General features: G+C 46.8%; 4 protein-coding genes across 8 annotated transcripts in view; 2 read left to right on the top strand and 2 right to left on the bottom strand.

Moving 5' to 3' along the window:
• The window catches only part of ATXN7L3 (ataxin 7 like 3), a 19320-nt gene extending 5305 nt beyond the window's left edge, over positions 1–14015 (top strand). For 2 of the 5 annotated variants that reach the window (XM_040437215.1, XM_040437214.1), the window contains exons 4-12: positions 342–513; positions 1364–1482; positions 1773–1795; positions 5453–5498; positions 6000–6031; positions 6777–6848; positions 9423–9538; positions 12084–12217; positions 13301–14015. In XM_040437215.1, coding sequence (XP_040293149.1) covers positions 342–513; positions 1364–1482; positions 1773–1795; positions 5453–5498; positions 6000–6031; positions 6777–6848; positions 9423–9538; positions 12084–12217; positions 13301–13443 — 857 coding nt within the window. In that variant the 3' untranslated portion in view covers positions 13444–14015. The remainder of the gene's footprint in view (positions 1–341; positions 514–1363; positions 1483–1772; positions 1796–5452; positions 5499–5999; positions 6032–6776; positions 6849–9422; positions 9539–12083; positions 12218–13300) is intronic. The other 3 variants (XM_040437218.1, XM_040437217.1, XM_040437216.1) reach the window with 3 other exon arrangements.
• A 5594-nt stretch (positions 14016–19609) lies between these two features.
• TMUB2 (transmembrane and ubiquitin like domain containing 2) lies at positions 19610–49640 on the bottom strand. Its single transcript, XM_040436147.1, has 3 exons — positions 49609–49640; positions 21662–22308; positions 19610–21061 (listed from the first exon to the last, which is right to left on the bottom strand). Exons 2-3 carry the CDS (start codon positions 22303–22305, stop codon positions 20698–20700), a joined length of 1008 nt encoding a protein of 335 aa, XP_040292081.1. The 5' UTR covers positions 22306–22308; positions 49609–49640; the 3' UTR covers positions 19610–20697.
• A 107-nt stretch (positions 49641–49747) lies between these two features.
• SPRTN (SprT-like N-terminal domain) lies at positions 49748–58817 on the top strand. Its single transcript, XM_040436367.1, has 5 exons — positions 49748–50097; positions 50393–50492; positions 51202–51330; positions 55234–55504; positions 57139–58817. Exons 1-5 carry the CDS (start codon positions 49769–49771, stop codon positions 57792–57794), a joined length of 1485 nt encoding a protein of 494 aa, XP_040292301.1. The 5' UTR covers positions 49748–49768; the 3' UTR covers positions 57795–58817.
• Positions 58818–62141: 3324 nt separating this feature from the next.
• Positions 62142–68692, bottom strand: ASB16 (ankyrin repeat and SOCS box containing 16). Its single transcript, XM_040436319.1, has 5 exons — positions 68309–68692; positions 67398–67665; positions 64990–65482; positions 64136–64249; positions 62142–62590 (listed from the first exon to the last, which is right to left on the bottom strand). The coding sequence occupies exons 1-5, from the start codon at positions 68616–68618 to the stop codon at positions 62405–62407; spliced, it is 1371 nt and encodes a 456-aa protein (XP_040292253.1). The 5' UTR covers positions 68619–68692; the 3' UTR covers positions 62142–62404.
• Between the last annotated feature and the right edge of the window lie 2523 nt (positions 68693–71215).

Raw genomic sequence — 71215 nt, 5'->3', positions numbered from 1 at the left:
CCTGAGGTGTACATTACAAATGGACTGTGAACACACCCTTACATGGCCATACCACCCATGACTCTGCTCAGTCTTTGACATCAAACAGCACGTGTTACATGGGTTCAGGGAGTCGTTCAGTTGCAGCACCCCCTGATCTCCAAATAAGACACCCCCACAAGGAATAGACAGAAAGTGGTATTATGTATGTATTATTATTCCAGTACAGTGGGGTCTATGAGAAGCAGGTTGCCCGGTTTATTTGATAGATGTATAACTGAACATCATTCCTGCATACTACGTTCCAGAAGACCGGCCGCTCTTCTCATTTTGTTTTCCTCTGCTCCTGTCTATTTTTGCAGAAATCATAGACCAGCCGGGTGTAGACATCTTTGGCCAGGTCTATAATCAGTGGAAGAGCAAAGAGTGTGTGTGTCCCAACTGTAATCGCAGTATAGCAGCCTCCCGCTTTGCCCCCCACCTTGAGAAATGTTTAGGCATGGGGCGGAACAGCAGCCGCATTGCTAATCGAAGGTAAGTGGGGGGGGGTAATGATAATGTGTGCCCTTCTCCTCTCAGACACGTGGAAGGAAAAGCTGAATTGTGCATGCAGTTATTCCGTCACCCCCCCCCCCCCCCCCCATTTCCCCCCCACTTAGATAGGCATAACTGATTCTTATCTGTATCTATTTCTAAAGCTTGGTGACCAATCTGGCCTCCTTTCTAGTTTCCATGGGGTTAGCACTCAGCTTTCCCATATTCCTGAATGTTAAGTTGGTGCCTAGAAAAGCTGGGTTACAACTCTTATGACCTCAGTAACGGCAGCCATATTGGTTGTCACCCAGCTTTAAGAGTTATAAGAGATGACTGAATAGAAGGTATGTCATGGCACTTCATGGGGGATAACTTTTTTTCTAAGTGGAAAAGCCCCTTTAAATCTGTACCTGATAAAGTGAATGACATCCAGAATCCTAGGATATGTCAATCACTCTGTTCTCGCATATCACTGCTTTTAAAGGGGTCCCGCGACAACAAGCTCGGGACCCTCCACTCACGGCTAACAGTGGTTCTCATTCTGTGAATTTAACCATTTACCTGAATGGCCAGCATATAAGTGCTACATTTGCCCTGCATGTGAAGTGTACTACCACAAGTGTCTGGAGCTCAGGGAAGCTGGTCAGTTGAATATCATTTTTAAGCGCTAAGTTTGGGGACTGACCTTTACTGGGCCAATCAATAGATGGCTTCTTACAGTGCCGCAGAAACTGCATGGTGTCCTGGACTTTTTGGGTTGAACCCAGGCTGATTGCAGTGGCAGGCGCTTGTACCTACATGACCTGTCCTGTGACCTTAGATTGATTATGGACTTGTAACTGATTTTCAGGATTGCAAGCAGTAATAATATGAATAAGTCGGAGAGTGACCAGGAAGACAATGACGATGTCAATGATAATGACTGGTCATATGGAGCAGAGAAGAAAGGTGCGTTTAGTCAATCTGGAGGTAACTAACATGCTGCATTTATTACTATACTGCATTTTATTTTATTTTTTTGTTCCATTCATTGACCCAAACTGAAAGTTTTTTTTTTCCTTTTTTCCCCCCCTCCCCCTTTTCTGCGTCTTTCCCCCTCCCCCTTTTCTGCGTCAATGCCCTGTCTGTCTTGTGTTCCTTTTTTGTCCTGCCTGGTAAACCTTTTCTACTCTATGTTCTGTCCCCATGTTGTTTTCTCCTCCCCTGCTGTGTCCTGGATCACTACTCCTGTTATATCTGTGCCCACCTTCCTTCTGTAGCTAAGAAGAGAAAATCAGAAAAGGTAAGAGATTTTCCTACTCTGTCTCCTTAAGTCAAATACAAAAATATCTAACCTTGCATAGAAGGAAAGCAACATTTTATGTAAAGGAATTTATATTCCGTGTTCTATACCTAGTGCAGGACCTGATGGAGGTGGAGCATGGACGGGGATTCAAAGAACACCAGAGGATTTGTGTCATGCTCCACCCCCTCAGGCACAGCACTTGGCATACAGCTATGTATTAATTTTCCTGGAGTGTTCCTTTAAGCACTCAGTTGTTTTGGTTTGTTAAGAAGCCATACCTATCTGTTATGGGATCTCCCAATGCCACTCCTGTCTATAATATGGCTACAGATGGAGGCGCAAAAGATCAGACCCGTCGCTCTGGATCCTCCCCTTGTACCACACTGGCTATGGGGATGCCGAGCGACGTTTGGTCACATGCACCTCCAGTGAGACCGGAGTGGCGTGCTTTCAGAAGATACTGTCTTTCCAAGTGGGCCTTCTCAACCAACAAAAACTGCACAGAACTAAAGAGAAAAAAACGGATGGGTGAATGTATTAGATTACTGTTTAGTGCACCAGCCTTAGTTTGGGGATGTCGCAAATATATTTAAAAAAAAGAGATTTATGACATTGCCTATTTTTACTTTGCTGTTTGCACTCTACATACAGTCCTGATCAAAAGTTTAAGACCACTTGAAAAATGGCAAAAAAATCATATTTAGCATGGCTGGATCTTAACAAGGTTCCAAGTAGAGCTTCAACATGCAACAAGAAGAAATGGGAGTGAGACAAAACATTTTTTGAGCATTCAATTTTATGAAAACAACGAATAAACTGAAACAGGCTGTTTTTCAGCTGATCAAAAGTTTAGGACCACATGCCTTTAAAAGGCCAAATCTGTGCAAAGATGTGGATTCATTGTCATTTTCTGTCGGGTAGTCACACGTTGTGATGGCAAAGGCAAAAAAAACTCCCTTTTTGAACGTGGTCGGGTTGTTGAACTGCATAAGCAGGGTCTCTCACAGTGCCATCGCTGCTGAGGTGGGACGCAGTAAGGGTCCATTCACACGTCCGTAAGTGTTTTGCGGATCCGCAAAACGTGGACACCTGCAATGTGTGATCCGCAATTTGCGGATCCGCACATCACAGACACTATAATAGAAAATGCCTTTTCTGGTCCGCAATTGCGGACAAGAATAGGACATGTTCTATTTTTTCCAGGACCGAAATTGCGGATCCCGAAAAAACGGGTGCGGATCCAGGAAATGTACATTTGCATCCGTTCCAGCCCCATTGAAAGTGAATGGGTCAGCAAATTGCAGAACGAATGCGGACCCAAATTACGGACGTGTAAATGGACCCTAAGACAGTCATTTGGAATTTCTTAAATGATCCTGAGGGTTATGGAACAAAAAAGACTCAAAAAAATTTTATCAGCACTGAGCCGGAGGATCCAATTGGCTGTCCGTCAAGACACTGGACGATCCTCGACCCAAATTAAGGCCCTTACTGGTGCTGACTGCAGCCCCATAACCATCAGACGGCATCTGAGACTGAAGGGCTTCAAAAACAAAAAACGTCTTCAAAGACCTCGTCTCCTTGAACGCCACAGAACTGCTCGTTTGGACTTTGCAAGAGAGTACCAAACATGGGAGATTCAAAGGTGGAAGAAAGTTTTATTCTCTGATGAAATCTTTTTTTAACCTTGCTGGTCCTGATGGTTTCCAACATTACTGGCATGACAAGCAGATCCCACCTGAGATGTTTTCTACGCGCCACAGTGGAGGGGGCGCCATAATGGTCTGGGGTGCTTTTTCCTTCAGTGGAACAATGGAGCTTCAGGAAGTGCAGGGGCGTCAAACGGCCGCTGGCTATGTCCAGATGTTGCAGAGAGCATTCCTCATGACTGAGGGCCCTCGTCTGTGTGGTAACGACTGGGTTTTTAAACAGGACAACGCTACAGTACACAATGCCCACAGGACAAGGGACTTCTTCAAGGAGAATAACATCACTCTTTTGGCCCATCCTGCGTGTTCCCCTGATCTAAATCCAATTGAGAACCTTTGGGGATGGATGGCAAGGGAAGTTTACAAAAATGGACAACAGTTCCAGACAGTAGATGCCCTTCGTGCGGCCGTCTTCACCACTTGGAGAAATGTTCCCACTCACCTCATGGAAACGCTTGCATCAAGCATGCCGAAACGAATTTTGGAAGTGATAAACAATAACTGCGGAGCTACTCATTACTGAGTTCATGTTTGGAAGTTGGATTTCTGTTTTGGGGGGGTTTAGTTTTTTTTTGGAGGTGTGGTCCTAAACTTTTGATCCGCTGAAAAACAGCCTGTTTCAGTTTATTCGTTTTCATTAAATTGAATGCTCAAAAAATGTTTTGTCTGACTCCCATTTCTTCTTCTTGCATGTTGAAGCTCTACTTGGAACCTTGTTAAGATCCAGCCATGCTAAATATGATTTTTTGCAATTTTTCAAGTGTTCTTAACCTGGTAAATGAATTGTTCAGAGTATTTTGGTCGTGTGGATACCTAATAAGTGTATCCTTTTTTTTTTTTTTTTTTTTTGCTTTTACGTATCGTATGCACAATAAAATGTATTTTATGTAAATTTAGTTATTTTATTTTTTGGTATTTTTTTTTTTTGTTTTTACATTTTTTTTTTTTTTTTTTTTTTTTTTTTTTTCTTATTGCATTAAAAAAATTACTTAAGAATTACTGTATTATATTTTATACTTATAATGTATTGGCATACTTCTGTACATTGATAGATTATGCTATGTCTCTGTGGCACAGGCTGTGGTTAGGTTAACACTGGTGTGTCCTAACAGCAGGATTACTGAACTTATAGTTCTGGTGACTATTCTGGATCCTCAGGGCTGACTACAGAGGGTTTACTCAGATCAGATCACTGAGACACAATCAGAGGGGGAAATCCCCTTTGATCATGCCATGCTCACAAACTTCAGGGTTAAGAGTTGGGATTGGAGCTACCTCTGATCCTGGCTCTAGAGCTAAAGGCTGCTCTAAGAACCAGAGCTGTTACACTTTGTTCGTAGAGCAGGAGCGCGCACAGCGACGACTAAAGACTGGTGATTTATTTTTTTTCATACACTATTAAGGCTACTTTCACACTAGCGTTCGGAGCGGATCCGTCTGATGTTTCATCAGACGGATCCGCTCCGATAATGCAGACGTTCGCATCCGTTCAGAACGGATCCGTCTGCATTAAAACTTAGAAAATTTTCTAAGTGTGAAAGTAGCCTGAGCGGATCCGTTCAGACTTTACATTGAAAGTCAATGGGGAACGGATCCGCTTGAAGATTGAGCCACATTGTGTCATCTTCAAGCGGATCCGTCCCCATTGACTTACATTGTAAGTGTGGACGGATCCGCTCGCCTCCGCACGGCCAGGCGGACACCCGAACGCTGCAAGCAGCGTTCAGCTGTCCGCCTGGCCGTGCGGAGGCGAGCGGAGCGGAGGCTGAACGCCGCCAGACTGATGCAGTCTGAGCGGATCCGCATCCATTCAGACTGCATCAGGGCTGGACGGAAGCGTTCTGCTCCGCTCGTGAGCCCCTTCAAACGGAGCTCACGAGCGGACAGCAGAACGCTAGTGTGAAAGTAGCCTAATGTGGTTCTATAATTTTCATTCATCTTTCAGAATCCAAACTCTCCGCGGAGATCAAAATCTATAAAACACAAAAATGGTAAGTTGTACATTTAAAGTAAGAAATAACACTTGGCCCTCTCCGTTTCTATAGACTAGAAGTTCCAGCATGCTCTACACAATGTTTTTAAGGGCTCATGCACACAAACGTATTTTCTTTCCATGTCCGTTTTGTTAGTTTTTTTTTCTTGAGGACCGTATTCGGAGCCATTAATTTCTATGGGTCTGCAAAAAAAACAAAACGGAAGTTTCTCCGTGTGCATTTTGTTTCCATATGTCCGTTCTGCAAAAAAAAATAGAACATGTCCTATTTTTGTCTGCATTATGGACAAGGATAGGACTGTTCTATAATGGGCCAGTTGTTCCTTTCCGCAAAATACGAAATGTATACAGAAGTCATCTGTATTTTTTGTGGACCGCAAAATACATACGGTCGTGTGCATGAGTCCTAATAGTATTGGCGGGGGGGGGGGATATTTACTGCCTCTGGAGGCTGCACTGTATGTTCTATCAAAAGTTCATCCTTTTCCTATTCTCCTAGGGGACCTCTCCGTAAACACAGACCCGTTTAAGGTACTTTTTATAACTCCCATGGAAATTTTTAACAAATGTAGATGTGGTTATCTATGTTTTTCTTTTTTATTTGGTTAGTCATTTGATGAAATTCTTAGGGAAAGCAATAACACTAATCAGCAGTGGTTTGCTGCACAGCGCCATTCATATATGTGTGGCTGTGCCTGGTACTGCAGCTTAGAGCCACTATTTGTCAGTCATCACATTGACTAGCATTAGTCAGCATCTCCCTAGCCTGAAATGGCTGATAAGAGGCAACAATAGATTCCATTCAAATGCAGAGCAGAGGACAATCAGTTTCTTTGTGCCCATTTAGGGGGGAAGGAGGAAGTCATTTTGATGCACATACTGTTGTAAAAATAGAAATTTATTGGTATTTTATTAAATCCATTCTTTTTCTTATGACTACGTTCACATCTGCGGCGCTAATCCATTCTCCTTTCCCAGTATAGCAACTGTACAAAAAACCCCCCGGAAGCATCAGATGCAATATATGCAGCACACCAGCAGTGCCCAGCGGATCCCATGGACTATATTGGGATCTGTTGGGTTTATGCAATTCTGCCAGACAAAATACTTCCATGTTTGTCCCGCTTTTTTGCTGGAATCAGCGATGGAGACTCCTGACAGAATCCCTGTCGCAGATCTGAACCAGGCCTAAGAGTTGTCAGCCGCCAAAATGACGTGCGCTCTTACGGCGGAGCATTGTGCGATATTTTCATGATCTTATATCTTTTCTCAACAGCAGTACAGTAGCAGTTCAGGAATTAGTTATGAAAATCTGGGTCCAGAGGAGTTACATACCCTGCTAACCACGGTAAGAGGACGTCCTCATTAGCCTGCCATCCCTTGCGTCAGGCTCACTCCCCAGCTTTTGCCTTTTGAAACTGATTTTCTTCTGCAGATTTTGCATCTTCACGATGTATCAATGTGAAGTGAAATCTTCCCAAACTAAGGGTCCATTCACACATCAGTGTGTGTTTTGCGGATCCGCAAAACACGGACATCGGCAATGTGCGTTCCGCATTTTGCGGACCGCACATCGCCAACACTTAATAGAAAATGCCTAATCTTGTCCGCAATTGCAGACAAGAATAGGACATGTTCTATTTTTTTTCGGGAACGGAATTGCGGACCCGGAAGTGCGGATCTGCAATTCTGGATCCGGGCAGCACATATCGCGGCCCCATAGAAATGAATGGGTCCACAATTCCGTTCCGCAAAATGCGGAACAGAATTGCGGACGTGTGAATGGAGCCTAAGGCCTCTTTCACACGAGCGATACGGATTGTGTCAGGATCTCTTCGGGGAACATCTGAATCAGTTAATTCTGCAATTGCGTTCAGTGTGTGCGTTTTCCCCCCCGGACGGATTGTATCCATTTTTCACGTGCATGAGGGGAAAACTGAAGAATAACATCGCCTAACAACCTTCAATAAAAAATGCATTGCATCTGAACGATTGTATACTGATGCCTTCCTGGAGCCAGAGCTGAGTGAAAAACGCACAATATAGAACTTATTTTTATTTTATTTTTCTCCTGAACGCAAAGGTGATGAGTCAAAAACTCAGAGCCATAAAAATGAATGGGTCAGGATTCAGTCCGGATGCTATGCGTTTGCTACACGCATCACATCCGGATGGAAAGCTTGTTCTTGTGAAAGAGGCCTAACCATAATTCAGCTTTAAAGGGGTTCTGCACTTTCATTTAACTGATGATCTATCCTCTGGATAGATCATCAGCTTCTGATCGGCGGGGGTCCGACACCCGGGACCCTCGCCGATTAGCTGTTTGAGAAGGCAGCGGCGCTCCAGCAGCGCCGCGGCCTTCTCACTGTTTACCGCCGGCCCACTGACGTCACGACTAGTATCAACTGCCGTGGGCGGGGCTAAGCTCCATTCAAGTGAACAGAGCTTAGCCCCGCCCACGCTTGTTGATACTAGTCGTGACGTCAGTGGGCCGGCTGTAAACGGTGAGAAGGCCGCGGTGCTCCTGGAGCGCCTCTGCCTTCTCAAACAGCTGATTGGCAGGGGTCCCGGGTGTCGGACCCCTGCCGATCAGAAGCTGATGATCTATCCAGAGGATATTATCAGTTTAAACAAACTGCAGAACCCCTTTTAATGAGTGATAATCACTTAGCAGAATATAGATAAAAGCCACACAGTCCGCCATCACGCTGCTTCTCTGACTGATTTCACTGACCAGGGGACAGACGTATGTCTATAGAAGACAATCAGAGCAGAATGTTTATTGAAAACCTATTAGGAAAATGATTTTTAGCCCATAATAGGTGCAGTGCAAATATAGTTTTTTAAATCCCCCAAAGATTATATAGCCTTAAAAGGGGTATTTCCATTTGGACGTTGATGACCTATCTTGAACAGGACCTCACTGGGCGCTGCAGTGAATGAAGAGCAGGTCACGCACGCACAGATCACCATTCACTAATATAGGACTAGCGCACTGCTAGTTTCAGAAGTCTCATAGCAGTCAACTGAGAGAGCCGCACATGCTGCTTTCCGTTCTCTGTAGCAAGTGAATGAGCCTCGTTCTTGAGATGGGAATGTGTCCCAAGGTGAGTCCCACACCTGTCAGACCTTTATGGGGCCCAGATGGGAACGGCCCTTTAAGTATACCCAAGGTATAGTGCCCTGGAAAAATGGCATCTGGAGCATTCTTTGAAAAGGGAATCTGACGTAAAATATGAAGCCCATAAACGATGTTGGCAGCATCCGGAACATGCGCAGATGAAGCAGAGGCTTCACTAGAGCTCTGCATGACTACTCCTGAGACCACGACAGCCCAGATGACTATTCACAATGCAGTGTGCTGCTTCATAACTTTCTTTTTTCCATTTGTGCTGAAAGTGATATTTTAGAAAGTGACATCTTTACAAACCTATTACCAGCCTACCGTATATTACAATATGGCGGTGGTTTAAGGGCTGCATATGTGATGACAGGTTCCCTATGAAGGAGGCCCCTAGCTATGTTCTAACTGCATCGTATACATAGCGTTGTGCATTATGTCAAGTGGTTTCTACAGGGCTCTCTTCGCCTAGGAAAGGGGGCCATTTCCAGCATGAATGTAATAAGCGCTCAGCTTCTTTGTGTGAATGATCCTTAGTTGATTCATAGCAAAACCTCCTCACAAGGCCTTCATACACATCATACATTGTATACTGGTATTTCCAGTGTTCTTACTGCTGGTTGTGGCATAAGTATCTTGGTTGGCAAACCTTGCTTCAGTAACAAGCTATACAAGGTGGCATCAAGCTGGGGGTGTGGCACTGCAGGCACCATCATGCCCAACTCTTGTGTTTGAAGAACATAAAAAATCCAAGTCTTTAGCCTCAAATGTGTCACTAAAATGTGTTCTTTTCATTCCTAGCAATGTGGTGTAATATCCGAGCATACCAAGAAGATGTGTACGAGGTCTCTACGCTGCCCCCAACATACTGACGATCAGCGGAGGTCAGTCCGGGTTTACCTCCTCGGATCTTCAGCGTAAGTGATTTCTGTATAGTTCTAGACCTGTGAACCTGTAATAAAACACTTGTTCAATTTTACATAATCCCAGCTTGACTGGAGCTGGAAATAATAAGAGGATGTCTGAGGAATTTGCGGAACGGCATGGACAGCCTTTAATGTAACTGCCTATTCTTGTCCGTAAAGCGCGGACAATAATAGGACGTGTTATTTATTATTGTTTTGCGGGGCCACAAAACGGAGCAACGGATTGAATTGAATGGGTCCGCATCCGAGCCGCCAAAACTGCGGCTCGGATGCGGACCAAAACAACGGCCGTGTGCATGAGGCCTCAGGCCGCTGCACCTACCTAGGCATTAGACTTTGTTCACATCCTGATGCAGTTGAGGTTTAAAGAAGTTTCTGTGTTCTTACATTGATGGCCTCCCCTCCCCGGATCCTGTCACACCCTTGTAAACAAATAAATCCATGGGTTTTGATGTTTTTGCTGGCCTTTTTGGAACATTTGTAATGTGAGTGAGAGAAAAGCCAGAAAAAACCCCCACCAAACCCAGAGCGTGCTGGCCCAGATTTACTAATCTTATAAATGAGGTAAACATAGACAGGCTGTTAGTCCTGCACCATATTTATCACAGGGTTCAGGCTATATTCATCTATACCAGTGGTGCCCAACCATTTTTCATCTGAGGGCCGCACTAGACATGGTATAAATTTAGCGGGCCAGAACGAGGTTGCTTTGCCAGAAAGAAATGCAAAACCTGTGAGGGGGCACGTGTGAGCATTACTAAAATACATAATACGTAGGCCTTCAAATCTGCGTTGGAGGCTGCGTTTGGAGCCTCTGTTGCAGATTCTGTTAAAAGAACAGACAAAAAAGCCTTGTATGCAGCACTTTTGTGTCCGGTAAAAAGGCAGATCCTGAATGGAAACTGAACAGATCCGATCATAGTCGGTGAAGTCTGTTCAGCTTCTTCCCTGTGGGGAGACAGGAGGAGGGGGGGAGCAGGGTCACTAGTGGGGCGACAGGAGGAGGGGGGGAACAGGGTCACTAGTGGGGCGACAAGAGGAGGGGGGAGCAGGGTCACTAGTGGGGCGACAGGAGGAGGGGGGAGCAGGGTCACTAGTGGGGTGACAGGAGGAGGGGGGGAGCAGGGTCACTAGTGGGGTGACAGGAGGAGGGGGGGGGAGCAGGGTCACTAGTGGGGTGACCGGGGACCACTCACATGAGTGCACAGCTCCTTACATCTCCAGCGGCCCTGTCATGTTTCCCAAAGTCCTCGGGCAGTGTGCCCCGTTCTCCTTACTACAGCCACCCCCGGGAGCCGACCCCTCCTCCTTCGAGCTCCCTCCAGCTTCCCCTGCTGCAGGACCTGTTTCGCTTCGGCGCGCGCCTATACCAACCAATTACAAAGCTCCTTGCTCTAAGGAGCTTTGCTATTGGTTATTTCAGGCACAGACAGCATCGCTACACTGCCTGTGCCATTCACAGCGCTCACTGCACTGATGAATGTGGGGGAAAAGTCTAAGGCGTAGACTTTTTCCATGGAGTCGCACGGGCCGCATGACACCGCTTTGCGGAGGTTGTTTTTACCCTGGCTGTGACGCTCTGCGCTGCGATTGGACAGCGCTACAGCCAGGGGAGAAGGAGACTCCCACAGAGAGAGACTGCGTCTCCTCCCCATTGCTCCGATACTCATTATTTGCTTACTGAGCGGGGAAAATACAGAGGGGCACAGCGCGGTGTAGGAGCGCTATTTTAACAAAACAGGCAGGGTGGCAGCATCAGCGGGGAGTACCCCGCAAGTGCAGGTACTTATCTCAATTAATAAAATCCGGTGAAAGGTCCTCTTTAACTCTTGTGGAACACCTCAAGGGTTAACAAAGTTTGTAACATCAGTTTTGAATAATTTGAGGGGTGTCGTTTCTAAAATGGGGTCATTTATGGATGGTTTCTATTATGTAAGCCCCACAAAATCACTTTATATCTCAATTGGTGCTAAAAAAAACGGTTTGGGAAATTTTCTTGAAATTCTAATCCTTCTAACGTCCTAAAAAAATAAAAGGACATTTACTAAATGTAAATATAGAGTAGACCTATGGGGAATGTTGACTGGTAACTATTTTATGAGATATTACTATCTGTCTTAAAAAAAGAGAAATTCAAATTTAGAAAATTGTTAATGTTTCCAAATTTTCTTCAAATATTATATATTTTTTTCTTTATAAATAAAGGAAAAAATATTGACCCAATTTACCACTAACATGAAGTACAATTTGTCACCAGGAAACTGGTTAGATAAGTAAAACCATTCCAAAGTGACACATGTCAGATTTGCAATAATAGGCCTGGGGCAGGAAGGTGAAAACTTGCCTGGGGTAGAATGGGTTAAAGTAACATATGGTTGCAGTGTTTTTTTTAACAAAATGTTAAAAATGCAGTGAAAACTAATTTTTTTGCCCTCCACAAACTATACTCTTAGCGTAGTCCTTTAAAATGTATGCAAACATGTCTGACGTATGCCCCAAATGTGATGTGGACATCTCCCTCTCCCTTCCCACGCAGCTCTCTCCCGGAGCCTGATGGCAGTACGGATAATGACAGTTTTGATGTGGTGGAAGGACAGGCGTTGATGGGTCGATTGCCGTGGGATGGATCCTCTGATATCTCTCCATCCGATTCTGTCTCCTCCAAAGCGAGTAAGTGGTTTTACGAGGAGGCTAAGAGGTCAGCTTCAGCTTACAGGGATTGTGCCAAGTTCTAGAGAGGATAACCTCTTACCTGTGGGGCTCTGACTGCTTGGTCCTCCATGGTCCTGAGAACACCCCCCCACCCCAATGACTGGAGAGGCAGATTGCACATGACCAGTGCCACTCCATTCATCTCTATGGGAGTGCCAGCGACGGATGAGCACTGTAAATCAGTTTGGCCCATTTCAACCATAAGTTAAAGGGGATGTGTGGGATTTTAAGAAATATGATTTGCAAGCGTCACCACGCAGCAGTCATGTAAATGATGTACGTGATCTCAACGCTGCAGGACTGTTGGGGAAATTTAACAGGTGAGTAATGGTTAATTTTTTTTTTTTTCGATCCAAACACGGATCCTGGCCGTGTGCATGTCGCCATTTTTAATTATTTATTTATTTATTAATTTTTTTTGTGGGGCAGCGAAACGGAGCTATGGATACGGACATGCGGTCCGCATCTAATCAGCAAAAGATGCGGACCGAAAATATGGTCATGTGCATGAGGCCTGAAGGGCATCTGTCGCCAGATTTGTACCTGTGAAACTGTCTGACGTGTTGCATGTGCGCTTGGCATCCAATTTGCCCACATTGCTGAGAAAAATCAAGTTTTAATATATGCAAATGAGCCTCTGTGAGCAATGAGGGCGTTGCTGTTACTCCTGGAGGCTTGGCTCTCCAACTGCTGTGCCCTCTGGACATTGACTGCCAGAACCAGGCAGTGTAAATGTGATCACACCTGTCAAAGTGGAGAGGGCGTGACAGCTGCAGGGAGAGCTAAGCCTCTAGGAGTAAAGGCAACGCCCCCATTGCTCCTAGAGGCTCATTTGCATGTATTAAAACCCCATTTTTCTCAGCAATGCAGGCAAATATGGACAAGGGAACAACACAGATGCCTTCAGCTGCCAAGGTCAGCCAGTTTCATAGGTACAAATCTGCTGACAGATGCCCTTAAAATCACAGCATACCGCTTTAAAGCTTTACACCCGCTTAGATGTAAGTGAATTCTGATTGGTCTTTGTTATCCTACGCTTAGGTACAAATAACTCCGATACACGGAAACCCAAAAAGAAAAAGCCAAGTCACATCAACATGAGTAGTGCAGGGGGAGCCAGCAAAAAGAAGAAACCCAAAGCCCCTGCACCATTAACGCCAGGAATGTACAGTGAACTCAACTGAGAGCAAGAGACGTTGTGTCATGGATCCAATGGCTCTGAGCCTGTGTCTACATGGGCTGTTACCTCTGCCTGCTTAGCCCACTGGCTGCAAATGGTTAATACCAGGCTCATCCTCCTCTCCCTCCCGTGATAAACCCACTACTGTGAAAAAACCCGAAACATGTCCTATGTCAAAGGAAAAAAAACGATGCCTTCTATCAGGCAACGTCCTCCTTCCCACCACTTGTGGTGTCTGCGTGCTGCCATGTTCTGTATGCTGCATCTGTGCTGCCAGTGATGTCAGAACTATAATGGGTGGAGTTTGTTTGGGGGGGGGGGGGGGGGCGGGACCACAGAACGAACGGGAGGTTATAATGGAGTCCTTCGCTGAGACTAAAAGTGTTAGACCCCTGCTGCTGAGGTCGAATGGAGATTTGGGGTCTTTCAGCAGATAACTGGACTGTGTAACACAACGGGACTCCAGTTTCCCCGTGCTAAAACTCTCATCTCTGGAACATTCTGGAATGCGAGACCTAAAACTTGAAGATTTTCACAAAAAAAAAAAAAAATCATGCAAGAAAAAAACTAAACAAAAAAAAAAACACGTGTGACCTCATCACTTCTGAAAAATAGAAGTGCTTTAGGTGTTTGGGTGTGGGCCCTGACACATGCCCATGGGGCGACCAAGTGTTTCTGCCCCCGGCGGGTGAAGGGTGGGAGGATATCTTGCACGTATTAAAAATTCACACTAAGTATTTCCTTGCAAGCAGCTCTGCTTCATTGTGTATATAGTGGGAGTATCCGTCACAAGAGCGTCTGCGACAGGCAAGGGACTTCAACAGCTTTCTTCCTTGGCATGACAGGGTTCACACAGGAGATTAGATTGCACTTGTATTCAGTGTTCTGGTGTCACGGGCAAGAGGTGGCCATTGTGTGGTCATCGAGTATATGAATGAGCAGACAGTGCTGAACCTTCAACCCCCAGCTTGACTTGGCAAGTGGCTCATCTGGATGTGCATATTAAATGGATTCTCCGCTTTGGGCAGTCCCTACTACTAAGAGGGTGCCATTAACAAGGAGCACTCAGCTGTAATCTATGGGGAAACCTGGCAGTTAGGCCTCATGTACATGACCGCTACCAGCTGTGTGCATGCCGCAAAACAGAGATGAATAGCACACCATGTGCTGTCTGCATTTTGTGGCCCCGTTGAAATAAATGGGTCAGCATCCAGTCCTCAAACACAGCGGATCAAAAATACGGTCGAGTGCATGAGGCCTAACTCTTCCCTTCAGCGCCACCACAGGGGATACTGAGAATGACACTTTTCTGGTCTGTGTAAAACAGGACAGATCCTCCAGAGGGGAGCTGCTCTTCACTCTGGCCAAGACATGATCCTCCACCGAGGACCCCCTCCCCCCCTAAATCAACAGAATTCGCTAATGGGAAACAGAGACAAGTGGGCGCCATTTATCTCTGAAGGAACAATAAAATAGCCTTCCCGTTACACTCTTCCCTGATGTAGATGTTAGAAGACATTAGATTGCGTGTGGGACTTGTGGCTAACTATCTGCTTTCTAGGGTTGCTTTAAAGGAGACCTACCAGAAGTGTATGAGAAGCCCTTGAATATGCATTTTTCTGTGCTGGGATATGTTCGCTTGAGGCTGCACTACCGAGAGATTCTTAGGAAAACTTTTCCCTTTTTGTGAAGTTTTGGCAAATAGAATATGAGTGCACTAGAATCACCATCCATATCAATGTCTACATCTTAGGCTACTTTCACACTAGCGGCACAGACCTCACCTTACAGAACAGCCTGTCGGATCCGTCCTGCCGCTAGTGAACGTGTACCCCCCGGACTGCCGCTCCGTCCCCATTGACTCTAATGGGAGCGGGGTGGAGGCACGGCGAGAGGCTGCCGGAATAAATGTCAGACATGTAGTTTTATTCCGGCAGCCTCGTGCCGTGCCCCAGCCCCCATTATAGTCAATGGGGACAGATCCAACAGGCTGTTCACCCGACGGAACAGCCTGCCGGAGGTCCGTGCCGCTAGCCTTGGGCTACTTTCACACTGGCGTTTTGGCTTTCCGTTTGTGAGATCCATTCAGGGCTCTCCCAAGTGGCCCAAAGCAGATCAGTTTTGCTCTAATGCATTCTGAATAGAAAAGGATCCGCTCAGAATGCATCAGTTTGCCTCCGTTCCATCTCCATTCTGCTCTGGAGGCGGACACCAAAATGCTGCCTGCCTGATGAAGTGGAGCCAAATGGATCCATCCTGGCACACAATGTAAGCCAATGGGGACGGATCCGTTTTCTCTGTCCCAATAGAAAACTGATCCGTCATGGCTATAGAAGACATAATACAACCGGATCCGTTCATGACGGATGCATGCGGTTGTATTATGGTAACGGAAGCGTTTTTGCAGATCCATGACGGATCCGCAAGAAAACGCTAGTGTGAAAGTAGCCTTAATATGTGTCTAAATGTGAGACGGTGGATGGAGATTTGAATCCACAGAAGGTCTCCATCACAACGCTGCACCGGAATAAAATCAGAATAGGAAAGGTCATCAGAATTTCAGTGGTGCAGCCTCAGTGTAATAAGCCAGAACTCTATTGTGACACATTGGCCACTACTCTCCTTATAGCCAAGCATCTGTAAGTGCATTAACAAGCCCCTTCTGCTGCAGGCTGCGGATGCTGGAAGCTGATTGGTTGCTATGGTAACTACTCCTCTTTCCCCTCACATGAGTATTGATAAATGTCACACACAGTGTTTGCTGGTAGATCACTGACAGATTTGGCACTTTACAGGACCCCAGTCTTGAGACTGGTACGGTGTAAGCCAGGCTGCTTCTGTGCCCCAGCTGAATGGACAGATGTGCAGCACAGTGATAAGGAGCCGCTGCTGTGTGCTCAGCCGTCCACTTCAAGCGGCTCCACTCTTAGTGCCCCCTTTAGGGTCTCCTCACGGATGCACTTTACAAGTTTAGTTTAGTCTGCATGTGTCGTTGCCAAAAGCAGGATAAAAGGTAACATGTTGACCTTTGTCTGGCTGCAGCCACCACTAGGGGGAGCTCCTTGCAGGAGACATACATTGAATTCCATAATGATGCAGGAAGCTCCCCCTAGTGGTGGCTGCATGCAGACAGAATTTTATCTTTTAAAGGGTTTGTTCCATTAGAACAACAGCCAAAGGATAGGTGATATCTTGTGATCCCTCAGTGGTCAGACATTGAACTCTGTGAAGGGTTTAGAAGAACATAGCTGCTATAAAAATAGTGCCACACCCATCCACAGGTTGGGTGTAGTATTGCAGCCCAGCCTCATTCATTTCACTGGAGCTAAGCTGCAATGCCAGACAATTTTGGACAATTCCTTTTAATTCCTCTGATCAGTAATTATCATCTAAGTGAAGCCTAAGCCCATCTGTCACTTAATATATGGCTAAAATCTACATAAACAGTGAATCACATAGTAAATGCATTACTAGCCTGTTCCTCGGCTACAGTCTTTATTAAACTCCAGAGCAGTATTCACAATTCTGCTGCGTGTTTTTGGAACCAGTCAATAAGGTGATGTCAGACATGGATGTGCGAATATGTTCTGCACTACAGTCTGGGGCTGCTTGGTGTAAATGCTACACTTTCTAGAATGCAAGCTCTGTAGAAATACTGGGGAGATACATGTCACTAAACTTTTTACATAGATTAATATGTAAAGAAAAGTTAATACATTACATATAGTACATACCTGGCATAGATGGAAATGGGCTCCAAGGGCCTCATATCAAAATTGATTCAAACCAAATGGGAGCCACTTGTATGTGGGCCCTAATCACCATGTGCCCGCCAAAGCTCAATGGGCCCTGGCATCTGCCTGGCGCTGATGTCTGACCTAGACAGAAAATATCCTTGTTTTTACCCCTGGCAACCAATTGGTCTTCAGAAGTTCAAGGAACAAAAGCTAAACTCTGCCCCCTAGCTGCCTGCAACAGAAACGACAGCATTTGCAGTGTGGCCGACGAGATAGTTCTCTATTCTATGTACCCAGAGTATAACCAATGGCTGGACTCAATGCATATAACTAGAGATGAGCCAATTTCATATTTTGAAATTCGTTCACGCTTCGTTTACTGGTAAAAGATGAATTGCGTTATGGATTCCGTTACCACGGACCATTACGCAATTCTATTACGGAACGCCTTTAGAGGCATTCTGTTATTCATTCCGTTAATAGAAGTGTATGGGCTGCATAACGGATCCGTCCCGTTTCCGTTATGCAGGGGCGTCCTCTCCTCAGGCCATATACTTCTATTATGATGGAATGCGTTATGGTCCGTGGTAACGGAATCCATAACGCAATTCACCTTTTCCCAGTAAATGAATTTCATAACCGGAAATTCGCTCATCTCTACATATTACGCCTCGTCTGACTGGCATTAGATACGGGCATGCACAGTGCCTCACACTGTCCTCTTGTTTCTCCTGTGGGACTGACCGCTGGTTCTGGTCACTAGTTTGCAGGTCATGATATAAATGGATATCAGACTGTAAGATATAATTCATGTACTGTATATATAAGGGGATCCATTCACCTATCCTGGACCTCCTGAGGAATAGGATGTTGCATATATGACTCTGTAAATTTTATGTGTAATAAAACAGTGTGACAAGTGCGGTAGTATTACTCTCATCATTGCTTTTGAAGACCAGGGGTTGTCTGCTGCTCCGCTCACTACCTGTGAACATCTTTACACAATATATTCCACACGTAACGTTCAGTGTCTTTGCATCACTTCTCTTGTCCTTGAGTTACCGCAAGTCCATTGTCCTCCAGGGCTGCATCCCCCATGCTAAGTTCGCAGTAACACCTGCTTGTTCAGGGTCTATACAAAGAATATTTGCAGATCGAATTTTTTGCTAAATCCTGTTATTCAATTTACTAAGTCCCTAGAATGCAAGGCAGGGTTAAACGCCTTAGTGACCGGCCTATTTTGGGTACTAATGACCTAGCAAATTTTTTCATTATTTAGTTTTTCATCTGCGTATTCCGAGAGCCTTAAAGGGGTTTTGTCACTTCAGCAAATAGCATTTATCATGTAGAGAAAGTGCGTAAAAGCCCCTTACGAATGGCTTGCGATTTCCATATTGCCTCCTTTGCTGGCTGGATTCATTTTTCCATCACATTATACACTGCTCGTTTCCATGGCTACGACCACCCTGCAATCCAGCAGCAGTGGCTGTGCTTGCAAGCTATAGAAAAAAAGCACTAGCCCATGTACGCGCCCACATTCCCAGCCACCAGAAAGGCCGGCACTTATCTACAGTGTGCAAGCACGACCACCACTGATTGATTGCAGGCCGGTCATAACCATGGAAACGAGTAGTGCATAATGTGATGGGAAAATGAATACAGCCAGCAAAGGAGGCAAAATGATGAACAGGTTAAAACATGTGGAATTATTGCATCCACAGAAAAAGACAGCACCATAGCTTAAAGCAGATTAGAACCCACCGTAAAAAAAAAAAAAGCACATTTGTGGTCACTTAGGGGTTAATCAAAGCTGTTATGGGTGTGTCTGTCTGCAGTGTTGACAGATTCCATGTAGCCAATTGCATGATTTTGAATGTGGCCCTAGATATGACTGTGGTACAGGATGTGCTGTTATGAAAGATCCCTACAAGCTAAATGTAAGCCATGAGGCAGTCTCACTTCAGCAAGTGGCATTTATCACATAGAGAAAGTTAATACAAGGCACTTACTAATGTATTGTGATTGTCCATATTGCCTCCTTTGCTGGCTGGATTCATTTTCCATCACATTATACACTGCTCGTTTCCATGGTTACAGCCAGCCTACAATCCATCCACTATAGAAAAAAGCACCAGCCTACGTGAGCTTCCATGGTCCCGGCTACCGGAGAGGCCAGCACTTTTTCCTATAGTGTGCAAGCACGGCCACCACTGCTGGAGATTGCAGGGTGGTCGTAACCATGGCAAAGAGCAGTGTATAATGTGATGGAAAAATGAATCCAGCCAGCAAAGGAGGCAATATGGAGAATAATAATACATTAGTAAGTGCCTTGTATTAACTTTCTCTACATAATAAATGCCACTTGCTGAAGTGAGACAACCCCTTTAACTTTATACATTCTCTGGAGTAAAAAAAAATAAGGCTGTCAACCCTCAAATCCAGTTCATGAAGAAGCAAAATTATTTTATTCATATAACCCTGTAGATTTAAGTTTAAAATAGGATGGAAATGATCAAACCCATCCCCCCTGTCCCCTCCTGGATAGGAAGAAGTAGAGGGGGTGATGCAACCTTCTCATCAGCAATGCTCTCGTGTCTTACTTTTTGTCCTTCATGGAAACATCTACAGGTCTCACCATTTTCACTCCATCAACAATACAGCACAGATAAATAATAATAAGATCGGATTGTAAGACAAGTCAATGGACTCCAGATTGTGATCACAAGGCTTTAGTTAACGACCACCCCATCGGTGTCTGGTTGAACCCTGAATGACACGTAGTAGGCCAAACGATGAGGATTATCAGGGGGTGTAGTACCATCCCCATTTTTGAAGCAGTCTTCTCAATGAGATGAAGTGCATATACTGCTATAATAAAACCTATGTGGGTCCTAAAATAGTGCATCACAACATGCACACAATTCCCCAAATCTGTGGTTTGCTCAGCGTTAACATGCATCATCTGAATGTCATACAAGATGTGGAAAAGAACTCAAGATCTCCAGAAAGACCATGTGCAAGGGCCATATATTATGGTCTGAATTTGACTTTTAAGGTGGCACACAGTAATAGAATGTATAAATATTGCTTTAGGACCAGAATTCCACCTTTACAGGAGTCTTATTTCCAGTACAGTATGATGCCTTTTCTTCTGGAGGTGGTATGAGTGGTTTCATAGTCTGAGACCATGCCTGCAAGATATAAAACCGTGCCACTTCCTCTACAGCACAGCAATGACCTCAATGCCTGCATTGCGTCTTAAAGGTTGTGGGGTGATGTATGGCATACTATGGACCTATTAAACAAGGCCTTTAGAGATAGATCAGGGCACCATGACAATAGGCATATCTGATACCGCACAATAATTTTATACCGCATAAAATCATAGTACCACCGGATTAAGTCTGATTAAGGTACTGTGAACTGATACAGAATACATATCAGAGGCTTTCTTGGTTCATCCCATAGTCATTCTACCCAATAGTCCAATGTTCCTGTACCCTCATTGCCCAAGCTCTCTCTTATCGTCCATACATGCCAAAGACCAAAAAACTGAAGAATACAGTGACCCCCACTAAGGAGACGGTGGCCGGAGCCGTGAAAAACTGACGGTAATTGATCCGGAAATACCAGATCAGTGCCAACATAACCACAAAGACTGGGATCATCAGGTTCCCGATGGGCGGCGTGAGGCCAGCATGCTCCTGGGAAGTCCCTCCTGATTCAGGTCCTACAGGAGAGGAGGAGACAGTGGCCTGAGAACGGTGGCAGTGGATCACACAGTTGTCTGTAATATGGAGGGAGCGCAAGGTCTGGGTGGAGTCATGAAGAAGCTGTCCCTGGAAGATGAGCTTCATTTGCGGCTCCTGACCCGGAAAGTATTTACTGAGGCAAGAAAAAGAATAATGACAAGTGAGATAAAAGAGAAAAAATGGAACAATAGGGTAATTCAGATTAAACTCAACATTAATATACAAATCTGTGTTCTCAGCATCTTCACTCTGATCCAGCCTCAGAAGTGCTAGAAGGTAATGATGTACATTTGGCCTTATATGTCATTTGAGGTTTCACTCTCCCCCATTAGTCAGAACAGAGTTTCCCTTGGTAGTTTAAGCTGGGCTCTTCCTCTTCCCCTCTAGTAGTAAAAGTCCCCTATTCTTCTCTCTACTTCATAGCAGATCACTACTTTCCAAATAGTCACATCAGAACATCAGTCTGGGGAAGTAGACATTGCTAGAAATACTGACAGTGCCCGTCACGACCTTTGTGGTCTGGCGAGCTGGTAGACGTGAGGCGCAAATCACAACCGGATTTGACAAGTACGGGTTTATTGAGAGACTTAAAAGCTAGAGCTCCAACCTGTAGCTCTCCAGCTGTTGTGGATATACAACCCCCAACATACCCTACAGCTGTCAGAGGATACTTATAGTTGTGGTTAAGCAACAGCTAGAGACATGCTTTAAAAACCAGACAAGATCTCCTCACCTTTTTAATGTGCCAATTGTGTCATCCGGCCTCACCAAAGCCAGTTCTTCGGTTTCGTTCAGGAACTTGAGCCTAACTGTGATCATTCCTTCTTCTGGCTGGGCCTGCTCCTGGACTGCTTCACCTTTCTTCTTCCATTCATGATCTCTGCCTATACTTCTATGTCCAATACTGTTATCCTGCTCTTTACCTTCTTCTTCAGGACCTTGACTTCTAGCTACTCCCTGAGAACTATCCTGACCTGCAGCATCTCCTGCTCCCAGCAATTCCTCCTCCTCACTCACTGGGGGCACTGGCTGACCACGCTTAGGCACTCCTTGGATATCCAGCATCTGATCAAGGGTGGCATTATCGGTATCTGTATCTTGCTCACCGCCTTGATCCCCTTCTTCTGGTTTTTCTACTTGAGGCTCCACAGCCCTTGGTGGTTCTGGACTTGGAGGCACTGGGTTACTGAGCCCTAGGAGAGGTTCTCTACGTCCAGTGGGTATCAGGCTACCCAGCAGAGGATCGCTGCCTTCAGCTACATAAGTGGACAGCCATGCCAGGATTAGTGCAAGGAGTAAAATAAAAATTCCCACTACAACAGTCACCTCATCGCCGAGCCCCTCTATCATGGTGGGCGGGGGCAACTCCATGCCCATGTCCTACGGGGAAAAGGGAAAATTACAATAAATTAAACCTTTTATTAAGCGTACACGAGGCTTCATCAAACGTCACACTACCAAGAAGTCAGGTTTTGAGCAATAGAGGTAACCTGCTACTGAGATGGATGGATCTGAACCTTAAACTTTTTCTTTCTGCCCAAGACAGGCAGATTCAATGACTTCCACTGACCAGTTTATGTAAAGAGCTGCCATGATCAGCTGTCAACGTGGAGGTGCACCTTGCAGGTCACACAGTGAAATCAGTAGGTGCCTACTGATTTCTATGGGCGCTTGCAGTGGACCAGGTGCTAGCCATTAGACGTGTAGACCTATCACAGGACCCCATCTAACAGTATCACACATTTATACTACTAACAGTGTCCACGGTCTGAGTCCAGTATTGCAGCATGTCATGTTGGCGCTCCACACCTGCTGCCGTTCTGCTATCCAGGGTGGTCGCCACATCAGTTACTATTTCCATTGTGCTCAGTGGCCGACTCCTAGAAGCCCTCCTCTGGCAGGATCGCGGTCACTGGAATCTTTGGTTCTCGGCTGGAAACCTCTTTCCTTGTCACACACACCTCCCTGCTCTTGAAGGGCCAGAGCACCTGTTCTGTATTTTCAGCAGCCAATGGCTGGACATCTTTAAGGTGTTCAAAAGGGCTATCCCATGATTTTTGTAAAAAATGAAAATCAGGCATCATATAGTACATGACATCTCTTTCTAACAAAGCTAGAACCAGCCCTGTACCTCCCATGGGTCCAGAGATCGCCCCATTCATTGCTCTGCTAGATTTATATCAAGCTGGCAGCTCAGTGGGTAGTTTCTTTGTCCATGTTCTCCCTATCACAGCTCAGGAGGCAGTTGAAAGGAAGTGCGACCTTCTCATTGAGCCGGACATTGAAATAAAAAAAAAGAACAGAGCAGGTGGCGCTATACAGAATAGCTCAGTAGCTATACAACATTTTTAATTACTAAAAAGTGTTCAGATCCAGGTGCTGGTTTGAAAACTGTAGAATATTTTTTTGTGGGACAACCCGTTTAAGCCAGGTTTCCCCAGGGAAAGATGCCTGAGCAATAGGATATCTAGTTCGCTAATGAGTGAAGGCGCGCTATTCTGATCGTCATCCCATGTATCGAACCTCTGCCTGTCTTGACCTTAGCTCGACTTCCATATTGACTCATTGCCGTCTGCCCTGACCTCAGACTGGTCTCTCAGTTACACACGTATTCTGCCTGCCTGGACTTTACTGGACTATGAATTTTGCCTGACCCTTCGGTGCCTCTGACCCCCATGGGTCAGCTGCCAACTACAGCAGGGCTATCCCAGGAGGTGGCAGCCTGGTGGCTGCCCTACCGCAAAGGCCTGATCCCAGTATAGGGGTTAAAAACAAGGGACTGCCAGAATAACGCCCTTAGGGCTCATTCACACGCCATTGCCCCTCTGTTTCCGTTTTGCAGCCCGCATATGGCGGGTCCGCAATACACAGGGCACTGGCTGTGTGCATTCCACATCATGGATGCGGACACATTCACTTGAATGGGTCCGCAAATCCGGAGATGAGGTGCGGAATGGAACAGAAGCACGGAACCCCACGGAAGCACTAAGGAGTGCTTCCGTGGGGTTCAGTTCTGTGCCTCCGCACCGCAAAAAGGTAGAACTTGTTCTACCTTTTTGCGGAACGGACGGATCACGGACCCATTCAAGTGAATGGGTCCGTGGCCCGCATGCGGCTGCCCCACGGTCAGTGCCTGTGCATTGCGGACTGCAATTTTCGGCTCACAGCACGGGCAGCACACGGTCATGTGAACAAGCCCTAAGGGACAGCCCAAAGCCAAACTGGTTATTTAGCATTGTGGTTCCACACCCACTACAGTTTGCTTAGTTCATGGATAAGGCTGACCCAGCAAAGTGGAGTCTGTCAGAAGTACATATGCAGCTGACCAATTAGTTTAATCGCCAGGAGCATCTATTACAACACTTGACCACCCTCTCTATGGCCCAGAGCGGCCTCTGGTTTGCATCTGCCTTTACCTCCCAGTTATGATGGTAACCCTAAGACATGCTGTGAGTTCCTCTATCTGTGTTGGATACATTTTGAACTTCTTGCTAACCAATTTCCCACTGATTGATCCAAGGTGGCACCTCTGGTTTCCCTTCTCTCTGGATAAGCACTAGCCTAGGCTACACCATTGTGGTAGTGCAGTGGTGCTCTAACAATCTGTGCACCTTCCTGATTGTAGGAGCTGGGTTGCACAACTTCTGCACCACTGCATCTCCGTCAGGGCAGCCTCACAGTAGGGTGGTACACAATTCAGTTCTGCACGCTAGCATCCAAACTGTCCTGGAATAATGAGGCTTTAGTGCCAGCTTTCTGGGATGGTCTCTCTGGGCGTATAAAAGGCAAGTTGACAGGTGATGATGTTCCCACCACTTTGGACGACCTGGTCTCCCTTGGTGGAGGAGAACGTCAGACAGAGTCTGCACGAGAGAAGAGGGTTCCCACATTGGCACCGTCTTTCCAGAGGTCCATGGTTCCTCCACCTTCAACTTCTGCCCATTAGTCTTTGCAGGTCAACTGTCTGAGGAGGAACAGCAACACAGACAGTCCACGGATCTGTGCATGTACTGCGGAGCCAAAAGGCCACTACATCAGAACCTATCCTATAAAGGTGGGTCTCCGGCACCTAGGGTTGATTGGAGAGATGACAAATTCTCTCTGAAATTATCTCTACCTGTATCACTGAAGTTTAGTGAGACACGGTTTACCGTGATGGCCTTTCTGGACTTCCTGCATCATGCCTTGGTAACCTGATACAGCATCCCCACTAAGCGCCTGGAGAAATCCTTGGTGGGGACATCTACTGTATCAATGGGATGACTTTCCTAAAGCCTATAGAGTGTGTCACTGAGCCCTTGGAGCTCCACGCTGGAATTTTACACACTGGGAGGATTTCTTTCTGTCTTGCCTGTCTCTACTACCGTTGCACCGAGTATCGAATTATTGATACTTTTTCGACACTGTGATACCCAGTTCGATACCATACTGGAGTGGGAATGGCATTTCTTTTTTTATACTAAGCTGCGCTATTGTGCAGCTTAGTATCAGTCCCTATCAGAGAACACGGTGCGCACAAAACGGCCGCACAGTGGAGAGTGTCCCTCCTTCCTCACTGTGACGCCGCAGGCTACTGCCACCATTGAAATAAAGAAATGGTCCAATGGGGGGGGGGGGGGGGAGAATAGGGGACTAGAATAGGAGGGTAGGGGCGAGAGAAACTAACCAAGATCCTTGCAGTGCTGGATGCTGATAAGTTAATGGACCTTTGATGAGGTCATTGGCATGGGACCAGTAACATGCACTTGTTACTGGTCACATAGTGATGACATCATCAGAGGTTCTTTAACTTATCAGCATCCAGGGAGATCTAACTGCAGGAGGAGTTTCCTGCAGCTTTATAGGTATGTGCTTTACGCTGTATGTCTGCATTAATGTGAGGCACATGGTCCTATTACTTTAGTGCCTCCATGTGCCTCACATAAATAGCAAGTGACCCCATCATGTACTACCTCATATAATGGGCAACATGGGGTTAATGATGGTGTCACTTACTATTAATATGAGGCACGTGGAGGTTTAAAATTAATAACGCCATGTGCCTCCTATTAATCCTTTAATGCATAATGCCATACATGTAAGGCATTATGTGCAGGGAATTGTATGGAGTGGGCTGCTGGCTGTATAATACAGTAGGCATCCGACCGCAAAGATAGGGAACGGTGATGCCGAAACCAGTCAATTAACGACTCAGATGCCGCATTCAACAACGAGCCCCCTTCTGCCTTCCAATATGAGCCCCACAGTGGAATTGCGGGGCTCCGATCGGTTACCATGATAGCCTGGGCGCTGCTGAAGCTTCCCAGGCCTGCCATGGTAAACTGCCTGCTAAACTGTGCATGAGGCAGATCTCAGCAAGGAGTGCGTCAGAATCAGTGATGGTCAGTTCGCAGTGTTCGCCAGCGAACACATGCGGGCTGCCATCTTTAGTAAGGTTAGACTCACCCGTCCGGCGAGGCACAGGTAAGCCCTTACCTGTGCCGGGAGCCGGTCTGAAATCAAATGCAGTCACCGGGAGCAGGCAGTTCAAAGAACAGCCGGATGAAGGCCCCCAGCCGCTGCTCTCAGAACTGCCTGCTCCCGGCGACTGCATTTGATTTCAGACCGGCTCCCGACACAGGCACAGGTAAGGGCTTACCTGTGCATCGCCGGACGGGTAAGTCTACCCTACTAAAGATGGCAGCCCGCAGGTTCTAGTCCCCTAAGGGAGCTAAAAATGTAATTTTTTTTTTTTTAACATATAAAAATATAAACAATAAAAAAAATAAACATATCAGGTATCGTCGGGTCTGAAAATGTCTGAACTATTCTGTGTAGTGGACGCTGTAACAGAAAAAAAATAATAAAAACACGCAATTCGCCATTTTTAGTCACCTTGTCTCCCCAAAAAAGTTGACCAGTGATCAAAAAGTTGTACATATCCCAAAAATGGTACCAATAAAACAGTTTCTCCTGCGAAAAACAAGCCCTCCTACAGCTCTGTAGACCGAAATATAAAAAAGTCAGAAAATGGCGATGCACAGAAAATAATGATTTTTTTAAAAGTTTTTTTTTTTAAGTGATGAAACAAAATAAAAACTATACAGGTTTTGTTTTGTTGTAATCGTATCGAGCTGGCAACATGAGGTTAATGTGTGGGTATTTGTGACTTTTTTTTTTTTGCGTTTTATTGAATGGTATTGAGTATCACAATACTTTTTCTTAGTACTGAAACCAAATAAAAATTTTGGTATCATGACAACTCTAGTCTCACTCTCTACTAGTCCTCTCCTATTGGGCCTGCCATGGCTCTCTCATAAACTGGAACTCAAGGCAGATCCTGCACTGGGGTGTTGTCATTCCCATTGTTTCACTTCATTGAGTCTGCCCAAAGATCCTCAGGTTCCCAAAGGTTTACAAGGTCTACCTTATGCCTATGCCTACCATGCTGATGTCTCTGACAAGGAGGAGGAAGAGACTCTACCACCACATTGGCACTACGACTGTCCCACTGATCTGCTGCCTGGGACCAAACCACCATATGGCCGGGTCTATCCACTTTCCCTGCCAGAAAAACACAGGTCATGTATGAGTATGGCAGTTTCACACTGACGTTTATCTTTTTCAGTAGGCTGGTCCGGCAGGGTAATGCATGGAGCAGTATTTGTCTGGCCTCCTCTCGGCATATGTGCCGTGCTGCTGCCGGATCTCTGCCGCTTCCCATTATAGTGAATGGGGCTGGACGAACTTCCGGTAGCACACGTGTGCACACTATAGTACGGATCCGGCAGGCTGATCCCATGCCGGAACACAAACGCCAGTGTAAAACTAGCCTATGTCAACGAAAATTATGATTACTTACCGGTAATTTGATTTCCCAGAGCCCATGACAGCACCACGAGAGAGACAGGAAACCTGCAGAATAAAAGGGCGGACACTATCCTCCCAATTCAGTGTGATATCCAAGCATCCACCAACATAACATTAGATAATCCATAATAAATTTTGTTTAACAACAAGTTTTTTGTTTGTTTGTTTTTTTGCTACACCCACATGAATATAAGAGAACCAACAAAAAAAAACAGCAGGGAGGGAATATAAGGGTGCTATCATGGGCTCTCAAAAATCAAATTACCGTAAGTAATCATAATTTTTCCCCTTCACCTATGACAGCACCACGAGAGATTTACCAGAGGAAATTTCAGGGTGGGAGAGTAGAAAGAAGCACCTTTTCCCCAAAGGAAGACCCCGAAGGGGAGGAGTTGAAATCAAACCGACAGTGTTTGAAAAAGGTTGAAGGAGAAGACCAGGTAGCTGCTCTGCAAATATCCTCTACAGGAACAGAGGATCTTTCCGCCCAAGAGGTAGCAACTGCCCTGGTAGAATGTGCCTTAAGACCCACCGGAGGAGATAACCCGGATGCAAGATAAGACAAGGATATGTCCGAAACAATCCACCTAGCAATAAAACTTTTGGAGGCCGCATTACGCTTATTCACTCCTTGAAAGAGAAGAAGATTTGCGCCAATCTTTAGTACGAGATAGATAACTAATCAAAGCCCTTCTGACGTCTAGGCAGTGAAGGAATCTTTCTTCTTCTGACCCAGGGTTTTTAAATTGGGTAGGAAGAACAATTTCTTGGGACCTATGAAATTTGGAAACGACTTTTGGAAGAAAAGCCGGGTCTGGACGTATCAGAAGTGAACTTTATCTTCTAAAATCGTGGTATAAGAAGGATTGATGGAAATGGCCTGAATCTCATTAATCCTGCAAGCAGATGTTAAAGCTATTAGAAGACATAACTTCAAGGTGAGACATTTAATGGAGCTGGTCTCCAGAGGATCAAATGGAGGTTGGGTTAGGGCCTTTAAAACTAGGTTTAAATCCCAAGGAGGAGGTCTAGCTGAAGTTGCCGGAGTAGATCTGGCTACTGCTCTAAAGAACCTCGATACCCACGAGTACCCTGCAATGTCTTGATTAAATAGGCCCAACAGGGTCGAGACGTGTACTTTTAAGGTACTACCCACTAGTCCCAGATCTAGACCTTTTGAAGGAACTCTAATATTAGATGAATGGGAGCAGAAAAGGGGATGTCATTAATTTGGATATAAGCAAAATCCAAAAATATCTGCCATACCCTAGCATAGATGGCTACTCTTACCTTTTTCCTACTCTTAAGAAGAGTAGCGATCAAAGCATCAGATAATCCGTTCCTCCCTAGCAAATACCTTTCAAGTTCCAGGCAGTTAGGTGGAGATTCTTTATGCCTGGATGAAAAACGGGACCCTGGCTCAACAGACTCCAGATCTCTGGAAGAACCCACGGATCCGAGATCGACATGATCCGGAGCCACGGGAACCAAGACTTTCTCAGCCAAAACGGAGCAATGAGGATAACCCTCGCCCCATCTTCCCTGATTTTTCATAGTACACGAGGAATCAAGGGAAGAGGAGGAAAGGCGTAGGCCAGGGGAAATTTCCAATACTATAGGAAGGCATCTATCCCACAAGGAGATCCCATTGGATCTAGGGAGAAGAATTTCTGAACTTTCTTGTTGTGGTAGGTAGCAAATAGGTCTATGTCTGGCGGTCCCCAGAGGGCCGTTATTTTCTTGAAAATGAATTGGTCTTAAGTACATTCGCCCTGAGAGAGAAGATGACGGCTGAGAAAGTCTGCCTGTCTATTTTCCACGACCCTATGTGCTGCCGATATCGATGCACACTCTTTTTCTGCTAGTAAGAGGATCCTCTGGGCTTCCTGCATTAGAATTTTGCAACTTGTGCCCACCTGTTTGTTCAGGTACAAGACTACTGTTTTGTTGTCTGTCATAATTCTGAGATTTTTTCCACTTATTCTTGGAAGAATAGAACTCATCGCTAGACGTACAGCAGTTAGCTCTTTTAGGTTGGAGGACCCCCATTTTTGGATATCCCCCCAACGACACTGAAGGGAGGTCTCCTGAATGTGAGCACCACCCCCCTAGGGGCTTGCGTCCGTAGTTAGACAAATCAAGTCTTCCAGCTTCCATGGGACTCCCTGAATCAGATTTTCCCTCTCCAACCACCAAGTCAAGTTCTGGAGAGTCTTGTCCGATATTCTTATTTTCGCATCTAGGGAGTCGTTTTTCTCTCCCAGCAAGACAGGATCTCCCACTGGAGAGTCATTGAGTGGAGTTGCGCCCATCATACTGCTGGAATACATGATGTGAGGGATCCCAGGATAGACATTCCATTCCTCATATTGATCACCGAGTTTCTGATCAGATGTCTGAATTTGTCTGGGTAAGAATTACTTTTTCCTGTGGTAAAAAACAACTCTGGCAAGATTAATCTAATATCAATCCCAGAAAGGACTGTCTTCTGGTGGGATGTGGTCTTGATTTTTCCAGATTTAATGAAAGAACCATCAGTTTTTTTCACTAGAAACAGGGGAGAGTAAAACCCCTTGCCTTCTTCCGCCTTTGCTACTGGGACTAAAACAGATTTTCCGACTAGTTTTAGTACCTCGCTTTCCATGGCAGAATTTCCTAGAGCCGAGGCCTGATCTTTTGTAGTTAAGAATCTTACTGGAGGGGCCAAATGGAATTCTGAAATTGAAGAAATCTGGGACCAGGCCGAGAAATGTATTTATTTTTAATCTGCTCCCCATCTGACTTCTGGCGTCATTGCTGATCCTGTTTCTGTTTGTCTCCAAAGGACTGTTTGAAAAAGTTATTTCTACCTCTCCTTTGGTTCCGAAACCTATCTTCCCTGGATTTCTTGTCTGTTTCTTGATTACTTCCAAAAGGGCGAAAAGAACGGTTAAACCTATTTTTAGAGGAGAATGAACTCTGAAACCCCGGAAATTTTCTCTTTTTATTCGCAGCCTTATCTAACAAGTCATCCAGTGTTGGCCCAAAAAGGTACTCCCCTTCACAGGGAACACCACATAGTTTGTTTTTTGACCGGAAATCTCCAACCCAATTCTTTAGCCAAAGCGCTCTGCAGAATTTGACAAAGCGGCGGATCTGGCCACCAGTCTGACAGAATCAGCTTAGGCATTCGCCAGGAAGTCAGCTGCTTATTTATAGTTGGCAAGGATGCTAAAATCTCTTCCCTGGGACATAAATTTTTTAACTGATTTTCTGATTCAGAGAGCCAGACTATAAGAGATCGGGCAATACATGTAGAAGCTACACTTGGTCTGAAGGAAGAAGTAGATGCCTCCCATGCTCCCTTTAAAAAAAGTATAGGCTTTTTTATCTAGTGGGTCCTTCAATATACCCATATCGTCAAAGGGAAGAGCCGTCTTTCTGGATACTTTAGAGATGGCTACATCTATCCTGGGCACTTTATCCCATGTAGCACAATCTTCCTCTTTAGGCTCTATTCACACATCCACAATTCCATTAAGCATTGTGCGGAACGGAATTGCGGACCTATACATTTCTATGGGGCCGCACGACGTGAGGACCCGCCCTTCCGGGTCCGCAATTCTGATCCTGAAAAAAATAGAACATGTCCTATTCTTGTCCGCAATAGCGGACAAGAATAGGCATATTCTCTTAGTGCCGGCAATGTGCGGTCCGCAAAATACGGAACGCACATTGCCACTGTCCGTGTTTTGCGGATCCGCAAAACACACACTGATGTGTGAATGGACCCTTAAAGGGATATTTACGCTTGAGAGGTTAGGGAGTGCTAGTCGGCACTGACTGAGTCACGCGCATAACAAAACATAAGTTGCATATTAAAATATATAACACTATAATTATTATGACTATATAAACTGACTAGGGCCTCTGCTGCACTGTACCGTTTTATTCGCCCTATAAGACGCACCTAGGTTTTAGAGTAGAACAATAACAAAAATACTTTTCATTACACCTCAGGTCAAACCAGAAATCAGACCCCCAATGTTAATCGGACCTCAGATCAGACCCCCAACCTTTAGCCAGCCATCAAGCCCCTTATGTCAGCCATCAAGCCCCTTATGTCAGCCCCCAGGGCAAAAAAAACCCAAAACACTTAACTCTCCTGCTCCTGCTCACCATCGCGATCCTCTTCATCCTACTGTCGGCTGTGTATCGCGGCGCACAGTGTGAGGTCACAGAGCAACCTCACGCTGTGCGCAGCCCTACACAGCCGATAGCCGAGCCGGGGACCAGGAAGCGGTGAGTACAGATCCTTCACAGCTTCCTGGTCCTCCTGTACTAATGAAGCGCTTCCATTAGGGGTGGGCGATATGACCTAAAATCTATATTGCAATATAATTTTAAGCATGTGCAATATGCAATATATATCGCAATATATTCTATATTTCGGGGGGGGGTTTAAACTTTTTATTTAATAACTATTAGCCTCCTTAGGGGCTAGAACCCTTGTCCTATTCACCCTAATAGAGCTCTATTACGGTAACTAGGACTTCACACTCTCCCTGCTGCTCTGTGCATAGCAACAGGGAGATTACCATGGGAGCCAGGGCTTGAGTAGCGTTCTGGCTGCCATGGTAACAGATCGGAACCCCACGATTACACTGCTGGGGCTCCGATTAGAAGCTGCCACCCTGGGGCCACTGCCACCCATGATTTAATTGTGTGGAGGGGGGGCCCGCAATTAATATAATACTTAGAAGAGAGGGAGTTGAAGGGAGGGGCTGTGGCCACTGCGCCACCAATGAATATAGTTAATATGCCTGAACACAAACATAGCATGCATGTGCCGGCCATATCCCATACCTGGCCTCTATTACTGCGCGCCGTGATCCGCCACAATTAACCCCTCAGGACCTGAGGGGTTAATTGCGGCGGATCACGGCGCACAGTTATAGAGGCCAGGTATGGGATATGGCCGGCACATGCAGGCTACGTTTGTATTCAGGCATATTAACTATATTCATTGGTGGCGCAGTGGTCACAGTCCCTCCCCTCCTCCTCCTCTTCCTCTCTGTTCTCATTGGTGGTCAGCGGCAGCCGCACACAGTGGGGAGGGAGGGACTCCCTCGTTCTCCACTGTGCTGGCTCAGGATAACATGGTGCGCGCCGAGAGCGGCGCATGCCATGTTCTACCGCGATATGGCGATATAAACTAAATCTCTATCGTTGGCCAAATTGATATTGTTTATATTGCATATCGTCTATATCGCCCACCCCTAGCTTCCATAATGGAAGCGCTTCATTAGTACCGCGTTAAAGACTGCCCTGATCGGCACGGCAAACAAGCTTCCAGGGCCCGGTCCTGGGCCGCGGCCAGGCGGTTGGGGACCGCTGCTCTAGCGCATCATCGATGCCGCCAGGCACTCCATGCTCCAGCACACAAAGCACTCCCTCAGGAGTTTTGCTGTGCCTCTGCCCATCCCTACTAGCGCACCAACTGATACCTGCTCTCCCTGGGAATGTAATGCGGCATGTCTGAGGACCAGATCCAGTGCACCACTGGATTGACATAGGAGCACCACCAGAGGGAAGGAACCTGAAAAAAAAACTGCAGGCTTCCCCAGAGACAGGAAACCACACTGAATTGGGAGGAGAGTGTCCGCCCTTTTATTCTGCAGGTTTCCTCTCTCTGGGGGCGGATCCTCTCTCTCTCGTGGTGCTGTCATGGGTGAAAGGAAAACCTGGAGAGAGGTTTCATCCGAAAGTCCTCCTCACCGGCAGGCATAGGTTTCTTCTTTATCAAGAAAAAAGAAGGTTCTTTTCAACAGTGTATCAATATTACCGTGGTCTGAATAAGATCACGATGAAGAATAAGTATCCGCTGCCTCTTTTTTCTGAGCTATTCGACAGACTGCGTGGAATGAAAATGTTCACTAATCTTGATCCGGGTACGAGAGGGTGACAACCTTTTAAGAACAGTCATGCCCCAGCCCTCCTGGACAAGTTCTTGCAAAGTTCTGGTCCAAAAAGAGATGTTGTAAGGGGTGGTTGCCGCATCACTTACTCTTTCCAAGCTTAAAGGGGTTGTCCAGGTTCAGAGCTGAACCCAGACATATCCCCATTTTCACCCAGGCAGCCCCCCTTACTTGAGCATCGGTGCAGTGCATGCTCCGATGCTCTCCTTTGCCCTGCGCTAAATCGCGCAGGGCAAGGACATTTTCTGGAGTTCCGGTGACAAATCGGGCTCTCCTTACAGCTGCCAGGCGGAGGCTTCCGCCCAGCAGTGAGCTAGGTGACGTCACCGGCACTGATGGGCGGGCTTTAGCGCTGCCATAGCCTGTAAAACGACTAGAGCAGCCCTAAAGCCCACCCATCAGAGCTGGTGACATCACCGAACACACTGCTGGGTGGAAGCCTCCGTCCAGCAGTGTGTTATTGTAAATAAAAAAGCCCTTGCAAAAATGTTCCGATGCTAAAATCAGGGGGGGCTGCCAGGGTGAAATTATGGGTATGTCCGGGTTCAGCTCTGAACCCGGACAACCCCTTTAAAAGCCCCTAAAAGCCCTCCTTTGGCAGGGTCAGTCACCCAAATCCTTAGTCCCCCAGCTGGTAGACCTCTGTCCTTGTCCTGTACGGCGCTAGCCCCTCTTGGCCCTTAAAAGGAGCCTATACCGGGAGAACGGAGCGGCGCCCAGGGATAATAGTAAGTGCAGAGAGATCCCTGGGCGCCGCTCTCGATGTCTCTATACTTAGTTACTTAGTTTAGATTTTTTATCGGAATGAAAGGTCCCGCATAAACGATATTCATTGGTGGTGCAGTGCACCGAACACCCCCCCAACCCCAGTATTATAAAGTAAAATCATTGGTGACGCAGTGCACCGAACACCCCCCCCAACCCCAGTATTATAAAGTAAAATCATTGGTGGCGCAGTGCGCCCCCAACCCCCCCCCTTCTAAGTATTATCATTGGTGGTGCAGTCGGCCCCCAACCCCCCAAGTATTATCATTGGTGGCAGTGGCAGTTCTGATCGGAGCCCCAGCAGTGTAATCCTGGGGCTCCGATCGGTTACCATGGCAGCCAGGACGCTACTGAAGCCCTGGCTGCCATAGTCAGCTCCATGCTGCTGTGTGCACAGGGCACAGAGCAGCAGGGAGAGTGTGATGTCCTATTCACCCTGATAGAGCTCTATCTAGGTGAATAGGAAAAGGGATGAAAAGACCCCAGGTTCTAGCCCCTAAGGGGGTAAATAGGTAATAAATAAAAGGTAAAAAAAAAAAAAAAATGTAAATATTAAGTTTAAATCACCCCCTTGGTAAATTTTACATATAAAATATATAAACAATAAAAAAAATTACATATCGCCACGCCCGAAAAAGTGTGAACTACTAAAATATTTAAAAATATCTCCTATGCGGTGAACGCCGTAACAGAAAAAAATAAAAAACGTTCAATTTGCCATTTTTTTGTCACCTTGTCCCAACAAAAATTAGGTTAAGACTGTTCTATTATGGTCCAGGCGTTCCATAAAATGTGGAATGCACGCAGCTTTTTGGGGGTTTTATTTTATTCACGTGGTATCGAGTATTGCAATACTTTTTTATGGTATCGAAATAGAGTCAAAATTTTGCTATTGTGACAACCCTAGGTAAGACGTGTGTTTTTTTATTTTTTATTATACCGTAATTATATGTATTTTAGGTTTGGCAACTAAAAATTTTAGTTTGGCTCCTAAATTTTTCAGGTTAGAAGCCAATGGCTCCTTGATATTTTTTTTAGTCTGGAGCCCTGTATAACTAAGCTAAGCAAGTTTTAGGCAAAAAATTTATATTTTCTGTGATTTCCCTGGTTCTCTTCTGGCCTTTTGCTTACCTGTAGTAACAACAATCTCTGCTCCTCCCCTGCTCTGCAAAGGGAGTGAATACAAGAGCTGCCCTGAGTGACATGTGTGCCTGCTGGGAGACTCAGCAGCATGTTGTATGTGTAGGACTACAAGTCCCAACTGTACAATGACACTGCTGATACACACAGGATCTTCCCCCTACCTGTTCTTGTGCAGAACACCTCTAGTCTGTCAACTCCTGTGCCCAGAATTTGTCACCTCACTGCCTGTAGCTACCCAGTAAAGCCTTCAGCCCTGAGACTGTGCTGCTGAAAGGTGTGACGGACTGAACCGTCACTGGGGCTGCTGGAGAAGCCTGAGGGCCAGCCTCCTTCCTACAGACTATGGACCGAGAACAATGGAGACCCCCTCAGACCTTTTGGGGTTACAAGGAACTATGAACCCTGATTTATGTGTGTAATTTATATGCCACATATTTCCTATGGCCCATTAAAAAGGCATGGTGTGGATTCAGCAACACAAAAAGGGTTAACTCTGCACTGAGACTCCCACTGATTGTGTTAGTGAAGGGATTAAGATAGTTGATTATAATAGCAGCCGACTCCTATGATACACTCAGGAGATAATCCCATCACATGTGTCTCCTCTTCCCATTCATTCATTATGGAGGGGGTGAAGATATCTGTTTGCATGTTAATTGTTGATTGCGTCAAAGACAATGCCAGTGTGTTTGTTAATTGCGTCACAGACAATGCTATTGTGTTTGTTGAATAGGGTTAGTTGTTTTGTGTTTAAAAAGGACCTTTCACTAGTTTAAAAACTAAAAACTAACTATATCAGTGGGAAGAGCTGCGCCCAGGGGTCCCCCTGCACTTACTAGTATGTCTGGGCGCCGCTCCGTTCGCCCGGTATAGGCTCCGGTGTCTGCAGCTCCCTCTGTTGTACTGGGCGGAGTTTTTGTATTAGGGTTGTCCCTTGCTGCAGCGCTGGCCAATCGTAGCGCACAGCTCATAGCCTGGGACTCCCACTGATGCCGCTCTGCCCACTGATATAGTTAGTTTTTAAACCAGTGAAAGGTCCTCTTTAAACTGTACAGGATTGGCTGCTATGTCATGTCCTCAGTATGTCATGTGTATATAAGTCAATGCTGTGTGTTCAATAAAGAGTTCCTGTTTTACCCTTGATCATGTTGAGGCTGGTGTTTGGGTAACTGATCGACACTGGGGATTGCTATACGCTGAAGATTGTCTATACTCCCCTGGCTATAACTACTAGCTCTTGTAAGAGCTGTTACTGCTCTCTGGATTTAGGAGAGGTTCACCCACTGGAGCCTTGTCGTAGGTCCAGGGTGGGTAGGAGACGGCGAGACCTCAACCAAGCTTCGGTGGTTCGTGGGGTCTGTGGCGGTTATGGTGTCAAGTGGAGTGCTTGGAGTCCTCGGGAAGCGCTAGGAGCATCCATCGACGGAGGTACCCGGTCGGGGTGCCAGGAGATCCGTTACAAAAGGGTTAAAGTTTTTCCTGAAGAATCCAGGAAGAGAGCAATAAGCAGTAGACTGCAGTGCAGGGGGCGTGGCCAGCACAGTGATTTCTCCTGTACAGACACACATCTGTTCTCTCAGGCTTGTGGACAAAACATCATCAGAGCAGGGAGAGAAGTTGACATCACAGGGGGACCTACTAAAAGGAATGAAACAATGGAATGCCCATAGACTTTAACAGGAAAGTGGAATAGAGAATAATGGACCAGAGAGGAATGCCCATAGAGAATAATGGAAATGTAATATTTGAATTAGAGACAAAACCATTTGACATACAGTACAGACCAAACGTTTGGACACACCTTCTCATTTTCTTTATTTTCATGACTATGAAGGCATCAAAACTATGAATTAACACATGTGGAATTATATACATAACAAACTAGTGTGAAACAACTGAAAATTTGTCATATTCTAGGTTCTTCAAAGTAGCCACCTTTTGCTTTGATTACTGCTTTGCACACTCTTGGCATTCTCTTGATGAGCTTCAAGAGGTAGTCCCCTGAAATGGTCTTCCAACAGTCTTGAAGGAGTTCCCAGAGATGCTTAGCACTTGTTGGCCCTTTTGCCTTCACTCTGCAGTCCAGCTCACCCCAAACCATCTCGATTGGGTTCAGGTCCGGTGACTGTGGAGGCCAGGTCATCTGGCGCAGCACCCCATCACTCTCCTTCATGGTCAAATAGCCCTTACTTTCAAAGTTTTCCCAATTTTTCGGCTCACTGACTGACCTTCATTTCTTAAAGTAATGATGGCCACTCGTTTTTCTTTACTTAGCTGCTTTTTTCTTGCCACAATACAAATTCTAACAGTCTATTCAGTAGGACCATCAGCTGTGTATCCACCTGACTGCTCCTCAACGCAACTGATGGTCCCAACCCCATTTATAAGGCAAATAATCCCACTTATTAAACCTGACAGGGCACACCTGTGAAGTGAAAACCATTTCAGGGGACTACCTCTTGAAGCTCATCAAGAGAATGCCAAGAGTGTGCAAAGCAGTAATCAAAGCAAAAGGTGGCTACTTTGAAGAACCTAGAATATGACATATTTTCAGTTGTTTCACACTTGTTTGTTATGTATATAATTCCACATGTGTTAATTCATAGTTTTGATGCCTTCAGTGTGAATCTACAATTTTCATAGTCATGAAAATAAAGAAAACTCTTTGAATGAGAAGGTGTGTCCAAACTTTTGGTCTGTACTGTATCTAATAATTATTTAGCAGACATACTCTCCAAGTTCAGTGGGATTATTTCATGGTCAGATTAAGTGGAATTATCACTGTTTTCTGCAGAATGTCGAGGGTGAATGACACAAAGGAATGCCCATAGACTATAATGGAAAGTAAACTATGAGCTCATTTGGCAGGTAAATCTGTGTTATGTAGGACATTAACCTTTACCGCAAGTGTTCCCTGGGTAGAGTAGCATATTGTAAAATGAAAATTACCTTGGATTATAACCGTTTTCTATAGAATGCAAAGGTGATGGAATGCCTACAGACTATAATGGGAAGTAAAATGTGACTTGGTGTCTGAACCATTCAACATATCAAATAAATCTGTAGCAGGCTTACTCTTCAAGTTCAGTGGGATTATTTAAAATTGAGATTAAGTGGGATTATCGTTGGTTTCTATGATATGAGAAGGGGAATGACACAATGGAATGCCCATAGACTATAATGGGAAGTAAAACGTGACTTGGTGCCTGAACCATTCAACATATCAAATAAATCTGTAGCAGGCTTACTCTTCAAGTTCAGTGGGATTATCTAAAATTGAGATTAAGTGGGATTATCATTGGTTTCTATGGAATGACACAATGGAATGCCAATAGACTATAATGGGAAGTAAACTCTGAGCTCGTTTGCAGGTAAATCTGTGTTATGTAGGACACTAACATGATAATCCCACTTGATCTCAATTTTAAATAATCCCACTGAACTTGAAGAGTAAGCCTGCTACAGATTTATTTGATATGTTGAATGGTTCAGACACCAAGTCACGTTTTACTTCCCATTATAGTCTATAGGCATTCCATCACCTTTGCATTCTATAGAAAACGGTTATAATCCAAGGTAATTTTCATTTTACAATATGCTACTCTACCCAGGGAACACTTGCAGTAAAGGTTAATGTCCTACATAACACAGATTTACCAGCAAATGAGCTCATAGTCTACTTCCCATTATAGTCTATAGGCATTCCTTTGTGTCATTCCCCTTGGCATTTCATAGAAACCAACGATAATCCCACTTAATCTCAAATTTAAATAATCCCACTGAATTTGGAGAGTAAACCTGCTAAATAATTATTAGATATGTCAAATGGTTTTGTCTTTAATTCAAATATTAAATTTCCATTATTCTCTATGGGCATTCCACTCTGGTCCATTATTCTCTATGGGCATTCCACTTTCCTGTTAACGTCTATGGGCATTCCATTCTGTCATTCCTTTTAGTAGGTCCCCATCACAGGTCATGTGACCCTCAGTGAGATCTGAGAAAGCAGAAACTGTAGATGCAGCAAGTGCATGGTAAAGCCTTTACATTTGATTAGTTAGAAACATACAAAGAACAAAAAAAAAAAACTTAGGCAACCCATTTAAGGCACCTTTCCCCAGGGAGAAGTGCCTGAGCAATAGGTTTCCAAGTTCGCTAGTGACCAGTGAAGGTGCACTATTCTGATTGTCTGCCTGTGTACCGAACCTCTGCTGGGATAAACCTCTGCTCCCTGCCTAGACCTTAGACCAGCGATCAGCAACCTTCGGCACTCCAGCTGTGGTGAAACTACGACTACCAGCATGCACACTTGCTTAGCTGTTTTCAGAACTCCCATAGAAGTGAATGGAGCATGCTGGTAGTTGTAGTTTCACCACATCTGGAGTGCCGAAGGTTGCTGACCACTGCCTTAGACTAACTTCAAATTGACCCAATGCCGACTGGGGCTAGTCTCTTGGTTACGCACATATTCTGCCTGCCCTGACCTCGGCCTGTTACTGGACTACGAGTATCATCTGACCAATTGCTGCCTTGCATCGGTGTCTCTGACCCCCTTGGGTCAGCTGCCCACTACACAAGGACTATCCCAGGAGGCAGTGGCCTGGTGGCCCCCCTGCAGCGAAGACCAGACCCCTGTATAGGTGATAAAGGGAGAAAACCAGGGGACTGCCAGGATAATGCCCTTAGGGATAGCCCAAAACCAAACCAGTTAGTCCGCACAGTGGTTCCACACCCACTGGTCATTACACAGCACTGCCCTATTCCTTTGTAGAAGGATGAGTTTCAATACCGGATGAGGCTCATGGATGACAGTGGACTGTTTCAGGCCTTTTTTTTTTTTAAGCCCCATAACGGTGCCTATATCTCCATTTTAGTACACGCTCTAGACAGGATCAGGGGCATCCAACAACTCAACATGAAAGTAAAGCCTGCCCTTCCACTATGTTCAAAAGCAGTCTCAGCCACACACAGGGTGCTGAACGTGGCACATAACATACGTCAGATCATGATCATGGCGCAGTCATAGCCGTTTAGTGTTCATGAGATAAAGGGCACCTTTACAACTTGCAATACAGTGACTCATACATCTCTGAAATATCTGCAGAGCTTCTCAACCCGCAGCGAGTGCCCTCTTCATTCCCATTGGGTGCAGTGAGGCATGTACAGAGAAGACAGCAGAGCCCACACACAGCAGGGACGACCACATCCCTATCCCAGTAATGCAGGGAATTGTAGTTCTCTAGTAGGAAGGTCCTAGCAGAGCACAATCTAGGTATCTCCCAAAACAAGTGGTGGTCAAAGCCTGGTACAAATACGTTTGAATTTCCTTGAAAACCTGTACAGACCTAATAAATCAGCAATTTTATCCAGTCTACACCAATGGGTTTCGGGCGCCACTTTCTACAGGGACGCTCGGAAGCCTTTGGCACTGCCCTGGTGTTCATCCTGACAGACCGGAAGCCACTTTAGGTGTGTCAGTACACCTGCCTGCACCATTTTGTGGGACAATTGAACCAGGTTGTTTTTTTTCTCCATAAACAATAGACACTCTGTGGGCATTATGAATTTCATGGAAGTACCATGCTTGGCACAGTTATTTTGTGAGACACTATGGCACTATTACTAGTGGGGCACACTGTGGACACTCACTGCTGGAAACACACATCCATGGCACTATGGGGGCACCAATTGCCACAGTTCCTTTGTGGGCACTGTTAGACTGAGGGCAATCATTTTTGGTTGGTACTGTGTAGAACTAAATCACTGTCAGGGGCACCATGTGTACACAATTATTGATGAGGGCATTGTAGTAACGGGCACTAACTGTACACAATTCTTTCTTAGGGTGCTATCTGTGGCAGTACTTACTGGGGGAGAAGCACTGTCTGTCCACAATCATTTTAGAAAGCACTATGGGTGGCGCTATTATTTTGGGGTTGGCCATATCTGTGTGGAGATATTTTTAGCGTGGCTATAGTGATATCACTCTAATCTTTGCAGTACTGCGTTGGGGGGCACTTGGCAGCACAGCGGGCACAGTATTGTGAGAAGTCTCCAGGCTTCTCTCTTCTTCTCAACCCACGACCTGTAGCAGTGATCCTATTCCATGACACCTCCTCCAGTCCCTCTCCCCGGCTGTCATCACTCACCTAACCACAATATTTAACCTCTCTCTCGCCTCTGGTATCTTTCCCTCCTCTTTCAAACACTCTATTATCACCCCACTACTAAAGAAACCATCTCTTGACCCGACCTGTGCTGCTAACTACTGACTTGTTTCTATCCTGCCCTTCATCTCTAAACTCCTTGAACGTCTTGTCTACTCTAGCTTCATAAGCTATCTCTCTGCAAACTCTCTTCTTGACCCCTTAAGATCTGCCTTTTGTCCTCTTCACTCTACAGAAACTGCCCTTACCAAAGTGTCTAACGATCTCCTAACAGCAAAAAGAAATGGTGATTATTCTCTACTGATTCTGCTGGATCTCTCTGCAGCATATGATACAGTAGACCAGGGGTGGCCAACCTTACAGGCACAAAGAGCCAGAAAAAAAAATCGTATGACTGCCAGTAGCCACAAGCTTTCCGTTTACACAAATATGCGTGCACACGACAGTATTACTGCAATTGAGTTATCAAACATTGAAAAGTGCATTTAAACCACCTTTCCTACCTGTAATGTAGACAGCTTTAGTGAGACTTCTGGCAATCTTTGTTTTTCACAATGTGTTTCAAGATTTCTCAGATGATACCCCATGCTCAGATGACACCCTATGCTCAGATGACACCCCATGCTCAGGTGACCGCCCCATGCTCAGGTGACCGCCCCATGCTCAGGTGACCGCCCCATGCTCAGGTGACCGCCCCATGCTCAGGTGACCGCCCCATGCTCAGGTGACCGCCCCATGCTCAGGTGACCGCCCCATGCTCAGGTGACCGCCCCATGCTCAGGTGACCGCCCCATGCTCAGGTGACCGCCCCATGCTCAGGTGACCGCCCCATGCTCAGGTGACCGCCCCATGCTCAGGTGACCGCCCCATGCTCAGGTGACCGCCCCATGCTCAGGTGACCGCCCCTTGCTCAGGTGACCGCCCATGCTTAGACTAATACCCATATGCTCAAACACACTTGGTGTGCTGGGCAGTGGCACCTGTGAAAAAAAAAGGCAGAGCAGCAGTGGCAGAGAGACTGAGGCCAGCAGCAGCCATTTCAGTCAGATTAGAGCCAAAGCTGCAGAGTGGCTGTAATCGGACTAAAATGGCTGCTGCTGGCCTCAGTGAGTCTCTCTGCCACTGCTGCTCTGAGTGCCCACTGACCTGCTGTCCACCATTAACATTCCTTAAAATTTACTATGGAGCTGGAAGCAGGTCCTCCTTGCTTGCTGCGCCACTTCTTGCCGCCCCTATAGCCCCAGCCTGCGGCCTGATGAATCTGGCTGCTGGGCTGGCACTGAGAAGACTGGAGGCGGGCATTAGGTCACACACAAACACACTCACAGATGGGGGTGTGGGGCTGTGGGCGGGCACATCGGCGGCTGGTGGTGGGGTTAAGCACTGCAGCTTCGCCTTCTCTGCCGGAGGAGGGGGCGGAGCTGCAGTGAGTGACTGAGTCACGTGCCCGCTCTCGGCGCTCCGAGTCCTCTCCACTCTTCCACCTCGTTCCAGCGCTTCACTTACGCGCTGCAGAGAGGAGAGTAATCGCTGGCCGCACCGCTCCCCTGCGAGCCGCAAATGAAGGCTCAAGGAGCCGCATGCGGCTCGTGAGCCGCGGGTTGGCCACCCCTGCCGTAGATCATAAACTCCTCCTCACGATGCTCCACTCAATTGGCCTTAAAAGGGTTTCTGTCATGGGAAAAATCGTTATGTAGCTGACTGATATTAGCGATGTGCTAATGTCAGCAGTACATAACAGTGTGCTTTATAGCTCCCTGTCTGCCGCCGTTCTATTACAAAACAGACTTTTATAATATGCTAATGAAGCCTCTAGGAGCTATGAGGGCATTGCTGCAGCACCTAGAGGCTCGGTCTAATCGCCTTTTTGCACGCCCAGGTCCACTTGATTGACGTCCTTCTCCACATCTTCCTCATAATCCCGCGCCTGCGCCATCCCGTTTAGTATTCGAGCATCCTTCACTTACTGCGCCTGCACCGAATACTAAATGGGACGGCGCGGGATTATGAGGACGATGCAGAGAAGAAGGACGTCAATCAAGTGGACCTGGGCGTGCAAAAAGGCGAGTAGACCGAGCCTCTAGGTGCTGCAGCAACGCCCTCATAGCTCCTAGAGCAGGGCTCGACAAATCCCAGGCGCCAGGTCGCCATGGCGACCAGGAATTTAGTCCTGGCGCTTGGGTATTTGTCAGCCCGTTTTCAAAGGTGCCCGGGCGATGGGTGCGGAGCTGCCGTTCTGTCCGGAGGCAGCATAGTCTGAAACAGCTCCGTCACAGCACACAATAGCAGAGACGCCGACAGCAGGGAGGGGAGGGGCTCGGGAGGAGTGTAATCTGATCCTAGAGTGGAAGCTGCTTCTGCCAGCCCCTCCCCTCCCCGCCCACCAACCAATCAGAGCTGAGGCGAGGCAAGCACTAGCAGCTCTGAGCCCGAGTCACTGACACAAGTACAGGGAGTCTAAGGGCTCTTTCACACTTGCGTTATTGTCTTCCGGCATAGAGTTCCGTCGTCGGGGCTCTATGCCGGAAGAATCCTGATCAGGATTATCCTAATGCATTCTGAATGGAGAGAAATCCGTTCAGGATGCATCAGGATGTCTTCAGTTCCGGAACGGAACGTTTTTTGGCCGGAGAAAATACCGCAGCATGCTGCGCTTTTTGCTCCGGCCAAAAATCCGGAACACTTGCCGCAAGGCCGGATCCGGAATTAATGCCCATTGAAAGGCATTGATCCGGATCCGGCCTTAAGCTAAACGTCGTTTCGGCGCATTACCGGATCCGACATTTAGCTTTTTCAGAGTGGTTACCATGGCTGCCGGGACGCTAAAGTCCTGGCAGCCATGGTAAAGTGTAGTGGGGAGCGGGGAGCAGTGTACTTACCTTCCGTGCGGCTCCCCGGGCGCTCCAGAGTGACGTCAGGGCGCCCCAAGCTCATGGATCATGTGATCACATGGATCACGTCATCCATGCGCATGGGGCGCTCTGACGTCATTCTGGAGCGCCCCGGGAGCCGCACGGACTGTAAGTATACCGCTCCCCCGCTCCCCACTACTACTATGGCAACCAGGACTTTAATAGCGTCCTGGGTGCCATAGTAACACTGAACGCATTTGGAAGACGGTTCCGTCTTCAAATGCTTTCAGTACACTTGCGTTTTTCCGGATCCGGCGTGTAATTCCGGCAAGTGGAGTACACGCCGGATCCGGACAACGCAAGTGTGAAAGAGGCCTTAGTAAGAAAGAATCGAATGAGTCAGGTTCAAAGAATCTAAAGATCCGATTAGTTAGTGACTCATTCGATTCTTTGAGTTAAGAGAACGGTCAGTCAGACTCTAGAACAGGTTACACTGAGACTGTCACTGATGCTTTTGCAGTAGTGATAAGATTAGGGACAGGAGCAGAGATATGAGAGAAGTGACAGGACACAGTTTAGATTACAGTTTGAATTAACCCTTTAGGATCAAATTGGCTTCTCAAGGAGATGTATATGTTAAAGGCATCCCTTCTTCTGTCTCATTCAGTAGCTATAGAACTAAGGCTACTTTCACACTTGCTGCGGCAGGACGGATCCGGCAGGCTGTTCACCCTGTCGGATCCGTCCTTCCGCTGTTTCGCCGGACCACCGCTCCATCCCCATTGACTATAATGGGGGCAGAGCTCTGGCGCAGCACGGCAGTGCATGGTGAAAGGCCGCCGGACTAAAAGTCCTGCATGTCCAACTTTTTAGTCCGGCGGCCTCTCACCGCGAACTGCCATGCTGCGCCGGAGCTCCACCCCCGTCCCCATTATAGTCAATAGGGTCCGGGGATGGAGCGGCAGTATATGTAACATGGTATACAGCATTATTGGGGGGGCTCTATGGAGAAGTGGGGGGGGGGGCACTATGGGGGCACCTACTGGGGGCTTTATGACGCGGCTCCGCCTGGCTCCTCACTTTTTTAGCTGGCTCCTAGATTCCAAGGAAATTTGTCAAGCCCTGTCCTAGAGGCTTCATTAGCATATTATAAAAGTCTGTTTTGTAATAGAACGGCGGCAGGCAGGGAGTTAACAAGCACACTGTTATGTACTGCTGACATTATCACATCGCTAATATCAGTCAGCTACATAACGAATGACAGTAACCCTTTAAGGACACTGCTCTCTCTTGGTTCTCTTCCTATCTCTCTGGCAGCTCCTTTAGTGTATCATTCGCTGGCTCTTCTCCTTCTCCTCTTCCTCTTGATGTCAGCGTTCCTCAGGGCTCAGTACTAGGTCCCCTACTCTTCTCCCTCTATACAGCCCCCATCGGACAGACTATCAGTAGATATGGCTTTCGATACCACCTCTATGCTGACGACACCCAACTATACACTTCATCCTCTGACATCACCCCTGCTTTACTCCAAAACACCAGTAATTGTCTGTCAGCTGTCTCTAACATCATGTCCTCTCTGTATCTAGCATAGAACCTCTCAAAAACTGAACTTCTTGTCTTTCCCCCATCTACTAACTCACCTAAACTCACCTAAACTTGATATTTTAATTTGGGTCTGCAGCACTATCATAACTCCTGTGCAACATGCCCGCTGTCTTGGGGCCACATTTGTTTCTGATCTTTCCTTTGTTCCCCATATTCAATCACTTACACGCTCTTGTCATCTGCACCTCAAGAACATCGCCAGAATCCGCCATTTCTTACGGTGGAAACGGCAAAAACTCTTGTTGTTGCCTTGATTCGTTCTCGTCTTGACTACTGCAACGCATTACTAATCGGTCTCCTTCTCACTAAACTCTCCCCCCTTTAGTCTGTCCTAAATGCTGCAGCCAGGCTCATCTATCTATTCAACCGCTACACTGATGCTACTAGTCTGTGCCAGTCACTTCACTGGTTGCCCATCCACCACAGAATACAGTTCAGACTTCTCACCCTCACCCACAAAGCTCTCCACAGTGCTGCGCCTCCATACATCTCCTCCCTCATCTCCATCTCCCACCCTACTCGTGCTCTCCACAGTGCTGCACCTCCATACATCTCCTCTCTCATCTCCATCTACCACCCTACTCGTGCTCTCCACATTGCTGCGCCTCCATACATCTCCTCTCTCATCTCCATCTACCACCCTACTCGTGCTCTCCACAGTGCTGCACCTCCATACATCTCCTCCCCCATCTCCATCTACCACCCTACTCGTGCTCTCCACAGTGCTGCACCTCCATACATCTCCTCCCTCATCTCCATCTACCACCCTACTCGTGCTCTCCACAGTGCTGCGCCTCCATACATCTCCTCTCTCATCTCCATCTACCACCCTACTCGTGCTCTCCACATTGCTGCGCCTCCATACATCTCCTCTCTCATCTCCATCTACCACCCTACTCGTGCTCTCCACAGTGCTGCACCTCCATACATCTCCTCTCTCATCTCCATCTACCACCCTACTCGTGCTCTCCACATTGCTGCGCCTCCATACATCTCCTCTCTCATCTCCATCTACCACCCTACTCGTGCTCTCCACATTGCTGCGCCTCCATACATCTCCTCCCTCATCTCCATCTACCACCCTACTCGTGCTCTCCACAGTGCTGCACCTCCATACATTTCCTCCCCCATCTCCATCTACCACCCTACTCGTGCTCTCCACAGTGCTGCACCTCCATACATCTCCTCCCTCATCTCCATCTACCACCCTACTCGTGCTCTCCACAGTGCTGCACCTCCATACATCTCCTCCCTCATCTCCATCTACCACCCTACTCGTGCTCTCCACAGTGCTGCACCTCCATACATCTCCTCCCTCATCTCCATCTACCACCCTACTCGTGCTCTCCACATTGCTGCACCTCCATACATCTCCATCTACCACCCTACTCGTGCTCTCCACAGTGCTGCACCTCCATACATCTCCTCCCTCATCTCCATCTACCACCCTACTCCTGCTCTCCACAGTGCTGCACCTCCATACATCTCCTCCCTCATCTCCATCTACCACCCTACTCCTGCTCTCCACAGTGCTGCACCTCCATACATCTCCTCCCTCATCTCCATCTACCACCCTACTCGTGCTCTCCACAGTGCTGCGCCTCCATACATCTCCATCTACCACCCTACTCGTGCTCTCCGTTCTGTTAGCGACCTAAGATTAATAACCTCCATAATTCGTACCTCTCACTCCCGTCTTCAAGACTTTTCTAGAGCTGCACCTTCTCTCTGGAATACTCTGCCCCGGAATACTAGGTCCGTTCACAACTTCTCCACCTTCAAACGTGCCTTAAACACACATCTTTTCAGGCAGGCTACCTAAACGGACTATTCCCAGACTAAACCTCCCCCACCAACTCCTCTGGCCTGAACTTGATCCTCTAGTAGGCACAAAGCAGATCATCCGGCGCCACTCCTGTCAGTTCAATAATGGCTCAAATCCTACTTATCACAAACTACCTTATGTGTCACCCCCAGTTCCTCATAGATTGTAAGCTCTTGCGAGCAGGGCCCTGACTCCTAGTGTTTCAGTTGCATATTAGCCAGTTACTTTTGTTTCGTACATGAACCCTATGAATTTTTAAAGAACTGCAGAATATGGTGGCGCTATATAAATACATTTTATTATTATTATTGTGGGCATCAACAGCATGATACAGTAATGGCACCAAGATGAGGAGTTTGTGCTGAGGAGGTGGGTGGAAGAAGGAAAAGGTAAACATCTATGTCTAGGCAGCAAACTCTGCAGAGATGATCTGCGGCTAGAAGACCTGTCATGGTGGACCGGGCTGTAAGGATGAGAAGTGAATGACTGAAATCAGAGAGGACGTCACTGGATGCAAGTTTTGTGTTCTCTGCCTATGACTGATCGGCCGTGACTTCTCCTATATGGTCTGTAGGGCTGACAGCGATACCCATCCTGGGTTGAGTGTCTTTTAAGACCCCGTCAACATCCCAAGACCTAAGACACCATCCCCCCTGGTCCTGTCATACGTCAGTACCAGGAAGACCCTCCCAAGTTACAGTAGATCTTCACCTCTCTTCAAGACATCTGGTCTACACCATCTGTGGCAAAACCTCAGCTGTGACCAGCATTAGGTCTGTCCAGGTTTTCAGCACAATTCACTGACAGCAACCGGATCTGGAGAAACGGCGAGAATATCAGAACGCTAAGTTATATAATGATTTTTGGGTCAGTTACATAAACTGAAGAACCCCTTTAAGCACCACTGGTATATTTCCGGATGCCGCACCACGGATCTGCCTCGGACACTGGTCGCCCAGCATACGTGAAGGTCCTGCAGATGAGCATTCGGACGTTATAACCCTACAGCGCAGATGACGGCAACCAATGGAAATCAATGTGGAAACTTTCCAAAAAAAATCACGTTCCAGACGATCGCATGTATCAATGTACATCAGTGCCGTCCAACTGGTGTGGAACTACAACTCTCAGCACAGCGGCAGGACCTGCAGCTGGAGACCAGAGATGTCCACCATAGAAAGACATCTACAGCATAATGACCTCACATGGAAGAGCAGTATGCTATAATGAAGGAAGGGGTTTCCATGGTGACAAAAACTATGCCCACTTTGGGGGAAAAAACGCGTCCGATGAGTGATGCGGCCAATAAGCCGCCTTCCTCTGGGTCATCTCTAGGAACCCCAGGCGGAACACTTGCCTACAGGCCATCTGAGGGCTGCTAGTGTACCGGGCCGTATGTACAGCGCCCTATATATATGTATGACCGCGGGGAAGGCACAGCGTCTTGTTTACTCTGACACGTCCTACAGCACAGCACAATGACGTCAGAGAGTGAGGTAAGAAATGACGTCACTCACCGCCGGCCACCGCTGGGGTCCTGACAGTCCCAATCCAGACCACCCGACACAGGAAGGCGTGGCGTCAGCTAGACTGCGACCGAGGAGGCGTGTGCGCGTGACGTCATCCCTGGGAGACGGAAGTTATCGAACGCGAATCTAGGGTGGGTCATATGACCCGATGTGGGAGGAGCTGCGCCTGTCAATCAATACCGCAGCCGTTTGGGAAGTTTATTATGGCGGATGCATGATGGACGCGGATCTAGTGCTGGCTATCCAGCTGCAGGAGCAGTATAACCGGGAGGAGGCCGGGGAGAGGCGCCGGGATCCGGCCTCCAGGCCGCCCGCCACCAGCAGCGCCCAGCCCCCGCTCACGGCAGTGGTGGACCCGTCCTGGGAGCTGCTGGACCCCAGCCCCAATATCCACGAGCTCTTCCTACAGTTCAATGAGATGTTCTTCTGGGGGAAGCTGGTCGGGGTGGAGGTGAAGTGGAGCCACAGGATGACGCTGTAAGACCTCCATAGTGAGGAGTCAGGCTGCCATACAGCCAGTGCTAGACCTCTTAAAGGGGTGCTCCAGCATCAAAAACAGCCCCACTGCTGGCTGCCTCTGGTACTGCAGCTCAGCGCCATTGAAGTGAATGGGGCTGAGCTGTAATACTGTAAAGCCACCTATGTTTCTGGAAGACAGCACTCCTCTTTGTGTAGCCCTGGACAACCCCTTTAACCCGAGCGTATGTTTACCATATGTTCTGCAGTACCCCCTTATTAAGAAGAATGATGTGATTTGTGTTTGTCTCTCCAGATGCGCCGGAGTCTGTTCTTATGAAGGGCGAGGAGGCTTGTGCTCTATACGTCTCAGTAAACCTCTCCTGATACTCAGACCAAGGAAAGACCTTGTGGAGGTAGGTGTCCCTGACCGTACGGAGGGGTTAGGGCACTGGGTAGTGGCGGCCATCTTCTAGTCATCTTGATCGTGGGCCTCCCCTATCCATTGGCTTTAATGTATGTGTTCACACATCAGTGGTTTTTTACATACCACCCACGGGGTCTATTGTCTGTGCCATAGACAGCAGAGGTGAGCAGCTGATTGTGGGGCTGCTGGACCCCCGCTGATCCTGAGGATAGGTCATCAATAGTTAAATCCCGGACAACCCCTTTAATTAGAGATGCTGAGATTTCCGGATGACACACAAACAAACACAAATTCTTCACGGATGACACACTGACCATCTTGTCACGGTTGTCATCACGGACACAGACTTGTGAAAGAGGCCTTGGTCATCAGAGGTTGGGTCGTTCTCACAACCCTTAACGGAGTTCCTGCGCAGCTCATCTGTCTGCGCCGGCTCCATAGACTTTGAATGAAGCAGCACGGAGCATGCTCGACCTGTATTCCATTCAAACTCCTCTGCACTGCTGTGATCATCAATGATAAATCCAAGGAAGCGTCTTTAAAGGGTTAAAAGCACTTTGCATGAGGCTGGAACGTCTTAGAAGGGTGGTAGGATTTAAAAGTGAATTATCCAGGAAATCTGATAATCCAGAACGATAATGATATTTTCTGGCGATCTAAAGATGATTTTTTTTCCGATTTTTCTTTTTCCATCACAGACGCTCCTCCATGAGATGATTCACGCCCTTCTGTTTGTTACTGACAACAATAAAGACCACGATGGTCACGGGCCTGAGTTCCACAAACACATGAACCGTATAAATGGTCTCACGGGTTCTAAGATATCGGTAAGTGTGTCAGAAGTCAGTACGTTCTAACGCTACTCACTGTTTAAAGAGATTTACAGGATTTTTTTTTATGATGTCCTATCCTCAGGATAGGACATCAGTATCTGATCTGCAGGGGTCCGACACCTCACAGTCCCACTGATCAGGTGCTTTGTGGAAGCCCCACTACCAGAGCTACACAGCTCCATCTGTTATATAGTGGCCGGAGCTGGTCATTACAGCCCTGATGCCATTCACTTAAAGGGGTTCTGCAGTTTGTTTAAACTGATGATCTATCCTCTGGATAGATGATCAGCATCTGATCGGCGGGGGATCGACACCCGGGACCCCCGCCGATAAGCTGTTTGAGTAGGCAGCGGCGCTCCGGGAGCGCTGTGGCATTCACACTGTTTACCGCTGGCCCAGTGACGTCACGACTAGTATCAACTTGCCTGGGCGGGGCTAAGTTCTGTTCACTTGAATGGAGCTTAGCCCCGCCCATGCTAGTTGATATAAGTCGTGATGTCACTGGGCCAGCAGTAAACAATGAGAAGGCCGCGGTGCTGCTGGAGCGCCACTGCCTTCTCAAACAGCTGATCGGCGAGGGTCCTGGGTGTCGGACCCCCGCCGATCAGAAGCTGATGATCTATCCAGAGGATAGATCATCAGTTTAAACAAACTGCAGAACCCATTTAAAGGGGTTCTCTGGGGTTTTAATATTAATGACCTATCCTTAGGATAGGTAATCAATTTTAGATCAATGGGGGTCTGACACCCAGCGCCCCCGTCGATCAGCTGTATGAAGGGAAGGAGCGCACAGGGTGCACATGCAGTCTCTCTTCCTGCTCGCTGCTGCTATGTCTACGGCAAAGCAGCAGCAAGCAGGAAGGGAGATGGCACTTGCACACTGCGCGCGACGTCTTCTCATAGGGCTGATCAGGGGTTCTGGGTGTCGGACCCCCATCGATCTGATATTGATGACCTATCCTGAGGATAGGTCATCAATGTTAAAAGCCAGGAGAACCCCTTTAAAGAGCCTCTGTCAGCATGGTCAACCTTATTAAACAATGCATACTGCCTGTCTGATCGGATTGATCATGCTGATTAAAATGATGCCTTTCTTTTGTCAGTATGCTAAACAGCTGCAGGGATATCTGCGTTTTTATTCCTTTGCAAAAGTGCACATTAGAGCACCAGGGGACAGGGCTGAATCCTTAGAGCACTGCTTTTTAACACCCCTGTGCTCTGCACACTCACCCAATCCCTTGTTTTATAGGGCTGTAGCATGGTGTGGGCAAAGCTGTGTCCTAGCATGAACATATCACATACACTACTTACTATAGCCTTACCATGTTGAGAATAGAGATTACTTTATAATCCTGTATTGTGCCTGTGAATAACCCAGCAACGTGTATTTGCTTTCTAAAAACAGAAAACCTCTATTCTCAATACAGTAAGGTTATAATCGAGAAGTGTCTCCTAAGATTTTAACCTGGGATATCTACATGCAAGGCCAACCGCTTACCTCTAGGCTACATCCTTATATTGAGAAGAGTGGTTTTCTATACTTAAAGCTATAAAGCTAATACGGTACATGCGGGTTTCTTTATAATCATATATTGCTTCAGTGAATAAACCAGTAATATGTATTAGCTTTCTAAGCATAGAAAACCTCTCTTCTCAACATGGTATGGCTATAGTAAGTAGTGTATATAAAATGTACATGCTTAAGGACCAGGTGGGGTTTATCCGCTATCGACAGGGTGGAGATAACACTCTATGGGTTATTATTCTGGTTGACCTGGTGACTTGTACCGCGACCTCCACAGTAATTTTGAGTCTTGATGCAGAGAAGGCCTTTGACCGGCTCGACTTGTCTTTCCAATTTGAAACCTTCGGTATCGCAGGACCCTTTCTACAAGCCTGCTTTATCGCATCAGACTGTCTGATTAAGGGCCCTTGAACACGACCTTATGCCCTCTAAGACATACAGTCTGTGAGCGGGTCATAGGTCCCGGAGCGGCATTGATCGTGCACATGGGAACACACAGCATCATAGATTACAATAATGCTGTGGATGTCGGGCCGCCAGTGGGGCTATTGTCCTGTGCTCATAAGATCATATGAGTGTGGGACAATAGTCCCGCGGGCGGTTCAACGTCCACGGCATCATTGTAATCTATGATGCTGTGCGCTCTTGCGCGCACGATCACTGCCGCTCCGGGACATATGGCTGCGCTTATGGACTGGGCCCTAAGACCGCTTGTTGGTCAAAACATGTTAGGCTGGGTTCACACTTGAGCGTTTTACAGCGTGTTCAAACGCGCTGTAAAACGCTTAACACATGAAAACCAATGCTTCCCTATGGCCCTGGTTCTCACTTGAGCGTTTTACAGCGCGTTTGAACGCGCTGTAAAACGCCCTACGCTCAAACAAGTTCTTGAGCTTCTTTGGGGCGTTTTGACGCGCGTTTGTGGCCATAGGACACTGCAGTCAATCACACAAACGCGCGTTTACTATTGCAAAAAACGCGTGTTAAACGCGCATATAAAATGCGCTCAAGTGTGAACCCAGCCTTAGAGGATACTGAGGATTTGCATTTTTTTAATGCTACTGATGCAATAAAAGATTCACTTATTATACGTGTTGGCTTCTTTCCCCTTTCCAAGTTCTGTACTACTAAGGACCTGAACAAGCCAGGAGTCCGTGCAGTTACTTTACTGATGACTTCCAAAATTTGGTGCTGGATTACATTTGACACTCAGCTCCAAGGATGTAGCTCTGCCCCCTTATGCTCCAACATCTCTGCTTCTGTTTAACATACAGTTGAATGGTTTAGAATCAGGGCTGGGTCGATTATGACAAAAATGTAAATTGTGATTAATTGAACATGTAACCTCAATTTTGAGGTCGCTGGCAGGCTGAGTGTTGGGGGACCCTTGTTCACAAGGGGTTAAATTAGCCCCCAGCCAGCTCGTGACGTGCCTCTCCTCCCCAGGATGGGTAATGATGGCCGCCCATTCTGTGGAACCGGTAGACAAGATTTACCAGTCTGTTACTGCTAACCATCAGCGGAGCACGTTTGACGTCATTGTCGTGTGGCCGGTCACAGAGATGACGTTCACGAGTCATGTGACTGAGTTCAGGACTGGCGGATGTTAGGATGGGTGCAGTGTGAGACGGGCTGGACTCGTAGTGAGGGCCTGAAAAGAGGCTTCCTGTTTATCACTGCTAGTCCACACATAGGGGGAAGACTGCTCAGATGCCGTAGTCACCGGGGCATCTGAGGGGTGAAATGTATGCGATCAGCCTTATGGCTAATCGCATACATGTGCCGGGAGTCTCTGCTGTTTGAAACTTGACAGCTATGGCATGGTTAAAACCCCCCCAAAATAACCAAATAAATGGAAATAGGCCAAGTGCCGCTGGTTTATCAGGCTGATTGTCGGTTTCTGTTTTTTTGGTTTTCTTTCGATTATCGTCCCAGCCCTAATAGAAATCCTGGACCACTCTTTACTAAAGCGGCACTAACCAGTCACCACCCTAAAACACCATAAATGTACCTATTAACCACTTTACTGCCCATGACTAGCACAGATTATACTGCCACACTCTGCAGGCACTATTGGGTGGCACTCAGCTGGTGCAGTTTATAAGGGGCACTTTGTTAGCGGCGATTGTGCAACTAATGGGGGTTCTCCGGTGGTGCTGTCACTATGTGCGCATATTGTGTGCACTGTATAGCAGCATTGTCTGTACACTGTAGGGTGTCGTTATTCAGTCTATTAAGCGGGCAGTGTTGCCAGCCTATTAAGTGTTGTTGTTGTTGTTGTTGTTGTTATTATTATTATTATTATTATTATTATTATTATTATTATTATTTATACGCCATATATACATATGTTTCTTGGTCTCTGCATCCAGGTTTATCACAGTTTTCACGATGAGGTAGAGGAATACAGAAAACATTGGTGGCGCTGTAATGGACCCTGTCAGAATAGACCACCTTATTATGGTTATGTTAAGCGTGCAATGAACAGAGCTCCATCCAGACTAGATCCATGGTGGGCCGACCATCAGAGGTCTTGTGGAGGAACTTATATAAAAGTGAAGGAGCCAGAGAAGAAAACTGGAAAAGGCAAGAAGAAGGAAGACACCTCTGAAGTGCAGCCTAGTAATAGCCCCGAAGTAAAAGGTATTGTGGGACATATCATGAAGCAAAATGGGTTCCCTCCTCCATATCCTCCTGTGCCTTCCTCTGTTCCAGTTCCAAGTGTCTGACCCCACCCTTGAATCTTTTCTCTCCCTTGTAATAAAGTATTAGGTTGAATGTGGCTAGGGTGTTACATAACAATCCAGTAATGCACTGGGTGCCCACCACAGATCTCCATAGCCTCAGGTGTTCTAGTAACATAGTACATAAGGCTGAAAAAAGACATTTGTCCATCCAGTTCAGCCTGTTACCCTGCAAGTTAATCCAGAGGGAGGCAAAAAAAATCCCTGAGGTAGAAGCCAATTTTCTTTATTTTACGGGAAGAAAAATTCCCTTCCCCACTCCAGGCAATCAGAATATCTCCCTGGATCAACGACCCCTCTCTAGTAGCTATAGCCTGTAATATTATTATGCTCCAGAAATACATCCAGGCCCCTCTTGAATTCCTTTATTGTACTCACCATCACCACCTCCTCAGGCAGAGAGTTCCATAGTCTCACTGTAGAAACCTTTCCTCTAGATGCAGAGGATGTCCCCTCGTCACATTCATTCATAGTAACATAGTTTATTAGGCTGTTATCACTGAATCCTCTCCATGATTCATGTCGATGATACAAGACTTTGCCAGCCAAATCTCTGCTCCTTCCTGCAGTGGGCTGGCATTATCACACTGCTTGTGACATGCATGCTGCCTCCCATGGGAAGGGGTTGCTCCTTATGTGATGCCTGAGCAAGTCATTGTGTGACATGCAGACATCCCAACCTGCAAAAACTCATTTCAGGGAGGTGCACTTCTCATTTCAGGGAGGTTTTCTTTTTTTTTTCTTTCACAAACTTTTTATGACATTTTCCAGACATTTGCAGTATCTGCACACTTTGCTCTATGGTGTGGAGGACTGGGCTCATCACCCTGCCCCAAATTATCATATTTATGTATATGATTAAAGGGGTTCTGTCACCACCTATAAGCCCTGTGAGCTAAACATATGCTCATGTCCAGGGTAGCATTCTGATTTCTAAGGTGGTCTTATAAAAGCTATTTGTGGCTTTATTCTGCGGAAAAACAGGTTTTACTAACCTGTCAATCATTTAATTAAGGTGCCCAAGCAGGGGAGGTCTGTGGATGCATGGTGCCCGGCCGCACGCATCGCCGTTCGTGCCCAGCGCCGCCTTCTACTCCTCAGTGCCGCCTCTCCCTCCCTCCCCCTCCTCCCGCTTTGAGATACCGCGCGTGCACACTGCTGGCATTGGCTTCTTCTTGCACTGTGCGCACGCGCCGAGAAGGGGACACTGCTACAGGTTGCCGGAAAGGTTTACTGCGAGTAAACCTTTCCGGGATATATTGTTTCACTTGCGGGCGTCAGAGAGACGCTATCTAATAGCGGGAGACTCCCTGAACATCTGGGAAACTTAAGATCCCTGGACATGTGGTTTCCCAAGCTACTTCTTGCAGGCATTATTATATTTTGGATTTGAAATGGTCATGTCCTGATATATCTGCAAGGGTAGACGTCAGTCTCCATTTTTGAAGAATGTCCAGATGTTTTACGCTTCTCCTTATCGATGTATTTTTGCTTTTGCCCATTTTATATAATGATATATTTTCCTTTCTTCAGGAAAAGCACAGGGACCAGACATACGTTCATTTTTCCCATTCAGTGGCACCGGTTACAGACTCGGTGCGCCCAGCCAGACCTCCATCTTGGTGAATGTCCATAGCGTTCCTCCGTCTTCCAGTAAAGCCTTATCCAGCTCTCCTGTAAAGCCAGTTCAGACCACCAGTGCCTTGTCCTCTCTTACCAACAAGAGCATGAACCCAAGGCCCAACCTACCCAAAGTGTCTGTGGCAAACACCAAAGCATTCAAAAAAATCAATGGATCCCCAGTAAGAATCCCTGTGAAAGACTGGAATGCTTCCAAACCATCAGGGTCAAAGCTTGGCACTCTTGATGGCTTTACCCAGAAGAGGCTTTCATTTGCACTTCCCACCTCATCTCAGGGTGCCCCATCTACCTCTCAGGGATCAAGCCCTGATCAGAGTCAAGACCGACCTCCAAAAAGACCTCGCCTGGACACCAAAACCTTGAATGACAATTTCTCAGGTGGAAACTCCTTTAAGGAAGAACCAGTCATAGTTCTAGATGGTGGTCCATCATCTAACCCCACAGCCAGCAACAGCAGTCAGAGTAAGATGGTGAACTGCCCGGTATGTGGAGCAAAGGTTTTAGAAACCAAGATCAATGAACATCTGGACAACTGCTTAAATAGCTAATACAGAGGAGCACTGTTGCCACCTATCACAAGGGTGTCCTGTGTCTTATTCCACATTCCTTGACTATCTTGTGGATGTTCAAGTAATTCCCACACTACTGCTGCTGAATATCATGATGTGGTCTATACCACGGGCCACTGAGGAAGTGGTGGACTTGACAAGTCAGACAGACTTTAATAGCCACTTTTTATTTTGGTCATCTTTGATGCCTTTTTTATTAATCATAAGTCCTTGAGTCATCGTCCTCTCTGCTGATTAGTAGTAGTATATGGTACTGGACAGCTGGGTGACAACCAGTATGGCTGCCATAAAGCTTCCTTAACGAGCCTGAGCAGGATTAGAGAAACATGGCTATTTTCTTTGAGAAATAGCGCCACACTTGTCCACAGGTTGTGTGTGGTATTGAGGTGAATGGGATTGAGCTGTAATGCCTGTGGATAGGTGTGACATCTAGAACCCCAGCTTAGTGGGCACCCACTTAGCTGTTCCCATAGTGTTGTATAAAGTGCATTGCACATACACTGGTACACACTGGTGTGGAGGCACTGGGGTGTCCCTGTGGTTTAACCTCTACCAATGTAATAGCATTTATCCTGTGAATAGGTGATGCATGTTTATGGTTGGAGTACCCCTTTAACAAATTTGATGGCTCAGGAAATTAAGTGAGTTGCAGTTGCTCAATCAATTTGCACTTTGTATTCTATGGAATGACAGATCTGTTGAAACTACTCCATCATGGCTGCCTTATTGGTTATCGACCAGCTTTCCTAGAACTGAGGACAATTTAAGTACTTATATTTTCAGGTGATTTTATTAATGCTTGGTCAGTGGGCACTATGTTATTCAGTGACATTTTAATTGTCCTGCGCATCGATGTTGGGTGCAGGATTTTCTCGCTTGATACCTACCGCATGCAGCTGTTCACTTGCTTGTTTTTTATTCCCTTTGAAACAGTGCCACCATCGTGTCCATAGGCGGTGACTAGTTTTGCAGCTCAGTGCCACTCATATTATTTATTTATTTATTTATTTATTTATTTTAATTTTTATATATATATATTATATATTTTTTTTTTTTTTTTTGTGCCAACAACCTGCCCCCTGAAACAGGAGATTCATACTTACCTGCTCCACACCGCTCCAGTCTTTCTTTTGCATTGTCTCCATTTCCTGGTCCCCGCACTGTTTTTTCTTTCGGCGGTTCATGGTCAGCCAATGACTTCAGGGGTAATATGGCCGCAAGTTGCACATCACTGCTGGAGCCATTCTTTGGCTGCAGCGGTGCACGTGACCATGCCCATGCACTGCCGGACGAGAACAGTGCTGCGACCGGAAGATGGAGGCGGTGTGGAGCAGGTAACTATGAATCTTCTGTTGCAGGCACTTGCTAAAATATAAGTATTACTGCAAAACCCCTTTTTAAAGGGGTTATCTGGTTTCAGGAGGAAGCTTTACAACCCTTGGGATCCACCTCCACTAAAGAACTGGTGGAAACGTTCATGAAAGATCTCGTGCCTCTCCTTCAGTTTTCCCAATAGCACATGACCACTGCAGCCTATCACTGGCAATACTGGACACCGCCTATGGATAAAGTTGGTCCTGTCTGTTTCTAACTTTACTTGGCTGGAGTAGTAGAGTCACTGAATGAGGATTTCCACATAAATTACCTTAATGGTGAAACAATGTTTGGTTTTATCTTTTCTATGTTAAATTAATAAAAAAGGTTTTATTATAATATTGAGTGAATGTGTTTATAAACGATAAATAAATTGGCAGAGTGTCTGTGTATATGGCGTCATTCCTCATCACTTGTTCTTTGTATTATGAGGATACCAACGGGTTATGGGATGGAGCCTACAGTCATGGATGTGCGAGTGTTTAGTAGCACCTCTCTACAGCACATTGCTATGTGCTGCGTGTGCCGCTATGCTCCCTGCCTGTGCTGCGTGTGCCGCTATGCTCCCTGCCTGTGCTGCTATGCTCCCTGCCTGTGCTGCTTTGAGGTTGCCACTCCCTCCATGATGTCGAAAGGTCCTGCAGCTGTGCCCACAACACAACAGCCCTCATCAAATTTTCTTTACCTAGAAGTTTATTGTACCACTAAGGTCCACACACTTTATAGTTATAAAACGTACACAGGGCCAGTCCTAATATTATACAGTTTTCCCTTTATGTCGCAGGGGAAATTAATGATCTCATGTGTCACAGATACGTTCACCCGTCGCCAGGAAATCCACTGTTAGGCCAGTTTTCCACAAGTGCATTCAGCCTGGGAATGATGCTCCGCGTGGGAGCTGTATTTCCCGGACTGAACGCTGCTTCTCTGAAGTGAACTTGCAGCATCATACTGATTTAGGCCTCATGCACACGACCGTTGTGTGCACTCGTGGCCGTTGTTCTGTTTTCCGTGATTTTCTGCGGACCCATTGAAAACTCGGAAAATGCACAGTTTGTCATCCGCCTCAGTGTATCCTGTCCATCAAAAAATTATAACCTGTCCTATTTTTTTTTTTGACTGACAACGGTTCACGGACCCATTCAAATCAATGGGTCCGTGAACAAACACGGATGCACACAAGATTGGCATCCGTGTCCGTAGGCTACTTTCATACAGACGGATCTGAAGATCCGTCTGCATAAAAGCTTTTTCGTGAAAACTCAAATCCGACAGTATATTCTAACAGAGGCGTTCCCATAGTGATGGGGATGCTTCTAGTTAGAATATACTACGAACTGTGTACATGACTGCTGCCTGGCAGCACCCGATCTCTTACAGGGGGCTGTGATCTGCACAATTAACCCCTCAGGTGCCGGACCTGAAGGGGTTAATTGTGCGTATCATAGCCCCCTGTAAGAGATCAGGGGCTGCAGACCCCCCCCTCCCTCCCCAGTTTTAATTTCATTGGTGGCCATCACCATGGGAACGCCTCTGTGTTAGAATATACTGTCGGATATGAGTTTTCACGATGTAACTCAAATCCGATGGTATATTCTAACATAGAGGCGTTCCCATGGTGATGGGGACGCTTCAAGTTAAAATATACCATCGGATTGGAGAAAACTCAGATCCGATGGTATATTAACTCCTGACTTTACATTGAAAGTCAATGGGGGACGGATCCGTTTGCAATTGCACCATATTGTGTCAACGTCAAACTGATCCGTCCACATTGACTTGCATTGTAAGTCAGGATGGATCTGTTTGGCTCCGCACGGCCAGGCGGACACCAAAACGACTTTTTTTTCATGTCCGTGGATCCTCCAAAAATCAAGGAAGACCCACGGACGAAAAAACGGTCACGGACCAACGGAGCCCCGTTTTGCGGACCGTCGTGTGCATGAGGCCTTAGGATGCTGTGAGTTCCCATCTCACCGCGGGGGGTCTACTGAACTGTACTCACAATCCGGTGACTACAGTTCAGTAGAGCCGCAGGTGAGATGACTATGCAGTAACCTATCAATCAAGAGGAAGAGGCTGGCAGAGGAAGGAGGAGGAGCAAAAGTGCACAGAGTGGCTTGGGACTGCCCTCAGTGCACTTAACTGCTCATTCGTATATGGATTAAAAATACATTTTCTCCAGGATGAAGCAACAGCTAGACCTACAAGACCTGGTTCATCAAGGAATTTCCTGGTGATAGAACTCATGGAAAGGTTCGGCAACGTGTCGCACAACACAAAAATATATGTAACTTGTATTACACTGATGGCATTATATCAGTGTAATTCAGTAGAGTCCAGGTCTCACAGGGACACATACTATTAATCATTGTAACGCTGTGCGATCCTGGCGACACTGACACGCTGCGAGTTTCTTGTATTGAACCAAAGGGCCTTGCAACAACAGAGACTGCAGTGTAAAGCACGGAGGAGACTGAGCTTTGAGCTGAGCAGTACAGTAGCTAACAGTGAAGAACATTAAATGAAGGTAAGCAATGCCTAAACGCAGTGGCAAATTCCAAAACCATAGCCCATACAGGATGTTTGATCTGTTGCCTTTAGGCCCCTTTCACGCGAGTGAGTTTTCTGCGCGGGTACAATGCGTGACGTGAACGCATAGCACCCGCACTGAATCCTGACCCATTCATTTCAGTGGGGCTGTGTACATGAGCGTTGTTTTTCACCCATCAGTTCTGCGTTGCGTGAAAAACGCAGTATGGTCTATACTCTGCGTATTTCACGCAGCCCTGGCCCCATAGAAGTGAATGGGGCTTCAGTGAAAAACACATTGCATCCGCAAGCGTGGATGCAATGCGTTTTTCACTGATGGTTGCTAAGAGATGTTGTTTGTAAACCTTCAGGGTTTTTTTATCACGCGCATGAAAAACGCATTGCACTCGCACAGAAAAAAACTGAACGCAATTGCAGACAAAACTGACTGAACTTGCTTGCAAAATGGTGCGAGTTTCACTGAACGCATCCAGACCTAATCTGGCACGCTCGAGTGAAAGGGGCCTTACCCCCTCCCGTCACTGTAGATGTCTGCCTTGGAGATGGGAGGAGAAAACCTATTCTCCACAACGGTGGACATTTCTAGACTTTCACCCTTGAGAAAATACAGCAATAATTTCTCTTTTAAACATGAGCGCCCCCCTGTGGACAGTTCACAATGTTTAGTGGATGAGGCCCTCTGGAAGCAGCAGGAGGTATGCAGTGAGTGCAGCTGGTAGTCTCAGGTCTGGAATCGCCCGGTGGCACTGTCCTTTATATAGATTCCTCACAGCGCAGCGGGCGAGGTGCTGAAGACGACGAGGTTGATTTGTAACTTGCAGGACGGACTGATAAAATGTGAGACGCTCCTGCAAACAGATAGGAGGACATGTTATTCAGCATCTACTTCCGGGACCTTTTTTTAGACTCCAGAATGATCAATCTGCCAGATTTCCCTTCTGAAGATCCCTGCAGCTCTCTTAGCATGATATAAGAACAGGGACAGTCATTTATCAAGATGAAATCTAACTAAATTAGGCGTATTTCAGGTGCAGATTGCGGCACAACGGTTAGTTGTGCCGCAATCTGCAACTTCGCTCCGCTCATGCCAGGTCTAAAGAAAGTGGGCAAAGTGCAGCCAGGGAAGGGGACGGGCTGTCAGGGAAGGGGACGGGGCTGGCAGGGAAGGGGACGGGGCTGGCAGGGAAGGGGACGGGGCTGGCAGGGAAGGGGACGGGGCTGGCAGGGAAGGGGACAGGCTGGCAGGGAAGGGGACGGGACGGGCTGGCAGGGAAGGGGACGGGCTGGAAGGGAAGGGAGGGGCTGGCAGGGAAGGGGGCAGGCTGGCAGGGAAGGTGGCAGGCCCGTCTCATTTACCATTTTCTACTCCTGTTTCGGGCATAGAAAAAGGTCTAAATGTAAGACAGCTAGGAAGCTGTCTTACATTTAGAAGTGGCGCTGTATACGCCGAAGTTATGAAGAGGCTGACGCCTCTTCATAACTTTGACGAATCCAGCATCTGTTATAGGGCTTATTAAGAACGGCGTCTATAACATCGGTCTTAATAAATGTGCCCCAGGGTTTTCAGAGCAAACCGAAATATTTGTGTTCACTGACAGCAGTCACTGATCTTGAAAACTGTAAGGCATCAGAATGCAAAGAAGTAAATTAGAACGTTTTCTTCCTAAATCTAGCCATTAAAGGGATTGTCTTTCAGTTACGTTTTTTTTTTGGAGCCGCAGTCAGCCATTGATTTCAGTGGACCACCATGCAACCACCGGAGGAAGCAAGGCTGAGCCATAAGGAGACAAGGTGCTTTTCCACTGGCACTTTGTTCTAGCGACTGGCAGGAGTCACAGCAGTCTGACCCATGGCCTTGAACATTGCATGTCCTAGTGAGATGACATAAATGTTTGTACTGAGAAGACTTCTTTAAGATTGATGTACAGAAAACTGAAGACCCTTTAAAGAAGCACTCTGGGGAAAATATGTTATCATTGCCTATGTTTGTAAAATACATCAGGTAATTGATAATTCAGGGCATTCTCTTTCTGGTCCTTGTGACCCAGATCTTACAGCGTCTGGCGTGTGGACCGGATGCCAATCTCTATGCATGTCTATAGGACTCATATTTAGACCATGATAGGAATGCACAGAGAGACTGACTTCTGGTCCACGCGGCAGACGCTGTGAGATCCAGGTAGTCACCGTGCGGGTCACATGGTATAATGGCGGAGCTGATAATTCGGCAATAAAGTGACTGGTAAGTGAACTCCCTGAACTACCTTTTACCTGATGTACTTTACAAATGGAGGGAGAGATGGGTAGAACCCATTCATTACTGGTTGATGCCATGTCCTGTTGTGGTGCCAGCGACTGATATTACTGATATACATACCACTTGTCTTTCTTACCTCCCATATTTCAGTGGGCAAAGCTTCTACCCAAAAATCCCCTGGTGGAATTCGGTCATATGAGTTGAGAAGGATTTCAAAGGCCAGGGGTGAAGCAGCACAGCATCGCCACATCTGTGGGCACATCATAGACGTGAGACACATCTCCATATCCATTTGACAGATCTGTTCTTCCATTAGACTCCCTGATGAATGCCAATGCAATGGGGGTAGCAAGAAACATAAAAACCAGTGCATGGCTGGCATTGTACCCTGCCATTCCATATTGTGCCACCACACCACCACTCAGGATGTCTCCTTGGAAGAGAGTAGACAATACTAAGTGATGGAGTCAAGAATGCAAGGTACAATGTTTTATTATTTGGTCAGTTTAATGGTGGAGAAGGGCATATGTATCATAGGCAGCCACTGCGGGGCCCTTGGTTGGCCCTGTTGGAGAACTGGCATGAGGGTCATGGTAAGAGGCAATAAACACCTAGGGGTAGATTTATTAAAACTGGTGTAAAGTAGAACTGGCTTAGTTGCCCCCAGCAGCCAATCAGATTCCACCTTTCATTTTTCAAAGGAGCTTTGAAAAATGAAAGGTAGACTCTGATTGGTTGCTATGGGCAACTAAGCCAGTTTTCCTTCACACCAGTTTTGATTAATCTACCCCTAGTGCATCTGTTCTGGGTGGCATACCCAGCACCAAAATAGGAGGCCATGTGCTAGATGACTAGTCCTAGATTAAAATAACATGATACGGATTTGCTGCACACAAATCCATGTCCGCAAATCCGCAACATGGGAACAGAACCAAAAAGTACAAAAATAACTGCATACATCAGGTTCGGCGGGTGACAGTTTACACTTACCTTGACACTAGGGGGCGCAGCACCGTGATTAAATAACGTCTGCACCAATTGATGGGGCTGACACTCCGGATAGTCTGTGCACACCTGCAAAGCACAGTCCAGAGGCGTGTAACCAGCGCTATTCGTCACGTTAACAGATGCTCCATGGTCCAAAAGCAGCTGCACCAACCTAAGATGGCAGTTGGAGCTGGCATTGTGGAGGGGTCCATGGCCCTTCTTCCCTGGCATCCCAGGATCACCGCCGGCTTTCAGGAGCATTTCTGCCACCCTCAAATAGCGAGCAAAGTGTTGAGGGGAATCACAAGCAGCGCAAGCTGCATTGAGAGGTGTCTCACCCTCACGATTGCGGGCACATGGGTCAGCACCAAGGCTTAGGTATAATGCCACATGTTCTTCCAGACCTCGTACAGAAGCCACATGTAGTGGGGTGGCACGGGTGTAATGGCAGGGAAGGCTGATGCGAGCGCCATAGTCCAAAAGTAATTTTGCACAACTGAAATAAAACAAGTAGAGTGGGATAAGTTGTGTATATATTCCAGGTAGATATATACAGAAATGTATGCTATACATTGCTTCGTAATACAGCGCCTATACACTTCTCTGGGTGCCACATGGAGGTCCTACAGAGCCATAATACAGCCATGTGCATGATGCCTAAGGCATCTCCATATGACAGCGCAGGGAAGGTAGCCTGGTGGTCAGATGTTTAGTACAGCTATACTGCATCTTGGGCAGCCTCTTCCATGCCAGAGTATGAAGTATGGCCGCCTGTCTAATAGAGGACGGCATACGTAGGACACAGTGGTTGCTCCCATCAGATTGGGAGTCCATAAGAATCCCACAGAGCATCTGGTAATAGGTATCATTTATGTCATGGAACTGAGGCACTGTAAAGGCGAGCTATACCACACCTGGAGTTTGGGGGTGCTGTAAGTTGCCTTAAAGGGATTGGCCACTTTCTGGTTAATGTTAAACAATGTATTTGTGAGATGCCTATATGGCGCTTACTGATATAACCTTTCTTGAAATTCTGCACCATTTTCTATATTTTATCAAGTATGCTCCCTTGTTTACAAAGTCTTTTGTGCTGTCCACACAGATGTCCTGTCCATAAGATGGCCACTGATGGAGGGTCATGTGACCAGGCAAATCACCTCCATGTGATGTCTCCACTATTAAAACACACTGCATTGTACTAAACTTCCATCATAACAAGTGCAGGTGACAGATGCAGTGTCTTTGAATGGAGGAGACATCACATGCAGGTTATTTGCCTGGTCACATGACCCTCCATCAGCGGCCATTTTATAGACATAATCTCAGTGTGGACTGCAGAAAATACTTTGTAAACAAGGGATCGTACCTTATGAAATATCGAAAATGGCACAAACTTTCTGTAAAGAATATATTAGTAAGTGCCATATAATCAGCTCACATTGGCCAACAATAACCGGAAAATGGCCAACCCCTTTAACTGTCATGGGAAATGGACATCTGTGGGCCTTAAGTAGGAGGAGACAGAAGCATAACATAAAGCCCCTGGGCGCCAACACTAACAGGACTATACCCCCTATAACTATAACCCAGGGAGGAGAACCTTATTTATCAGCAGTTCTCCAATCAGAAGCATGATGGTCTTGGTCTAGATTTTGCACACCTTGACTCCATAAGGGAAACCAAAAGGAGCAACGTCTGAGTCCTGTGATGTCTGTCTAACTCCACTGGTTTTATGAGTATGGGTTCTGTCCATGAATGATGATCATACATGGGTAATTAACACTAGGTTGCACAGTGCTAAGGCCATCAAAGACCAAGGCCAATCGTATTGTTGTGCAGCACTGACTATAGCATCTTCACATTCTATTGGTGGCTGGATGTTCCAAAATATGGTCCATCATCACTAACAATTAATAATCGTGCTCTTCAAGGGAACCTGTCATCAGTGATTCCAAAGAAGTTCTGTGTTCTAATGTGCGTCAGAATTCAGTAAGTAGGAGCTGCTCCTTGAAAGATTTGTTCTGGCTGTTCCCCCTCCTGGCTTGATCGATGTCCTCCAGGCCGGGTAGGTCATCAAAAGCCACCACAATCGCCAACCAGCATATGCACAGTGAAGGGAGATGCACTGGCCAGATGCAACTTGAGGTGACCTGTTAAGAAATACCCAACTTGTGGAACATCAATACAGCCAGGAGGGTAAAAGGCCAGCATGACTCTTCCAATGAGTAGCTCCTTCCCCATGACTCTTAACACACATTGGAATACAACATTCAATCCTCTTTTCTAACTTATGCAGACTTGCAAAGAATATACAATATCATCATTGTGAAGCTAACTGTCGCCACGCTAGCTAACAGGTTGGGGGCAGATTCCCTGTAGTATTCCCAAATCATCCAACATTAGGTACCTACTCCAGTGTTTCCTTGCTAGTACAGAGGTGGAGGGGCGCCTGGCCATCTTCATTCTGTAGATTGGGGTCAGCTCCACGGCTCAGTAACAGTTGAGTACACTCAGCATGGTGACCCTCACAGGAGTCATGTAGGGCACTACGTCCACCTGCTAGAGAGTTGGGGTTTGCCCCACGGAATATTAGATGTCGCACACATTGAGAATACCCTCGACCGGCGGTGATGCGCAATGGACTGGTGTGCGACTTCTTAGGTGTCAACGAAAAGAGGCCTGAGAAGAAAGCAAACAAAAATGAATACTAAAATCATTAGTTGGTTATACAGTTGGATTATGGTTTCAACACCTGGACCTCATGCGATTATACTGATCTGGACGTCACCAGGAGAGCCTACTAGACACCACTGATCATCCTTAAAGAGATTGGATTAGAAAAACATAGCCTCTTTCTTTCAAAAACAGAGACACACCTGTCCATGGGTTTTGTGTGGCATTGAAGGCCAGCTCCATTGATGTGAATGTGGCTGAACTGCCATACCACACACAACCTGTAGCCAGGTGTGGCAGTATTTTTGGAAGAAATAAGCCAAGTTTTTCTAACCCTGTAACAACCGTTTAGGGTACAACTTAAACATGCAAGTCATGGGCTGGAAAATACTTTCCACATGTCATCCCTGTAAGGCTTCATGCACAAGGCCCTGTTTGTATTACGGTCCGCAAACCATGGATCCGCAAAATGCATATATTATCTATCATCTATCTTATCTATCTAACATCATCTCTCTCTCCCGCTCAATGTCTGGATATTTTCCAGTGTTCTTGCAGTTGGCGTTTCTTTCTGCCACGATGACATCTGCTCAGTAGCTTTAACCCTTCCTATCCTACAGTGAACACAACACTGCAGTGACTCTCTCACCCATTTCCGGGGACCACTGGAGCTCCTCACTGACTGTCTCCACCAGCACTTCTGCTGAACCATCTTCTTTGAATATCCCCTTTATCCTTTCCACGTCTCCTGTGTACAGGGCATTATGAATGGCAGTATCCCGGCAGTACTGGCGTCTTCGGTTGGCAGTTGGGTATGAGGGCCGGCTGTCAAACATAAACCTGCGGGTGAGACACTGACTTCTCACCGCCCTTCTCCGTTCCTCGTCCTCCAGCTGTTCCCGCTGCTGCTGAAGGGATCGTAGGGTGGCAGCTGAGTAAGGGAAAGTCTCTTTGGCCATGTTACATGGGTTTTAACATTCCCTTCCAGAACCCAGAACCTCTTTGCACTGAGAGTCAGCGAGGGAGAGGAGCGCTGCCCTATTTATAACCCAGCTCTGCTTCTCCACATGGTAAACATATTTTCGCAGTGTCACCTTCCTGAATAGAATTATGGGGCCGCTTGTCCCTATCAGGTCCCTCATTGTGACTTCACTGTCTTGTCACTATTGGGCACATGCAAATGCAAGCACAGTATCTTAACATATAAAATGAAAGTCATTGAATCGCCCTCCACAGCCAAAAATCCTACTTTAGCAAGGAAGGGCATTGTTCACATTGCAACCATGTTCACGTCCCCATCGTGAACATCCAGGATTAGAAAAACATGGCCGCTTTCTTCCAGAAACAGTGCCACAGCTGTCCATGGGTTGTGTCTGGTATTGCAGCTCAATTACATTGAAGTAAATGAGGACAAAGCTGCAAAACCACACACAACCTGTGGACAGGGGTGTCACTTACTACATAACCATGTTCTTCTAATCCTGGACAACCTCTTTACAGCCCCATGCATGCACACGACCATTCATTTCTATGTGAACGCAAGAGATGTGGACACCGTGTGCTGTCTGCATCCGTATGTCCGTTCTGCAAAATAAAAAATAGAACATGTCTTATTCTTGTCCATTTTGTGAACAAGAATAGGCATTTCTACAATAGTGTGGGACCTGCAGAACGGGAAAGTGCGAGGCGCACATGGGTGGCATCCGTGTTTTGCAGATCCACGGTTTGAGTACTGCAAAATGGAAATGGTCATGTGCATGGGGTCTAATGGAGCTGCGAGACCTGGACTCTCCACACGACCGTAGGTGTCCCGTTTCTGTGTTGCGGATCCGCAATACACGGGCACCGTTCCGCGTGCATTCCACATCACGGATGTGGACCCATTGACTTGAATGGGTCCGGAGATGCGGAATGGTGCGGAACGGAAGCACGGAACTGAATACTATGGAAGCACTATGGAGTGCTTCCATGGGGTTTCGTCCCCTACTTCCGTTCCGCAAAAAGATAGAACATGTCCTATCTTTTTGCGGAACGGGCGGATTGCGGACCCATTAAAGTGAATGGGTCCACAATCTGCTGCGGCTGCCCCACGGTCAGTGTTCGTGCATTGCGGCCCGCAGCACGGCCACGGGGCGCCCACGTTCATATGCAGGAGGCCTAAGGGAACCTAAATCAGATCAACATAAATCCTCAAAGTGTTTAAACTTCGGGTCATTTGAACCACAGGGGGCCCCGTCTTTACATCCAATACATAGATGTTAAAGGGAATCTGTCATCCAGATTTTGGACCATTATCTATAATAATAGATGAGTAGTACTGCAGATATGGAGTCCAGATCACTATTTTCTATTTTCCTACAGCCCCTCCCCCCTTTCCTGCTCTGAGCTGCTTTGAAATACATTGTCAGGACTGCTGTGCATGCGCACGAGTCCTCTTCATTATGTTAGAGCAGGCATCCTCAAACTGCGGCCCTCCAGGTGTTGCAAAACTACAACTCCCAGCATGCCCGAACAGCCTACAGGTATCAGCCTACAGCAGGGCATTGTGGGAGTTGTAGTTTTACAACAGCTGGAGGGCCGCAGTTTGAGGATGCCTGTGTTAGAGCAACGTAGCAGTCCTGACTGTGTATTTCAGTGCAGCTCTCAGGGTACGGTAGAAAAATAAAAACTAGTAATCTGGATTCCTTATCTGCAGTACTAAGTATGTATTACTGTAGATCATAGTCCAAAATCGGGTTGACAGATTCCCTTTAAAATGCAATTATCTTATGGCCATCTGGACTAAGCCTTGATCTGGAGGACTCAGCGCTGACATGTATAATTGATTCAGTTGTTTGCTACGAAAAAGAAAGTTGCTAATGGTTTTTGTGACAAGTGCAAACATTAAAACTAGAGATGGGACAGGGGATTTGCTGAATCCACAAATCTCTCGAATCTTGCTGGATTCGTGGACTCGAATCCCGACGTAATTTTCGTAATTCGAATCCGACGAATCCCGCCGAGCCTGCGACGTAGCGATATCACATCCCCGTGCCTTGCGAGAGCAGTCTGCCGCTCGCTGACGGAGAGAAGAGACGTCAGCAAGCCCCGGACTTCCTCGGACTGCACTGCTGGAGCCTGCCTTAGCCTCACTGAGCACCCCAGCCACACATAGGAAGGTACTACAGCCTGGAGCGGGAGCACTTTATGTTGGAGGAGTGTGGCCCAGGGGTTCAGAGTCTTCACCGGCACATGGGGACACTGTACGGCACATGGGGACACTGTACGGCACATGGGGGCACTGTACGGCACATGGGGGCACTGTACGGCACATGGGGGCACTGTGTGGCACATGGGGGCACTGTGTGGCACATGGGGGCAAGGAATGGCACATGAGGGCATTGTATGGCATATGGGGGCAAGGAATGGCACATGAGGGCACTGTGTAGCACATGGGGGCACTGTGTGGCTCATGGGGGCAAGGAATGGCACATGAGGGCACTGTATGGCATATGGGGGCAAGGAATGGCACATGGGGGCACTGTATGGCACATAGGGGCAAGGAATGGCACATGGG

The sequence above is a fragment of the Bufo bufo genome, chromosome 6 (assembly GCF_905171765.1).
Source record: "Bufo bufo chromosome 6, aBufBuf1.1, whole genome shotgun sequence".
NCBI classification, from domain to species: Eukaryota; Metazoa; Chordata; class Amphibia; order Anura; family Bufonidae; genus Bufo; species Bufo bufo.
The sequence above is the reverse complement of the archived record's forward strand: the minus strand, read 5'-3'. Positions and strand labels throughout refer to the sequence as shown.

Coding starts and splice junctions, on each gene's coding strand:
- TMUB2 (XM_040436147.1), bottom strand. CDS start 22,305: ATGGGCATGGAGTTGCCCCCGCCCACCATGATAGAGGGGCTCGGCGAT. Junction 21,062..21,661: donor ACAATTGGCACATTAAAAAG/GTGAGGAGATCT, acceptor TTCTTGCCTCAG/TAAATACTTTCCGGGTCAGG.
- SPRTN (XM_040436367.1), top strand. CDS start 49,769: ATGTGGGAGGAGCTGCGCCTGTCAATCAATACCGCAGCCGTTTGGGAA. Junction 50,493..51,201: donor CAAGGAAAGACCTTGTGGAG/GTAGGTGTCCCT, acceptor TTTCCATCACAG/ACGCTCCTCCATGAGATGAT. Junction 51,331..55,233: donor TCACGGGTTCTAAGATATCG/GTAAGTGTGTCA, acceptor CTCTGCATCCAG/GTTTATCACAGTTTTCACGA.
- ASB16 (XM_040436319.1), bottom strand. CDS start 68,618: ATGGCCAAAGAGACTTTCCCTTACTCAGCTGCCACCCTACGATCCCTT. Junction 67,666..68,308: donor CCAGTGGTCCCCGGAAATGG/GTGAGAGAGTCA, acceptor CTTTCTTCTCAG/GCCTCTTTTCGTTGACACCT. Junction 62,591..64,135: donor TGCCCACTGAAATATGGGAG/GTAAGAAAGACA, acceptor ATCTGTTTGCAG/GAGCGTCTCACATTTTATCA.